Raw genomic sequence first — 72,089 nt, forward strand, 5'->3', positions numbered from 1 at the left:
CAGTAGGTGTCCTGTAGGGCTTGTTCCACATGTAGATGTATTTCTGATGTATTTGTGGGGAGGAAGGTGATCTCCACGTCCTACTCCTCCGCCATCTTGAAGCTCCTCCCTATTTTTAGTTTTTTAAGGAACCTTCATACTGTTCTCCATAGTGGCTGTACCAATTTACATTCCCACCAACAGTGCAAGAGGGTTCTTTTCTCCACACCCTCTCCAGCATTTGTTTGTAGATTTTTTGATGATGGCCATTCTGACCAGTGTGACGTGATACCTCCTGTAGTTTTGATTTGCATTTCTCTAATGATTAGTGATGTTGAGCATTCTTTCATGTGTTTGTTGGCAGTCTGTATATCTTCTTTGGAGAAATGTCTATTTAGGTCTTCTGCCCATTTTTGGATTGGGTTGTTTGTTTTTTTGTTATTGAGCTGCATGAGCTGCTTGTAAATTTTGAAGATTAATCCTTTGTCAGTTGCTTCATTTGCAAATATTTTCTCCCATTCTGAGGGTTGCCTTTTCGCCTTGTTTATGGTTTCCTTTGCTGTGCAAAAGCTTTTAAGTTTCATTAGATCCCATTTGTTTATTTTTGTTTTTATTTCCATTTCTCTAGGAGGTGGGTCAAAAAGGATCTTGCTGTGGTTTATGTCATAGAGTAGAACTTGGATCTTATGCACCCAAATCCTGTGCTTTTCCTAAAGATCACACTGGCTCTTTTGCAAAAAGGCTTTAAATTCAAGTAGACCTGCTGATTTTTTCCAGGACGTTTTGAATTAGGCAATAAAATAATAAAATAATAAATTAGTAAGTGCAGTATGCATATTGCCAAGGAGAGAAAAAAGCTAGTTTGATTGATATTCTGTGAGACTAGCCGTTGTTATTTATAGGGCTTCAAGAAAACATTCAAAGGTTTAACCTTATAGACTGTTTATTAGAAACTTCTGGTTGGCTTCTTTGAATGCAGCTAAATGGGTGGTTGTAGAGCCAATAATCAGGGGCTGCTTTGACCCCTCACGCCATGCTTGTATTTATTGAACACTGACTATGTGCCAGGCCCTGTGCTGGCTGTTGGGAAGAAAGCCGTTGAAGAGAAATGGTCTCTCTGCTTCTGGCTTTTTATCTCCCTTTCCTCAATCTGGTTTATTCTCCACAAGTTCCACAGAGATCCAGAGCCATCTTCTTTTTTTTAAAATTTATTTATTTTATGTATTTATTTTTGACTGTGTTGGGTCTTTGTTGCTGTGTGCAGGCTTTCTCTAGTTGCTGCAAGTGGGGGCTACTCTTTGTTGCGGTGTGCAGGCTTCTCATTGCGGTGGCTTCTCTTGTTGTGGAGTACAGGCTCTAGGCATGTGGGCTTCCGCAGCACGTGGGCTCAATAGTTGTGGCTCATGGGCTCTAGAGCGCAGGCTCAGTAGTTGTGGCGCCCAGGCTTCGTTGCTCTGTGGCATGTGGGATCTTCCCAGACTGGGGCTCAAACCCGTGTCCCCTGCATTGGCAGGCAGATTCTTAACCACTGCACCGCCAGGGAAGTCCCCAGAGTGATCTTAAAATGTAGTCCTGACCGTGTCCTGTTAGTGTCACCAGGCTGTACAGCGACAAGGGGTCACATCTATCTTATGTACCATTATATCCTCATTGTACACGTGGTGGATTAAGTCCAAGGACCTGCACAACTTGGCTCCAGCATCCCTCTTGCAGGCCCATCTCTTTTTCCTCACCTTTTACTCTGCACTCCAGCCACACTGAATTGCTGTAGGTGGACCAAGGAATGTGCCAATGTGTTCTCTCTCTTCTCAGTGATGCAGTGCTACTCCCTTTGCTTTGAGGCCTCGGGCCACAGTCTCTCACCCTGCCCTTTCCCCTTCTTCTCCAGGTAACTTCTATGCATCCTTCTGCCTCAGTTCAAAACTCACCCCCACTAGAAAACTTTTCAGAATTCTCTCCTTTTCGTTCTGCTCTTACGCCAATTCTCTCCTTTTCGTTCTGCTCTTACGCCAACACAGCATGTACCATATGGTACGTGACCTGGTACGTAATCTATAAAATTATATACCAGTTCCTTAAACAAAATTTTTAAAATATAATATAGTTTCTAAAGGAAAGGACACATTCCTCAAAAGGGGAGGATTTCAGCCAATATCCATGTTCTTTGATAAGTTCTAAGATCTTCAGCATATAGGGCACTATATTATTTTCAGAGCGTTAGCTGAGAATAATTCATAAGCATGGTGTTTTGCATCACAATCCTTATTTTTACACTGGTATTTCCGTTATCTACATGCTTCTTTACTTGATCAGAATCCTACCCTACTGATGACTAATGGTACCACAGAGGCAGAAGATGGAGACATTGAAGGAGCATGTATACATTTTATAGCTATAAAATTTTCACTGAAAAGTTGAATGCTTGAAATAGAGCACAAATAGAATTGAAAGCTTAAAACAGAACACAACAAAAATTAGTGCTAGAGTGGGTTTGGTTTCCAAAAAATATAAAAATTCTTTAGTTTAAAATGTTTGGGATAGAAATATTAATTCTAGGTTGCGATTTAAGAATGCATTTAAAAGATGCATACTTAGAGAAAGGACTTGAGGACACGGGGAGGGGGAAGGGTAAGCTGGGACAAAGTGAGAGAGTGGCATGGACATATATACACTACCAACTGTAAAATAGATAGCTAGTGGGAAGCAGCCGCATAGCACAGGGAGATCAGTTTGGTGCTTTGTGACCATCTAGAGGGGTGGGATAGGGAGGGTGGGCGGGAGATGCAAGAGGGAGGAGATATGGGAATATATGTATATGTATAGCTGATTCACTTTGCTATACAGCAGAAACTAACACACCATTGTAAAGCAATTATACTCCAATAAAGATGTTAAAAAAAAAGAATGCATTTAATAAGAATTGAACAGCTAGAAGTATAGTTCAGATAAGGTATAAATGTTCTATATGTGAATCGAAAGCAAGTTGTGTTGATAATGTTTAATATTCATGCTATAATTAAAATTAATCAAGAAATGTATCACATTCTTTTATAAAACACATTAATTAATGGGATTTAAAAATTAAGTTGACGGACTTCCCTGGTAGTCCAGTGGTAGAGAATCTGTCTTCTAATGCAAGGGACACAGGTTCAATCCCTGCTCAGGGAACTAAGATCCCACATGCTGCAAGGCAACTAAGCCCTCACGCCACAACTACTGAGCTCGCATGCCTCAAAGAGAGCATGCGTGCTGCAAACTACAGAGCCCATGTGCCCTGGAGCCCACACGCCACAATTAGAGAAAGAAAAACCCGCATGCCACACTAGAGAGAGGCCCACGTGCCACAGCTAAGACCTGACGCAGACAAAAAAAAATAAATAAAAAAAATTAAGTAGAGTTTAATGGCAAAATGTAATAATAATTGTAATTGTGAGTAGGACTCGGAATATGAAAAGGAATATATTTGCTGGACATAAACCTATATTAATTTTGAGCTGCCTGAACTGTACTAATGTTTTCCCATGTAAACAGCAGCTTGTATTCTAATTTAATAATTTGAAAAAAGAAAATTACTGGTTGGCCTTAAACATGTATGAGGCTTCAAATTTAGCAAATTTGGATCATTAGTTTTAAAAAGTTACTTTATATCTCACGGTCTAGTGAACAAATAATTGTTCTAGATAAATAGATCAGTGGAACAGAGAGCCCAGAAATAGACACATAAATATAGCCAACTGATCTTTGACAAAGTAGAAGAGGCAGTACAATGGAGCAAAGATAGTATTTTCAATAAATGGTACTAGAACATTTGGACATACACACACACACACAAATGAATCTAGACACAGACCTTATACCCTTCACAAAAATTAACTCAAAATGGACCACAGACCTAAATGTAGAATGCAAAACTATAAAACCACCAAAAGATAGCATAGGAGAAAACTTAGATGGCCTTGGTTATGGTGATGACTTTTTTAGATACAACACCAAAGGCATGGTCCATGAAAGAAATAATTGATAAATAAGCTAGACTTCATTAAAATTAAAAACTTCTGCTCTGTGAAAGACAATGTCAAGAGAATGAGAAGACAAGCCACAGCCTGAGAGAAAATATTTGCAAAAGACACATCTGATCAAGGACTGTTATCCAAAATATACAAAGAACTTTTAAAACTCCACAATAAGAAAACTAAAAAAATGGGCCAAAGATCTTAACAGACACCAAAGAAGATTTACAGATGGCAAATGAGCAAATGAAAAGATGCTTAACATTATATGTTATCAGAGTAATGCAAATTAAAACAAGATATCACTACACACCCATTAGAATGGCCAAAATCTGGAACACTGACCAAATGCTGGTGAAAATGTGGAGCAATGGAAACTCATTCATTAATTGTGGGAATGGAAAATGGTGCAGCCTTTTTGGAAGACAGTTGGGTGGTTTCTTACAAAACTAAAAATATTCTTACTGTACGATCCAGCAATTGTGCTCCTTGTTTTTTATTCCAAGGAGTTGAAAATTTATGTCCACACAAAAACCTGCACATGGATGTTTATAGCAACTTTATTCATAATTGCCAAAACTTGGACGCAACAAAGATGGTTTTCATTAGGTGAAATGTATAAACAAACTGGTACATCCAGACAATGGAATATTATTCAGTGCTAAAAAGAAATAAACTATCATGCCATGAAAAGACATGGAGGAATCTTAAATGTATATTGCTAAGTGAAAGAAACCAATCTGAAAAGGCTACATAATGTGCAGTTCCAGCTCTATGATATTCTGGAAAACGCAACACTATGGAGACAATAAAAAGATCAGTGGTTTCCAGGGGCTGGGGGTTGGGGAGGGATGAAAAGGTAGAGCACAGAAGACTTTCAGGGCAGTGAAAATACTCTGTATGATGTTATAATGATGGATTTATGTCATTATATATTTGTCCAAACTCATAGAATGCACAACACCAAGAGTGAACCCTAAGGTAAACTATGGTCTTTGGGAGATCATGGTGTGTCAATGTTGGTTCATCAGTTGTAGCAAATGTACCATTCTGGTGGGGGATATTGACAATGGGGGTGAGCTATGGAAGTGTGGGGCCAGGTGGTATAAGGGAAATCTTTGTACCTTCCTCTTGATTTTGCTGTGAACCTAAAACTGCTCTAAAAAATAATGTCTTAAAAAAATCATAGTGGGGGCATGTGTGTATGTGTGACTGATTCACTTTGTTGTAGGGAAAAAGCTAGTGCACCGTTGTGGAGCGATTATACTCCGGTTAAGATGTAAAAAAAAAAATCATAATCTTTTTTTTTTTTTTGCGGTACGCGGGCCTCTCACTGTTGTGGCCTCTCCCGTTGCGGAGTACAGGCTCCGGACGCGCAGGCTCAGCAGCCATGGCTCACGGGCCCAGCCGCTCCGCGGCATGTGGGATCTTCCCGGACCGGGGCACGAACCCGTGTCTCCTGCATCGGCAGGCGGACTCTCAACCACTGCGCCACCAGGGAAGCCCCATAATCTTATTCCTGTTCTCATCCCCGTGTTCTGGTTTTCTGCTTCCCATTACCCTCAGTTCATATCCTTCCTATGCAATAAAATTATTGCTTTCTCTTAAAGTTAAGAGTAATTTTTTCTATAAGATGCTCTATATTATAGCATAACTGAAAATATGTTCTTCAGTTGTCTTGTGGCTAGTTCATAAGATTTTTTAATATCAAATTTGCAGCATAATAAGGTAAGAATGTCCTGAAATTTTTGTATGTGATTAGTATTTACCCCCGTGGATTTTCCTGAAGTCAGAAGAGTGCGTCACAGTCATCCTCAGATCTGAAGTAGTATCTCACACATATACACTGAGTAATGTGACACACTGAGAAATAGAGGATCTGATCGGTAATGCATCAGATCAGTAATAATAATAGTAATAATAACTGTGTTCCGGCATGTCAAGATACCACTCTAAGTAGCTTACATCTGCTGAGTCATTTAGTCCTCAGAAGAACCTGATGGGGAAGACAGTGTCACAGTTCTCTCCCTGTCTATTTCAAAGGTGAGGAAAGAGGGGCCCAGGGAAGTTAAGTAAATGTCCCAGGGTCACAAAACTACCAAGAGCAGTGCTCAGAATTCTAAACTGGAGGTAGTCTAGAATCCGAGTCTTACAGTTCTCACAGGGTCTTAACCTGCACGGTGACCTGCACCCCAGGACTTAGTCAACAGCAATCACTGGAGGTGGGTGGGCATCTGTATTGATAAGCAGCTCTATAACTGATCATGATGTATTGGTATATTTTTGAGTTGAATAAACTAGGGCTTGAATTCTGACTTCCACATTTACTGGCTATATGAAATTGTGCAAGTTATTTAATCTTTTGGAGTCTCGATTTTCTTATAACTAAAATGGGAGGATATTTACTTTAGTGTTGTGATAAATGAGTTATCATATATGAAGCACTGGTATAGAGTACCTGTTTAATAAAGTTATGGTTATTATTCTAGAGAGTTTCCCAAATCTTTTTATGCTCAAGTAACACTCTTTGAGAAGCATTCTTTGGAGGCTGTGTGTGGGGGGGGGAGAGGTGTCATTATATCTGTAGCTTTTTGTTTGGGGTCTGCTTTGGAATTAGGCTTTTTCATTAATTCAAGAAGAAATACATGTATAGTTTATGTTTTATTATGACCTCCAATAAATGCCTTGACATGATTACAGAAAAACTCTTAGAACAGTACCTCACAGAAATATATTGCTTAATGTAACACATTGTATAATAGAGAAAATGCCAGTGAGTCCTGGCTCTCTCCTGGTCCCCTTCCGAATGGGAAGAAACAGCTTAGCCTGTGAGCAAGTCCTTGAGCAGAAGAGATGAAAATCAGAAGGCTATAACCTCATTCTGGGCCTCCTGCCTATTAGAAAAGACTCCAGAGAGCACTGACTAATGTCAGGAGATAATATATTGGAATATGCCAGTGCACTCATATCCAGTATATATCACCTTTCCCTAGTTCTGCTGAGACACTCATTACTTTGAGAATGGTTGGATTATTATGAAAGAGAAACTGTTTAATTTTTATCTTCCAAATTTGGCTTTTGCAGTCCAATGCAGAGAAACAGTTGTGAAAGGTGAAGCTATTGATGTGTAAGACCCAAGCTCTTTGAAAGGAGAAAAACATTTCAAAAATCCAAAGGGAAATCCCGGAAGGAGCAGTGCCTAAAGTTAATCCGTCCACAGTAGACATGAAGTAGAGGATAGATGACCAGTCACAAGTCCCCACCCTGGGGGATAAAGGGAGCGCAGGGCTGGGGGAAGCCCACAGAGTGAAGAGAGGAGAGAGACTGGGGAGGAGGCCAGTGGACTCCATGTTTGGAGCGTCCTCATGGAGGGGCGGGGTCAACCTGACGAATCGCCCATTCTCTGCCCGAGTGAGACTTTGCACGGCCAGAACCGTGAGGCTGCAGGGCGTGAGTCTCACCAGCAGACTTTCCATCACAGTTTGATGGCTGCTGCTGAGGTGCTGTGTTAGCTCCCTTATTATGTCTATGAGGGCTCCCTACAGAGATGGCCTTCGACCCACTGGCAGGAGTGATGCTGTCTGCCTTGACACTTCACCTGACCCATCTAGAGTAAGCTGTGTGGCCAGTCCTCCACTTTACAGCACAGGACACTCAACAGCAGCCCCTGAACAAAAGAATGGGGTCCTGAACTTACCACTGGGCGTGCTGGCCCCAAGCCCCAACATCTGGAACTAAGAGGTTGAACAGAAAAGGCTTTATTTTTCGCAATGCGAGAAATAGCCAAACATACTGCCAGTTTATTTTATATAGATACAAATTGTAGCCATAACTCTCTGTGAAGAATAAACATAATATACTTTGTAAGAATGATATATGTCCTGTTTTTCACATTAAAGTTGGTCACTTTGTTAGTTTATGAGTAAATAGTAGGAAAACTATTGAACAGCAGAGACTGTGTTTAATAAGAGGCAGCTGAGTCTTCAGTGGGAGGAAAAGCAGAGGTAATAAAAGGTGAGTTGTTTGATTTTCCATTCCAGAAATCATTTTGAGACAAACGCTGCTTGCAAGGAGATCATCCTTCCTATTTAACTTGTAGCCTGTTACTTAGGAAGTTTGCTGGACCTGGCTGTATGGATCGTTCAGCTTCAAAGTACCTTCATAGGTATTGTTCCATTTGCTCCTTTTTACCCTCATGAAGAAGGAAAGCAGATATTAGTAAATCCTATTTTACAAAGAACAAAGTAGGGTTTGTAGGGTAGGGAAATTGAGAAACAAAGGAGCTGAGTGATCTTGGAAAAAGCTATTGCCATGGATCTCTTTTGACACCGACAAGGTGGTGTTGACAATCATTTGGTAAATGCATGTATGAAGAAAATGTATGTTGTTCTGAAATGAATGTTTTCAAATCTTCCGGGAGCGTTGCCGAATCTGAATTTCTCCAGGAAATCGTATATACTGTTCCCATGCAATTTAGGGACTTTGGAAGGAGAACAGCAGCTTTGATTTTATAATAATACTGTTAGTTCCTTATTTTTTTTAAGGGGCTTCAGGTGGAATTTGAAGGGCTCTTCCTGACCAAATCAAAGCTATTTTGGTAAATAATTCTTCCCTAATGCTTCCCAGCAGTAGTCACTACATCAATTCTTTATGTCTTAGAATATTTTATCTTCAACTTCCTTGGCATAGACACGTAGGATTTAATTAACTTTCTATTTGTCTGATTTGCAAATGGGGGATACTTGGAAGGATGCTGGTGCCAAAAGGCAACGAAAGCCAGAATCCCTCTGGAGACCTTTGCATACTCTCTGCCACAAGAGACTGATGAATGAAGAAGGTAGGACACTTGTCAGGACAAACATCTCTGATTTGGGAGTGATAGTTTTCGTTGGTAGATTCATTCCTCCAATATTAACCCTGCTGTTTATCACAGGGTGTAATTACGGTGATGTTGGTAGAGGTCAATGGCAGTGTGAAAACTAGACTGAAAAGGATTTTAATGGCTGATGTGGGGTTTTTGACACATATAAGGCTAAGTTTTTTTTTAAAAAACAGCACCCATTGCACCTCATCAAAATCTATGGAAAAGGTAAGGAAGGTATTATTATCTCTATTTTATGAATGAAGAAACTGGCTCAGGAAGGTAAAATGACTTGCTCAATGCCATATACTCAACCATCCATATGTCCCCCTGTTGCAGAAAATATAACATTGGATTCTGAGAATTCCCGAAGAGATAGTAGAAGGTTTTGGTAATACTTACCTGTAACTCAGTTTCATTGCATGATTATGGGGGAGGCAACACTTGAGGCTTACTTTACTTGCTGAGGCAATGGAGTCTCCAGTGATCTTTTGGATTGTAAGTAGGAAGGAACCTCAAACTCAAGGTTAAAGACCACTGTTGTAATCTAACCTTAACAGTAAATGGCCTGGGAAGGAGAACTCAGCTGGTGCATTTTAACATCAGCACAAACACCTGGAACAGACACACTGAATCAGCTGAGGTCCAAGAGAAATGGGGCTCACTTACCTCAGCAATCTCTGAGATGTGAGAGAAAAATGGACTCAGCAGGATTTCAGGCAGAATTAAGCAAAGGAAGTCCTCAGGTCTTTGGTTCATTTTACGTCCCTCACCTACCTGAGCTGCCAAAGCACTTCTTTTGCAAACTCTACTGAAAAGATTTCTGCCGCATTTGCCATTATAGTGACTCCCCTGGATTTTAGGAGAGACTCTAAACCTGAAGTTGGCAAACACTGGGCCATGGGCCATATCTAGCCCGCTGCCTACCATTGTAAATGCAGTTTTATTGGAACACGATCACCCCCATTTGTTTGCACATTGTCTGTGGTTGCTTCTGTACTACAAATGCAGAGTTGAGTAGCTGCAACAGAGACCATATGGCACACAAAATAAAAAATATTTACTCTCTAGCTCTTTACAGAAAATGTTTTCTGATCTTTGTCCTGGACTATTAATGGCAAAATGCTTTAATCTTGATGCCAGCTCTAATTAGTTAGGAGTTATTGCCTGGACTACTGTGTTGTTGAAAACTCCGAGATTATGTCACTGATCAATGAGAAAGAGTGCTGAGCTCAATTAGCAATGTCTGCTATTGACACAGAAGCCAGGATTGGTGGCACTTGTGCCAAGTATTATTTGTCATTCCCTACTACAAGCTTTCGTTTCCCCACACTGCTGTGATACCACCCCAAGCCAAGAGATTCCCTGATGCCTTGAGGACTGTCCTTAATAGAAGGCAGAGCAGATGACTTTAAATATAAGGCAAACCCAGCACCTTCCTGAATACATTAATTAAAATAACCAGTCATAGATATGACTTGAATGCCATAACTTTGCTCTGTGCTTTACAAATGCTTAGTTGTCCCTACAAATCTGGTGGAAGGTAGATATTTGTCTTTATTTTGTGTCTGAGGAAATTAAGATACAGGGAGATTCAGTAATGTTTAGTGTTGAAGCCAAATATGGTCCAAAATAGTAATTTCATATATCTGTTATGTTGAGTTAAATTTGAAAGAGATCACAATATCACTATCAGCCTTTCCTGCTGCATAAAATTCAACAACTAGAAATTAGAGCTGTATTTCTAAGAGAAATATCCCTAATATCTAAGAGGCTTAAGCTATAGAGCATTTACACTTTAACGTGTAATAGCTCAATAAGACCACATTACCTCTTAAAAAAAACAACTGTAACTTTGAACATTGTATAAAGGTAATAGGAAGTTGTTTATTGGTGTTTTTTGCTTGCTTGTTTGTTTAGCAAAGAAAGTGAAGTAATGCTGGAGCATGAGGGAAGCCAGAATATTCAGAGATCTAATGTTCACAAAGGGCTGTTTGAGTCATAGCTGAAGTCCAGTGGGTAGGTATGAGATAAATTATCTCTGGCTAGTGTTTTAGTCAATGTTTTGATTGCAAGTAGTGGAGACTTTTCAGAACTAATTTATGTGAAGGGGTATTCGTATGTTTTCTCATGGAATTTAAGGGCAGAAAAGTATAGCTGGTCTTCAAAAGGAACTTTATCTACTGGATTCTCTCTCTCTCTCTTTCTCTCTGTCTCTTTCATTCTCCCCTCCCAAATCCCTCCGCACCCTACCCCCCTCCACTGCCTGCTTCATTCTTCATTTTCTCTGTGTTTGTGGTAGAAAAATAACTGTCTCAGATAGGGACAGCATTACCTTTCAGACTTTATCATGGATCCAGTGTGGGGAATTAGATGCTAGGTCAGGACCTTAATTCTCAAAACATGACCAAAGATGAAAGGACCAGCAACTTATTTAGGGCAAAGTTTCAAATAGTCCCGAAGAGGGGACAATTTCCATGGAACCCTGAAGAGAGACTAAAATTATATACATGCATATATATATATATATATATATATACATATATATACACATATATATGTATATATATATACACACACACATATATTTAAAAAAACAACTTTCTGAAGCTCAACATTTTGAAAGTGAGTTCAGTGGTTCAGTGTCTTGGGGTTGGTGAGGAAATGAGGATGAGTGTGGCAAGGTGCAACCTTTTCACAGATCCATCTTATCATATCCTGTTGGCTCTTCTTGATTAGGAGGTAGAAATTTCATGCATTACCAATCCTTGGAGACACTAGGAATGAGGCTTCTCAGGGTTAGTTTCCCTTGCTAGATCAAAGCTTCTTCAAGACTCAAGAATCTACTTCTAATTATTCTCTTTCTGCTTCACACCATTCTGGGATTCAAGGGCAACATCATAATAGCTGTTATATCAGCCATTAAGTCAAGTTCCCCAGGATGAACAATATTAAAGAGAAAAAAAAGAAGGCAGACTCACCCATGATTTGTTCGTTCAAACATTTCTACTTTTTGTTTTAAGCTTCTTTTGCACAGCCTTCTCCTGGCATCCCCTAATTCAACCAGTGATCAACCACACCATTGCCATTGTCTCTCCTTTTCACCCTCATTCTTTCTATCCTCAACATGTACAATGAAATATTGAAATCTGACAAGATAATAACAAATAATATTTATAGATATTCAAGAAAATAAGACCACACATAAATTTAATTGCTTAAGGAAAGAAATTGAAGAAAAACTTCTATACTTAAGGAAAAAATTCTAAAATGTACATGATATACTTCTAAAAAAGTATTTATAGACTGTTTAACTTACGAGTTCTCTCAAATTATGAAGCAACAAATAATTCCCATCATATATAAACTGTTTCATATGTGAAATAGATGGAAAATTTTATTTAATCCATAACAATATTACAAAAACAAAGCAGATTGCAACAAAAATTATAGATTAAAAAAAATTATAGATTAAACTTCTCTGACTGCAGAGACAAAAATTCTTTTTTTTTTATTTTTATTTGAGACAAAAATTCTTAATAAAATACTAGAAGGTTGAATTCAGCAGTGTATTTGAAGTCCATCCATAATTAATAGGATTCATGTGATAATTTCAAGAATGATTTAGTATCAGGCAATCTATTTATATAATAATTTAAATAAATAGGTTCAATTAGAATAAATAAATTTGAGACTATATATATTATAATTTTAATGCAATCCAAAAATGCGTTTGATAACACACAGCATCCATTCTCATAAAACAGTCCCGAAACTAGGAGTATTTATTAATATAATAAAGATATATATGAAACCGATAATCAAAATTTTACTTTATATGAAACACTGAAGACTATACAAGAAACTATATAACATGCTTGGGTTTACAGAGGGGAGCAAAACAGACATCAGCCCTTCTCCATATCACAGTACAGCACTCCAGTAGAGCATATACAAGAAGTAGGGAATTATACAATTTTCATTTTGCATATGTACCATTTTCATTATGAGAAGTACTATAAACAAAATTAGCAGGATGATAGGATAAACTTAATGGGAGGTGTGTAGGATGCTACATAGAGATCTAGTCGGAGATTCTCGCTGAAGAGGTTACATTTACACTAAGATTGGAAGGATGGGAAAGCAGGTCTATTTACTATTTTTTTTTATGATGGCCATTAACCATAGCTCTTGAATTTAAGGGGAGAAATAGATTTAAAAGTTACAACCCTTTAAAGGAAGAGATAAAATTGTTATTACTTGTAGATAATATGGCTATATATGCACAGATATAGGAAGAAAATTACCTAATTATTAGCATCAATAAGTATAATTCAGTGAAGTAATCAGACATAAAATAAGCTTTTTGAAAAAAACTGGCTTTCCTATATACAAAAAGTAAGCAATTAGAAGATTAATGGGAATAAAGTTTCTCATTATCAATAGTGATACAAATCAGAAAATATTTAGTAATTAATTTTAAAAAAAAGTGTATATGAAGAAAACTATAAATCTTTACATGAAGGTATACAGAATACTTGAATTAGTGGGGAGTTATACCTATTTCAGAAGAGAAGACAAAGTATCTTAAGTGTATCATTTCTTCCCTAATTAATTTATAGACTTACAGTCATTCTAATTAAATGTAATTGTTTATAACATGAAAAATAATTCAAAAATCAAGATTAAAAATATGGGTAAAAAGGGAAGAACTTACTCTACCCATTATTAAAGTGTATTATAAAATTATAGAGGTTACAATAGTGTGGGGTTTGTGTGAGAAATACCTGTCTCATCAATAGAGTTAGTCCTGAAAGAAATCTCACTGTAGATAAAAATGTAATATATTTTATGGTAAATATTACAAAACAATGAAGAACAAATTATTCAACAAAAGGTATTGAAAACAGTTTGATTTTAACTTCATACTATATAGATTTAAGTATCTAAAAATAAAACCCAAAACAATTAGATGTTTTTATATATAAGTATTGAGCTGATATTGAGATATAAAACTACATATTATGTACAAAAACAGTAGAAAATATTAACTATATAAAGTTATGTGCTTAAAGTAAACAAATATAAAATACTCTTGGCAAATTGGGAAAAGATTTTTAGGAAATAATACAGATATATTTTTAAAATCCCTACATCTGTGAAGCCCAGAAAAAGAACAGGACGATAGCAAGCAATAGACAAAATGGGCAAGGAAGATGAACACACATTCTAAAAGATACTACATACCCAGAAAAAGCTTATCATTATTAATAATTCAGGAGTACATATTAAAATAATAACATGCCCTTTTCACTTATCAATTAATAAATGCATACTTTTTAAAGGTTTAAACTAAATGCAGTAGCAGATATAATTTAAAAAGTATTCTAATATCCTGTTGTAGAAATGAAAATTAGTATGACCTTTCTGCAACATAATTTGGTCATATGAATTAAGATTTTTTTAAAAGTTCATATCTTTTGGTTTAATAATTACAGTTCTAGAAAACTTAGAATAAGTTAATCAAAGATGGTAACAATGATTTAGGTACATGGATGCTAGTTATAGCATTATTTATAACCAGAAAAGCTTGAAAACAACTAAAATGTGCAACAATAGAGGATTGATTAGATACTATATTTATATGAGAAGTGTTTCTCATAAATTAAATGTATTTTTGAATAATAATTACATGAATAACATTCATGAAATTTTAAGTATGAAGGAAGATAAAGCAGTATACAATATCACCAGATTTTGAAAAAACACAGTGTGTGTGTGTATGGATATAGATATAAGGCGTGCATAAGAAAAATATTAATTAAACAACGATTATTTCCAGATAATAAGATTATGAATATTTTTTCTTTGTTATATTCTTCTGTACTTTCTAATTATTTACGTCTTTATCATGTATTTTTTGATGTTCAGGCAAGTCATCCAGTAACAAATAACATTAAAAAGAAGAATGGATAACAATAAAGATTTTGCAACAGTAGTCATTTTATTTGTAGGCTCAAATGAATATTCCATGTGTACATGATGAAATTTAAGAGGAAATAGAGGAATCAGAAGTTTTTATTGCTAATTTTATTAACCATAACACTTCAGCTAAGCAAGTTTACAACCACAAATGCTAATAAAAACTGAGTAAATATTTACAAACCTTTTTCTAAAGACAATTTCTCAAATTTTTTTGACAGAATGGGGTTATGCCAGATTTTCAAAAAGCATATTATAAATGAATTCATATTTAAAAATACCAACCAGCTTACTATGAATTTCACAATGTTATTACAAGAAATCGATACAATGCCCTTCAGTTTTGATGCTATCAGTACAACAGAAGTTCTTTCAGGATTACCCTCCCTCCTTTTTCTGTGTATGTAAATTATCGAAGTCTTGCTCCTGGGTTAGTGATATTTCCTTCTGAAACACAGACAGAAAAATCCTTAATTCTAGTGAGTAGTCTTCCACTGCAGTCTTTTCTTCTGCTGTTTTAACAAGGAACTGCATTTTCAGGGTTGAGTCTTTTCCATTAGCAGTAAGAATGTATATTTGTAATCTTCTGTAGGAAAAAAAAAGAAGGAAGGGAAGGGAAGGAAAGGGAAGGAAAGGGAGGAAAAGAAGGAGGGGAGGAGGGAGGGAGGGAAGGAGGGAGGGAGGGAAGGAGGAATCCCTAACATATCATGATGCCTAGCATGAAATTCCTTTGAATGCAATTGAAGGCAAAAATCTGAAATTGATTTCTTATGGTATAGCTCTTAGTATTTTTTGTTTGTGTTTTGTTTTTGTTTTTAACCCTAATGTCTTGGTCTGAGCTTTCCCCAAGTTGCTCGAAGATTCAGGGAATGGATCTGAGGCACCTGAAGCTGAGAAATGTGCTCGTATTTGATTTCTGACATGTCTCTAGGAGATGGGAGGATGCATTTACCTTTAAAGTTTAAACTAGCTTCACCACTCATAGGCAGTTCTCTTTACCCTGGAACACTCTTGTCATCATATAGAGAATAAATATTATAGATTCTCTATGTCATTTCTGGAATGAATGGATAATTAGAGATTAATATGAATATTTATCATTCAAATTTAACCTTGTCAAAGAGTAGTTCTCAGTTTTCATTCTGAAATAGTTTAAAAAATGAATATAATTTAAAACAAGACTTAATAATTTACAAATTTCTTCCACATGTCATATCAATTCATTTTCTTACTGAACAATTGACGTAGGTAAAGTTGTATCATGATCATCATTCTCATTTTATGGAAGAGAAAAGAGAGGTTCATTGCGTTGCTCAAAGTCACATAGTTGAAACCTACAAGAAAGTATTCAAATCCAGGCCTTCTGACGCTTTCCACTGTACAACATTGTTTATTTATTGGACACCAAAACATCCAAATGTAATTGCCCAGGTAGAAAATATCCACTGTGGCTCCTTTTGTAACTCACTAATACTTCTTGTAGAAGAAGAAGAAATCCTTGACTGTACAAAATCCCTGGATACCACATCACAAATCAGTAATTTTTAAGAAAAAGCTTAATTTATGCCAAGTATTTATATTGATGCCAATTTGCATTTTTGTGACTCATTTCACAAACCATGTCATCCCTTTGAATCTGGAAAGCCTAAGAAGAATATTTATGAAAGACATTTAGCTGCATGGAATAAAGGGAATGACCCAGTCCCTGGATAACTGCAGGATTCAATTCTACAGAACTGTTACTGGTAGTAGACTCTGACCTTTAATTCACTGTTCCTAAATAGAGTCCCCAAATGGGAATATAAATATAAAAAATAAGTTCCAAGGTACTATAGAAAACTAGATTAATGGGAGAATATAATACAAGAATATGAGAGAAATTTCCACCAAGACAGAGCAGGATTGAGAAACAACCTATTCAGTCTTCACCTTTTGAAAGAGACCCAATCTAAGAAGTTAAGAAGAAACTTTGTACTTCTTCCTTCTGTCTCCTGAACTAGGGAACCAGCAGCTAGGCCAATGAGTCAGAAAACTTACCATTGTCCCTGATTATAGGTGCTTCTCTGTGAGATGGCTAAAATACTATACCTCACTGTTGTATATTTACTTAGGAAAAGTAAAAAGTGAGAGATGTAAGAACTTTAATTGCAGTAGGTGCTTTGAAAGGGATTTTTAAATTCTAAATTTTAAATTCTTTCAGTTCAGAATCAGAAAGAATGAAGCAGTTGGGATAGGATATTTCATATAAGTAGAGAAAAGATGCACCAGAAGATGGAAGAAACCGCTGGAAAATTTGACTTGGAATGCAACCTATGCCACATTGGGCCCTCTAGTTGAGGATAAATCTGGTTAGCAGATTTGTTGTATTTTTGAGAAGCGGGGCTAAAAGCAACCAGTTTATCAAGTCTGGATAGACTTTACCTAGTTGGAAGATAAAGAGACAGAAACAAAACTAAATAAATAGGGGCTGTAGTAAATTAATAGAAAACAAGGGGAAAGAAATTTTATTCTGAGGGGTCAAGGATAAGTTTGTCTGAGGCTATACTTAACTGTAGGATTCAGAAGAATATTTCATAAAACCCATCTTCTTCATTAGAAAGCAAGAGAGCATAGTCCCTAAGAGACAGAGTACTATAAAGAAAGCTGTAAAGAAGCTATGAGTGATAAGGAAATCATAAGGTCAACACAAAAGAAGACAGAACAGGATATAAAGGAATATGGATAATAAGAATTTGGAGGCAACAAAAATTCAATAACAGCACTAAAAATATGCTTCTGGTCCTAGTGGACCAGATTGCTTGGATCAGTCTTCTTGCTGAGAACAACTGGAAAAGCTAGATGAAATATAAACAGTATTTGTTTGAAGGCATTAGAGAGCTACCGAAATAGGTATTTTCAGGAAACAAGATCTGGGCAAGAAGCAAATTGCTTTTCTCATCAAGAAACTTGCTGATTCTGAAAGTGTTAGTCTAGAGGTTGAGAAATTGATCAGAGTTTATGGCAGATTAACAGGGCTGGTGGTATGGAAAATGAAGTTCAGAGTCCACCCAAGCCGGGAGGACCTGGTCCACATACTTGGCTTTCAGGAAGGATCATGAAAGGCTACAATCTAGGAGCAAGAATAAATCAGAGAGAGAAAGAGGGCAGCCTTCTATATTGGGATCAGCGAACATTTTTTTCTCAGGGCCAGATGATAAATATTTTAGACTTTGGGGGCCATACAGTCTCTGCTGTAACTCCTCAACTCTGCTGTTGTAGCATGAAAGCAAACAGAAACAATATGTAAATGAATGGGCATGACTGTGTTCCAATAACATTATATTTACAAAAACAGGCATAGAACTCTGTTCTTCATTAACACCTGGAATCATGGAGTAAATACTGGCCACGATGCCAGGATCAAACAAGCAGCTGGAGTTGGACACCTGCTTCCTGAGTGGGAGGAGAAGACAAGGGAGGATTCAGGTAACCGCTGTAGCAGTGTGGGATTACTCCTTGTGTAGTAGGCAGAATAATGCCCTGACCAAAGAGGTCCTGGATCTAATCCTCAGAACCTATGAATATGCCTTTTTACTGGCAAAGGGGAATTAAGTTTGCAGATGGAACTGAGATTGCTCACCAGCTGACCTGAAGATAAGGAGAGTACCTTGAATCAGTCAGATGGGTCCGGTGTAATCACAAGGGTCTTTCAAAGTAGAAAAGGAAGGCAGAAGAGTCAGTCAAAGTCAGAGAAGGAGATGTGACTATGGAAGCAGAAATTGGGATTGTGCAATGTGAGAAAGACTTGATTGACCGTTCTAGCTTTGAATATGGAAGGGGGCCACAAGGCAAGGAATGCTGGCAGCCTCCAGAAGTTGGAAGACGCAAGAAAATGGATCCTCTCTTAGGTCCTCCCAAAAGGAATGCGGCCTTGATTTTACCCAGTGAGATTTACCCATTTCAGATTTCTGACCTCCAGATTTATGAAAGAACATATGTGTGTTGTTTTAAGCCACTAAGTTTGTGGCAATTTGTTACAGCAACAATAAGAAATGAATACACTTCTCATACCTGGGAGTCGGGCTGACAATGCAAGTTGGGTGCAAGGAGTCCCATGTATCAGGAGAAGGAGGAATGCAGAGATGGAGAAGGAGGCTGAGACCAGCATAGCTCACTTCCTTTGCAACTGAATTATGCAAACTAACAAGGTGTCCGTTCTCCAAGCTCTATATTCTAGGAATTAAGATCAGGAGAATTACTCAGCTATTCATAATCCTTCATAATTTAATGTTTCTTTAAAGTGAGCAAGTCCATAATTAACTCATTTATTTATCTAGCTCCAGTTATTTCCACCCTGCTGTTTGTTTGATTAGAACACAACTGATGAGATTGTGACTTATAAAATTCACAAATCAGTATTGCTTCTATAAAAAAGTCTGTATGTGTGACCTGAAGCTGGATAAGTATTATTACATATAAGTTCATAAAGGGGCAATAGTGGCAGGATTTTACCTTTGTAGGCACCAGATGGTGACTGAAGGACAAGAGGGAGAAACATGAAGGTTACCTTGTAAGACTCCTTCAATTAAGAAAAAAGGATATTAACATGGGATGCATCCTCTCTAGCTTTTGATCAAGGCATAAAGACAGTAGATAGTACGTTCCAAGGTGACTAGTTTTATAGAACTAAACAACTCACACATATTGAGACTATAAGAGGGGAATGTTATTGAAGGCTGCAGAAAATTTTGTTGAAATTTCTTTGTATAGACCTGATACTTAACTCAACCGAAGGGGTGGGGATGCATGGGAGGACTGTATTTCCCTTGCCTCAGGTCTAATGAAGGGGAAGATTCGTTCCTGCATTTTGACACTGTGGACTGACGTCTGATCCATGCGTGAGAATACCAAAGAAAGATGATGTCTGAAGCTACTTTCTTGTAGTGGGAGGCATAATAGAGGCTGCATCTGGAAAGCAATGCATTTCCCTTCAGTAGTAGGCCAAAGGTACCGAGATCCTGAGGAAAAGGAAGGACTCATGTCCATCAAAAGAATGTTGGCCTGGGATCATTTAAAAAGACATTCTGCCCAAAAGCGTGTCTGCCAGAATACAAGATGGATCTCCGCAGATAGAAGTTGAGGCTGAACCACTGGGTACAGAAGTTGAAGGGTATTTGTGATGGCCAGCTGATGGAGAGCCCCTGCCAGGTCAAGAGAATTGTGGTCAGGAAGGTCCAGCAGGAAGTCATCAACAGATCAGAAAAGCACCCCAAGAGCTGGAGTCATTTTTGAACATCTGCCAGCTCCAGTGAAGGCTTTGTGTCCCCCACACATCACCCCCTGACTGCTTCTTTTGCCTCTCACTGCTCTGAACTCAGAGGGCCAGGAAAGGAGTAGTAGCTGCCCCTTCAATCTGGTGAGAGAGTCTTCAGAGGGACGCTCAGAGAGCCCGATATGGCTAGAGGCTATGGTTACTGGCCTGAAGCAGAATAGAGGGAAAGGGAAAGGATAAAAGTCTAGCCCGGAGTTGGAGCTGTACATTTGAAGGTCATGGGACATAGCTGAGTGCATGGGACTGTGCAAGATTCCCCAGGGAACCTTCTCCCTCCCCTCAAAATAGGAATATGGAGAATGAATCTGTGAGAAACACCACCAATTAAATGGTGGGAAGTAGAGGGGATTGTTTTAAATACCAAGAACAGCTCCTCATCAAGCCCTTTTGGTCAAAGGCCCCCATTTATGACACCTCTTCCTGACATCAAGGCTTCTGTCTGTGATATAAGAGGTCGTGGGTAAAAGGTCACCTAGGAATTAAATCTGTAAGCTTGATGTTTGTTCAGTCTGTAGAACTAATCAATGGAGCCATTTAGTCAGAGATGTAAAGGGGAATAGAGCTACTATGAAATGAACTTAGGGTTATTTATTAGACCTTTAATCACACTCATATTTGCTCTTATATATGAATAGTAATACTGCTAGAAGTATCTTCTAGATTGCAAGGAAATGATAATAACTTTTGTAGCAATAACTACGATTTACTGGGCTACGCTTTTCCAGGCCCCAACTAGGCCTTTTTTGCACAATGTTGTTAATCTTCCCTGGAACAAAGAAGGGAAAATGTATTGGCCAAGGACACAAATTAGGTCATGGCAGAGAATTCTTATTTCCCATGCATAGCATCAGTGGATGATTTGTTCCAGCCTGTTAATTATTTAAATAGTTATTATCTGTGTTTGTCCTTCTTTGAAGTGAAAACTGCTGATCTAAGCTTATCCACATAACATCTTGTAGTAATACTGAGAGTGTGTATGGGATCGTTTTTAGCAGAGAAGAAAGAGGAGGGTGAATGTTACTATGGGCTGGGCAGCATGCCAGTCATTTTCACGTACATTATCTCATTTAATTATGACCACAAACTTGTAAAATAGGTATCGTACCTTTTTTTTTTTTTTTTTTTAATAAATGCAAAGACCAATATCCCTAAGTTAATCAGTGGCAGGGCTCAGGATATGAGCCCAGTGTCTGATTCCAGACCTTAGAGTGTAGAATTAGGCCCTGTATTCTTTCCATGATAACATTCTGAAAGTGCTTTATATGTCATATCTCATTTTATTTCTCCACATACCCATGAAGTAGGCAAGAATTAATGATGTGATGCTGATTTTACAGACTGAGCTTTTGTAGAACTAAGCATAAGAGCCAGCATAGGGAATCCAATGAGTCAATGGATCTTATTTTATTAAAATTTTTTTTGATTGAACGATTTATTTTATTGTTAAATAACAAAATGGTGATTATCTAATCTAAATTTCCTTCCACTTTTTAAAAATATCTTTATTGGAGTATAATTGCTTTACAATGTTGTGTTAGTTTCTGCTGTACCACAAAGTGAATCAGCTATAGGTATACATATATCCCCATATCCCCTCCCTCTTGAGCGTCCCTCCCACCCTCCATATTCCACCCCTCTAGGTCATTACAAAGCATCGACCTGATTTCCCTGTGCTATGCAGCAGCTTCCCACTAGCATCCATTTTACATTTGGGAGTGTATATATGTCAGTGCTACTCTCTCACTTCGTCCCAGCTTCCCCTTCCCCCCTTGTGTCCTCAAGTCCGTTCTCTACATCTGCATCTTTATTCCTGTCCTGCCACTGGGTTCATCAGTACCGCTTTTTTAGATTCCATATATGTGTGTTAGCATTTGTTTTTCTCTTTCTGACTTACTTCACTCTGTATGGCAAGACTCTAGATCCATCTGCCTCATTACAAATAACTCAATTTCATTTTATGGCTGAGTAATATTCATTGTATATATGTGCCACATCTTCTTTATCTATTCATCTGTTGATGGACACTTAGGTTGCTTCCATGACCTGGCTATTGTAAATAGTGCTGCAATGAACATTGCGGTGCATGTCTCTTTTTGAATTATGGTTTTCTCAGGGTATGTGCCCAGTAGTGGGATTGCTGGGTCATATGGTAGTTCTATTTTTAGTTATTTAAGGAACCTCCATACTGCTCTCCATAGTGGCTGTATCAATGTACATTCCCACCAACAGTGCAAGAGGGTACCCTTTTCTCCACACCCTCTCCAGCATTTGTTGTTTGTAGATTTTCTGATGATGCCCATTCTGACCAGCGTGAGGTGATACCCCATTGTAGTTTTGATTTGCATCTCTAATAATTAATGATGTTGAGCAGCTTTTCATGTGCTTCTTGGCCATCTGTATGTCTTCTTTGGAGAGATGTCTATTTAGGTCTTCTGCCCATTTTTTGATTGGGTTGTTTGTTTTTTTGATACTGAGCTGCATGAGCTATTTTTATATTTTGGAGATTAATCCTTTGTCCACTGATTCATTTGCAAATATTTTCTCCCATTCTGAGGGTTGTCTTTTTGCCTTGTTTATAGTCTCCTTTGCTGTGCAAAAGCTCTTAAGTTTCATTAGGTCCCATTTGTTTATTTTTGTTTTTATTTCCATTTCTCTAGGAAGTGGGTCAAAAAAGATCTTGCTGTGATTTATGTCAAAGAGTCTTCTGCCCATGTTTTCCTCTAAGAGTTTTATAGTATCTAGTATTACATTTATGTCTTTAATCCAGTTTGAGTTTATTTTTGTGTATGGTGTTAGGGAGTGTTCTAATTTCATGCTTTCACATGTGGCTATCCAGTTTTCCCAGAACCACTTATCGAAGAGACTGTCTTTTCTCCGTTGTATATCCTTGCCTCCTTTGTCATAGATTAGTTGACCATAGGTGTGTGGGTTTATCTCTGGGCTTTCTATCCTTTTCCATTGGTCTGTATTTCTGTTGTTGTGCCAGTACCATATTGTCTTGATTACTGGACCTTGTAGTATAGTCTGAAGTCTGGGAGCCTGATTCCTCCAGCTCCACATTTTTCCCTCAAGATTGCTTTGGCTGTTTGGGGTCTTTTGTGTCTGCATACAAATTTGAAGATTTTTTGTTCTAGTTTTGTAAAAAATGCCACTGATAATTTGATAGGGATTGCATTGAATCTGCAGACTGCTTTGGGTAGTAGAGTCATTTTCACAGTATTGATTCTTCCAGTCCAAGAAGATGGTATATCTATCCATCTGTTTGTGTCATCTTTGATTTCTTTCATCAGTGTCTTATAGTTTTCTGAGTACAGGTCTTTTACCTCCTTAGGTAGGTTTATTCCTAGGTATTTTGTTCTCTTTGTTGCAATGGTGAATGGGATGTTTCCTTAATTTCTCTTTCTGGTGTTTCATTGTTAGTGTATAGGAATGCAAGAGGTTTCTGTGCATTAATTTTGTAACCATAACTGAGGAAGAAAAACAGATAAGTGATGTGGAAGACAGAATGGTGGAATTCTTGCCGCAGAACATAATAAAGAAAAAAGAGTGAAAAGAAATGAAGACAGCCTAAGAGACCTCTGGGACAACATTAAGCACATCAACATTCACATTATAGGGGTCCCAGAAGGAGAAGAGAGAGAGAAAGGAGCCGAGAAAATATTTGAAGAGATCATAGTTGAAAACTTCCCTAACATGGGAAAGGAAATAGCCACCCAGGTCCAGGAATTACTGAGAGTCCCAGGAAGGATAAACCCAAGGAGAAACATGCCGAGACACATAGTAATCAAACTGACAAAAATTAAAGACAAAGAAATTTATTAAATACAACAAGGGAAAAACAACAGTAACATACAAGGGAACTCCCATAAGGTGAACAGTTGATTTCTCAGCAGAAACTCTACAAGCCAGAAGGGAGAGGCACGATATACTTAAAGTGATGAAAGGGAAGAACCTCCAATGAAGATTACTCTACCCAGCAAGGATCTCATTCAGATTCAATGGAGAAATCAAAAGCTTTACAGACAAGCAAAAGCTGAGAGAATTCAGCACGACCAAACCAGCTCTACAACAAATGCTAAAGGAACTTCTCTAAGTGGGAAACACAAGACAAGAAAAGGACCTACAAAAACAAACCCAAAACAATTAAGAAAATGGTAATAGGAACATAAATATTGATAATTACCTTAAATATGAGTGGATTAAATGCTCCAACCAAAAGACACAGGCTCGCTGAATGGAAACAAAAACAAGACCCATATATACGCTGTCTACAAGAGACCCACTTCAGACCTAGAGACACATACAGACTGAAAGTGAGGGGATGGAAAACGATATTCCATGCAAATGGAAATCAAAAGAAACCTGGAGTAGCAATACTCATATCAGATAAAATAGACTTTAAAATAAAGAATGTTATAAGAGACAAGGAAGGACACTACATAATGATCAAGGAATTAATCCAAGAAGAAGATACAACAATTGTAAATATATATGCACACAATATAGGAGTATCTCAATACATAAGGCAAATCCTAAGAGCTATAAAAGAGGAAATTGACAGTAACACAATAATAGTGGGGGACTTTAACACCAATGGACAGATCATTCAGACAGAAGATTAATAAGGAAACACAAGCTTTAAATTACACAATAGACCAGATATATTTAATTGATATTTATAGGATATTCCATATGAAAACAGCAGATTATACTTTCTTCTCAAGTTCACATGGAACATTCTCCAGGATAGATCACATCTTGGGTCACAAATCAAGCCTCGGTAAATTTAAGAAAATTGAAATCGTATCAAGCATCTTTTCTGATCACAACGCTATGAGATTAGAAATCAATTACAGGGAAAAAAAAACATTAAAAAGTCAAACACATGGAAGCTGAACAATATGTTACTAAATAACCAAGACTTCACTGAAGAAATCAAAGAGGAAATCAAAAATATACCTAGAGACAAATGACAATGAAAACATGACAATGGAAAACCTATGGGTTGCAGCAAAAGCAGTTCTAAGAGGCAAGTTTATAGCAATATAGTCCTACCTGAAGAAACAAGAAAAATCTCAAATAAACAACCTAACCCTACACCTAAACGAACTAGAGAAAGAAAAACAAACAAAACCCAAAGTCAGTAGAAGGAAAGAAATCATAAAAATCAGAGTAGAAATAAATGAAATAGAAAAAAAGAAAACAATAGCAAAGATCAGTAAAACTAAAAGCTGATTCTTTGAAATGATAAACAAAATTGATGAAACTTTAGCCAGACTCATCAAGAAAAAGAGGGAGAGGACTCAAATCAATAAAATTAGAAATGAAAAAGGAGAAGTTACAGTGGACACCACAGAAATACAAGGCATCAGAAGAGACTACTACAAGCAACTCTATGCCAATAGAATGGACAGCCTGGAAGAAATGGACAAGTTCTTAGGAAGGTATAACCTTCCAAGACTGAAGCGGGAAGAAACAGAAAATACAAACAGACCAATCACAAGTAATGAAATTGAGACTGTGATTAAAAATCTTCCAACAAACAAAAGCCCAGGACCAGCTGGCTTCACAGGTGAATTCTACTCAACATTTAGAGAAGAGTTAACACCCATCCTTCTCAAACTCTTCCAAAAAATTGCAGAGGAATGAACACTCCCAAACTCATTCTACAAGGCCACCATCACCCTGATACAAAAGCCACACAAAGATACTACAAGAAAAGAAAATTACAGACCACTATCACTGATGAATATAGATGCAAAAATCGTCAACAAAATACTAGCAAACAGAATCCAACAGCACATTAAAGGGATCATACACCATGATCAAGTGAGATTTATCCCAGGGATGCAAGGATTCTTCAATATACACAAATCAATCAATGTGATACACCATATTAACAAATTGAAGGAGAAAATCTATATGATCATCTCAATAGATGCAGAGAAACCTTTTGACAAAATTCAACACCCATTTATGATAAAAACACTGCAGAAGTAGGCATAGAGGGAACTTACCTCAACATAATAAAGGCCATATATGACAAACCCACAGCCAACATCATCCTCAATGGTGAAAAACTGAAAGCATTTCCACTAAGATCAGAAGCAAGACAAGGTTGTCCACTCTCACCACTAGTATTCAATATAGTTTTGGAAGTTTTAGCCACAGCCATCAGAGAAGAAAAAGAAATAAAGGGAATCCAAATCAGAAAAGAAAAAGTAAAGCTGTCACTGTTTGCAGATGACATGACACTATTCATAGAGAATCCTAAAGATGCTACCAGAAAATTACTAGAGCTAATCAATGAATTTGGGAGGTTGATAATATCTACTAAATAGAATTGTTTGCATAATTAAATGAGATAATGCAATAATAATGTAAAGTACTTGGCACAACAGTTGGCACATGCTAAACATTCAGTAAATGCTAATAATAAGAAAAAGATTAAGAGCCTAAGGGATATGCAGAAAAATATAGAAAGTAATAAAGTTACCTTGCTCTGTTATAGGTCTAAGAAAAAAGTTATAGGAAAAGGCATAAAAAGAAAATTAATAAGGAATGACTTTTCTGAATCCCTATTTAGATGATTTTGAGTTTGCTAAATTAACATTTCTCAAGAATATAGATGAAAAAATTGTAAACAAAATAATAGCAAATTCAGTCAAGAAATATTAAAAAAATAATAATACATCATGAGATTGTGGTGCTTCTTCCAGTAATACAGAATTGGTTTTATATTAAAAATTCAACCAATGTAATATACCAAATTAAAAGAAAAAAAGATAAATTTTCTTTCTTTCTTTCTTCCTCCCTTTCTTTCTTTCTTTCTGTCTCTGTCTCTCTCATTCTTTCTTTTTTCATCTTCCTTCCTACCTTCTTCCTCCCTCCCTCCCTCCTTTCTTTCTTTCTTTCTATTGAGGTATAATTGATTTACAATTTGTGTTAGTTTCTGCTCTATAGCAAAGTGATTTGGTTATACATATATACATATTCTTTTTCATATTATTTTCCATTATGGTTTATTATAGGATATTGAATACAGTTTACTGTGCTATGCAGTAGGACCTTGTTGTTTATCTATTTTTTATATACTAGTTTATATCTGCTAGTCTCAAGCTACTAATTTATCCCTCCCCTACCCCCTTTCCCCTGTGGTAACCGTAAGTTTGTTTTCTATGTCTGTGAGTCTGTTTCTATTTCGTGAGAAGGTTAATTTGTGTCATATTTTAGATTCCACATATAAGTGATATCATATAGTATTTGTCTTTCTCTTTCTGACTTACTTCACTTAGCATGATAATCTCTAGGTGCATCCATGTTGAGGCAAATGGCATTATTTCATTTTTTATGGCTAAGTATTATTCCACCATGTATATATACCACATCTTCTTTCATCTGTTGGTGGACATTTAGGTTGCTCCCATGTCTTGGCTATTTTAAATAGTGCTGTTGTGAACATTGGGGTGCATGTATCTTATTTTTTTTAATTTTCATTTTCTTATCATTTATTTTTTACTTCTTTATTGGAGTATAATTGCTTCACAATGGTATGTTAGTTTCTGCTTTATAACAAAGTGAATCAGCTATACATATGCATATATCCCCATATCTCCTCCCTCTTGCATCTGCCTCCCACCCTCCCTATCCCACCCCTCTAGGTGGTCACAAAGCATCAAACTGATCTTTCTGTGCTATGTGGCGGCTTCCCACTAGCTATCTATTTTACATTTGGTAGTATCCATAAGTCCATGCCACTCTCTCACTTCGTCCCAGCTTACCCTTCCCCCTCCCCATGTCCTCAAGTCCATTCTCTACGTCTGCATCTTTATTCCTGTTCTGCCCCTAGTTTCTTCAGAACCCTTTTTCTTTCTTTTTTTTTAGATTCCATATATATGTGTTAGCATAAGGTATTTGTTTTTCTCTTTCTGACTTCACTCTGTATGACAGACTCTAGGTCCATCCACCTTGCTAAAAATAACTCAATTTCTTTTCTTATTATGGCTGAGTAATATTCCATTGTATATATGTGCCACATCTTCTTTATCCATTCATCTGTTGATGGACACGTAGGTTGCTTCCATGTCCTGACTATTGTAAATAGACCTGAAATGAACATTGTGGTACATGACTGTTTTTGAATTATGGTTTTCTCAGGGTATATGCCCAGTAGTGGGATTGATGGGTTGTATGGTAGTTCTATTTTTAGTTTTTAGAAGGAACCTCCAATCTGTTCTCCATAGTGTCTGTATCAATTTACATTCCCACCAACAGTGCAAGAGGGTTCCCCTTTCTCCACACCCTCTCCAACATTTATTGTTTGCAGATTTTTTGGTGATGGCCATTCTGACTGGTGTGAGGTGATACCTCATTGTAGTTTTTTTTTTTTTTTTCTCGGTACGCGGGCCTCTCACTGTTGTGGCCTCTCCCGTTGCGGAGCACAGGCTCCGGACGCGCAGGCTCAGCGGCCATGGTTCACGGGCCCAGCTGCTGCGCGGCATGTGGGATCTTCCCGGACCGGGGCACGAAACCGTGTCCCCTGCATCGGCAGGCGGACTCTCAACCACTGCGCCACCAGGGAAGCCCTCTCATTGTAGTTTTGACTTGCATTTCTCTAATGATTAGTGATGTTGAGCATCCTTTCATGTGTTTGTTGGCAATCTGTATATCTTCTTTGAGGAAATGTCTATTTAGGTCTTCTGCCCATTTTTGGATTGGGTTGTTTGTTTTCTTGATACTGAGCTGCATGAGCTGCTTGTAAATTTTGGAGATTAATCCTTTGCCAGTTGCTTCATTTGTGAATATTTTCTCCATTTCTGAGGGTTGTCTTTTCATCTTGCTTATGGTTTACTTTGTTGTGCAAAAGCTTTTAAGTTTCATTAGGTCCCATTTGTTTATTTTTGTTTTTATTTCCATTTCTCTAGGAGATGGGTCTAAAAGGATCTTACTGTGATTTATGTCAAAGAGTCTTCTGCCTATGTTTTCCTCTAAGAGTTTTATAGTGCATGGCCTTACATTTAGGTCTTTAATCCATTTTATTTTTGTGTATGGTGTTAGGGAATTTCTAATTTCATTCTTTTACATGTAGCGGTCCAGTTTTCCCATCACCACTTATTGAAGAGGCTGTCTTTTCTCCATTGTATGTTCTTGCCTCCTTTATCAAAAATAAGGTGACCATAGGTGCATGGGTTTATCTCTGGGCTTTCTATTCTGTTCCATTGATCTATATTTCTGTTTTTGTGCCAGTACCATAGTGTCTTCATTCCTGTAACTTTGTAGTATAGTCTGATGTCTGGAAGCCTGATTCCTCGAGCTCCGTTTTTCTTTCTCAAGATTGCTTTGGCTATTCAGGGTTTTTTGTATTTCCATACAAATTGTGAAATTTTTTGTTCTAGTTCTGTGAAAAATGCCATTGGTATTTTGATAGGGATTGCATTGAATCTGTAGATTGCTTTGGATAGTATTGTCATTTTCACAGTGTTGATTCTTCCAATCCAAGAACACGGTATAGCTCTCCTACTGTTTGTATCATCTTTAATTTCTTTCATCAGTGTCTTATAGTTTTCCGAGTACAGGTCTTTTGTCTCCTTAGGTAGGCTTCTTCCTAGATATTTTATTCTGCTTGTTGCAATGATAAATGGGAGTGTTTCCTTAATTTTTCTCTCAGATTTTTCGTCATTAGTGTATAAGAATGCAAGAGATTTCTGTGCATTAATTTTGTATCCTGCTACTTTACCAGATTCATTGATTAGCTCTAGTAGTTTTCTGTTAACATCTTTAGGATTCTCTATGTATAGTATCATGTCATCTGCAAGCAGTGACAGCTTTACTTCTTCATTTCTGTTTTGGATTTCTTTTATTTCCTTTTCTTCTCTGATTGCTGTGGCTAAAATTTGCAAAACTATATTGAATACTAGTGGTGAGAGTGGACACCTTGTCTTCTTCCTCATCTTAGATGAAATGGTTTCAGTTGTTCACCATTGAGAACGATGTTGGCTGTGAGTTTGTTATGTATTGCCCTTATTATATTGAGGTAAGTTCCCTCTATGCCTACTTTCTGCAGGGTTTTTATCATAAATGGGAGTTGAATTTTGTTGAAAGCTTTTTCAGCATCTATTGAGATGATCATATGGTTTTTATCCTTCACTTTGTTAGTAGGGTTTATCACATTGATTAGTGTATATTGAAGAATCCTTGCAATCCTGGGATAAACCCCACTTGATCATGGTGAATGATCCTTTTAATGTGCTGTTGGATTCTGTTTTCTAGTATTTTGTTGAGGATATTTGCATCTATGTTCATCAGTGATATTGGCCTATAATTTTCTTTCTTTGTGACACCTTTGTCTGGTTTTGGTATCAGGGTGATGGTGGCCTTGTAGAATGAGTTTGGGAGTGTTCCTCCCTCTGCTGTGTTTTGGAAGAGTTTGATTAGAATAGGTGTTAACTCTTTTCTAAATGTTTGATAGAATTCACCTATGATGGCATCTGGTCCTGGGCTTTTTTTTGTTGGAAGATTTTTAATCACAGTCTCAATTGCAGTGCTTGTGATTGTTCTGTTTATATTTTCTATTTCTTCCTGTTCCATCTCAGAAGGTTGTGCATTTCTAAGAATGTGTCCATTTCTTCCAGGTTGTCCATTTTATTGGCATAGAGTTGCTTGTAGTAATCTCTCATGATCCTTTGTATTTCTGCAATGTCAGTTGTTACTTCTCCTTTTTCATTTCTAATTCTATTGATTTGAGTCTTCTCCCTTTTTTTCTTGATGAGTCTGGCTAATGGTTTATCAATTTTGTTTAACTTCTCAAAGAAGCAGCTTTTAGTTTTATTGATCTTTGCTGTTGTTTCCTTCATTTCTTTTTCATTTATTTCTGATCTGATCTTTATGATTTCTTTCCTTCTGCTAACTTTGGGGCTTTTTTGTTCTTCTTCCTCTAATTGCTTTAAGTGTAAGGTTAGGTTGTTTATTTGAGATGTTTCTTGTTTCTTGAGGAAGGATTGTATTGCGATAAACTTCCCTCTTAGAACTTCTTTTGCTGCATCCCATAGGTTTTGGGTCATCGTGTTTTCAGTGGCATTTATTTCTAGGTATTTTTTGATTTCCTCTTTGATTTCTTCAGTGATCTCTTGGTTATTAAGTAGTGTATTGTTTAACCTCCATGTGTTTGTATTTTTTACAGGTTTTTTCCTGTAATTGATATCTGGTCTCATAGCATTGTGGTCAGAAAAGACACTTGATATGATTTCAGTTTTCTTAAATTTATGAAAGCTTGATTTTTGACCCAAGATATGATCTATCCTGGAGAATGTTCCATGAGAACTTGAGAAGAAAGTGTATTCTGTTGTTTTTGGTTGGAATGTCCTATAAGTATCAATTGAGTCCATGTTATTTAATGTATCATTTAAAGCTTTGTTTCTTTATTTATTTTCATTTTGGATGATCTGTCCATTGGTGAAAGTGGGGTGTTAAAATCCCCTACTATGATTGTGTTACTGTCGATTTCCCCTTTATGGCTGTTAGCATTTGCCTTATTTATTGGGGTGCTCCTATGTTGGGTGCATAAATATTTACAATTGTTATATCTTCTTCTTGGATTGACCCCTTAATCATTATGCAGTGTCTTTCTTTGTCTCTTGTAATAGTCTTTATTTTAAAGTCTATTTTGTCTGATAGGAGAACTGCTACTCCAGCTTTCTTTTGATTTCCATTTGCATGGAATATCTTTTTCCATCCCCTCACTTTCCGTCTGTATGTGTCCATAGGTCTGAAGTCGGTCTCTTGTAGACAGCATATATACAGGTCTTGTTTTTGTATCCATTCAGCCAGTCTATGTCTTTTGTTTGGAGCATTTAATCCATGTACATTTAAGGTAGTTATTGATATGTATGTTCCTATTACCATTTTCTTAATTGTTTTGGGTTTGTTATTGTAGGTCTTTACCCTCCCTTTATTTCCTGCCTAGAGAAGTTCCTTTAGCATTTGTTGTAAAGCTGGTTTGGTGGTGCTGAACTCTCTCAGCTTTTGCTTGTCTGTAAAGGTTTTAATTTCTCTGTCGAATCTGAATGAGATCCTTGCCCAGTAAAGTAAATTGGCTGTAGGTTTTTCCGTTTCATCACTTTAAATATGTACTGCCACTCCCTTCTGGCTTGCAGCATTTCTGCTGAAAGATCAATTGTTCACCTTATGGGGACTCCTTTGTATGTTATTTGTTGTTTTTCCCTTGCTGCTTTTAATATTTTTTCTTTGTTTTTAATTTTTGATAGTTTGATTATTATGTGTGTTGGCGTGTTTCTCCTTGGATTTATCCTGTATGGGACTCTAGCACTTCCTGGAGTTGATTATTTCCTTTCCCATATTAGGGAAGTTTTCAGCTATAATCTCTTCAACTATTTTCTCAGTCCCTTTCTTTTTCTCTTCCTCCTCTGGGACCCCTATAATTCAAATGTTGATGTGTTTAATGTTGTCCAAATGTCTCTAAGACTGTCCTCAATTCTTTTCACTCTTTTTTCTTTATTCTGTTCTGCAGTAGTTATTTCCACTATTTCCACTATTTTATCTTCCAGGTCACTTGCCTCAGTTATTCTGCTATTGATTCCTTCTAGAGAATTTTTAATTTCATTTATTGTGTTATTCATCATTGTTTGTTTTCTCTTTAGTTCTTCTAGGTTCTTGTTAAATGTTTCTTGTATTTTCTCCATTCTATTTCCAAGATTTTGGATCATCTTTACTAACACTACTCTGAATTCTTCTTTAGGTAGACTGACTATTTCCTCTTCATTTGTCTGGTCTGGTTGTTTTTTACCTTGCTCCTTCATGTGCTTTGTGTTTCTCTGTCATCTCATTTTGCTTAACTTACTGTGTTTGGCATCTCCTTTTCGCAGGCTGTACGTTCATAATTCCCATTGTTTTTGGTGTCTGCCCCCAGTGGCTAAGGTTGATTCAGTGGGTCATGTAGGCTTCCTGGTAGAGGGGACTAGTGCCTGTGTCCTGGTGGATGAGCCTGGATCTTGTCTTTCTGGTGGGCAGGACCGTGTCCAGTGGTATATTTTGGGGTGTCTGTGAACTTATTACGATATTAGGCAGCCTCTCTGCTAATTTGTGGTGTTGTGTTTCTGTCTTGCTAGTTGTTTGGCATAGGGTGTCCAGCACTGTAGCTTGCTGGTCCTTGAGTGGAGCTGAGTCTTAGCGTTGAGATGGAGATATCTGGGAGAGTTTTCGCCATTTGATATTATGTGGAGCCGGGAGGTCCCTGGTGGACCAATGTCCTGAGCTCAGCTCTCCCACCTCAGAGGTACAGGCCTGACACCCAGCCGGAGCACCAAGACCCTGTCAGCCAAATGACTTCAGGGTCTTTTTCATTCGCCCTCCTTTCAGCTTCCCTGGGGTGCATGTATCTTTTTGAATTATAAATTTCTCTGGATATATGCCCAGGAATGGAGTTGTTGGATCATATGGTAACTCTGTTTTTAGTTTTTTAAGGAACCTCCATACTGTTCTCCATAGTGGCTGCACCAACTTACATTCCTACCAACAGTGTAGGAGTATTCCATTTTCTCCACACCCTCTCCAGCATATGTTATTTGTAGATAAAAGATAAATTTTTAAAAGATATATAAAAAGGGCAGGGGGAAGGGTAAGCTGGGGTGAAGTGAGAGCGGTGTGGACATATATACACTACCAAATGTGAAATGGATAGCTAGTGGGAAGCAGCCACATAGCACAGGGAGATCAGCTTGGTGCTTTGTGACCACCTAGAGGGGTGGGATAGGGAGGGTGGGAGGGAGATGCAAGAGGGAGGGGATATGGGGATATATGTATACATATAGATGATTCACTTTGTTATAAAGCAGAAACTACACACCATTTAAAGCAATTATACTCCAATAAAGATGTTTAAGAAAAAAGTAGCCTTAAAATTATCTCAGTAGTTACAATAGAAAAACTATTTGACAAAATTTAATACCCTTCATGATAAAATTCTTAGCAAACTAGAAATAGAAGAAATCCTCAAACTGATAAAGAGCTCTTTTGAACATCTACAGATGATATTGTACTTAATTGTGAAACATTAAACCCTTCTTTCCTCTAAAATTTGAAATAAGAAAAGGATGTCTTCTCTAATCGCTTCTATTCAGCATTGTACTAGAGGTCCTATCCAATGCAATAAGGCAATTAAATTAAATGAATGGCATAAATATTAAAAAGAAGAAATTAAAGTGTTGTTTGCAGAAAAACAACTAACTAAAACTAAAAAATTTAACAGGGTTGCAGAATACAATGTCAGTATGAAAAAAGGTGTATTTTTATATAACAGAAGTGAAAAACTGGAGACATACTATTTTACTTTAAGACTTACTATAAAGTGTGAGTAATTAAGACAATGTGATATTAGTGTAAGGAGACTTAGAGTCTAAAAATAAACTTACATATAAATATTTCATTGATTTCTTTTTGACCAAGGTGCCAGGTCAATTCAATGGAGCTAGAAAATTCTTTTAACAAATGTTGCTGGGATACCTGGATATCCATATGAAAGAAAGAGTCTCAGTCCCTCTCACATCATATCAAAAATTAATTTGCAATAATAATAGACCTAAAAATAAAACCCAAACTCTTAAACTTCTGAAAGAAAGCCCAAGAGAGTATCTTTACTCTCAAGGTGGCAAAATTTTTTTTTGGAAAAAACACAGAAGCAATTATATAAAAGAAAAAAATTGATAAATTTGATTTAGCCTAATGAAAAATTTCTGTTCGCCAAAAGATACCATTAAGGACATAAATATACAAACCACTAAGTGGGAAAAAATATAGCATATAAATCTAACGAATGGCTTATAAGCATATGTAAAAAAGCCCTATATATCAACAATAATTAGATGAACAACCCAATCAAAAAAATGGGCAATAGCCTTGATCAGATACTTTACAAAAGAAGATACATGAACGACCAATAATCACATGAAGAAAGGACCTTCATATCATTAGTCACCAGGAAAATGCAAATTAAAACTACAATAAGGTATCATTAGTACCCAGTAGAATGGCTAAAATAAGAAAGCTTGACAACTTTGAATGTTGGTGATAATATGGAGCAACTGGAATATTTACTAGTAAGAGTGTAAACAGATACAACAATTTAGGAGAATTGTTTGCCAATGTCTAATGAAGTTAAACGTCTATATCTATATCTACCTATCCATATATCTATATTTATATCTATCTATCCTAGGATTCAGCGACTTCATTCCTAGTTATTTACTCAAAAGAAATGAAAATATATGTCTACAAAAGACTTGTACCAGATTGTTCACAGCAATTCTTTTTTTCTTAATATCTCCAAACCAGACACAACCCAGTTGTCCATCAATAAGAAAATGGATAAACACAGTACAATATATTCATTCAATTGAATAATATTCAGCAATTAAAAATAAACTACAAGACACACATAATTTAGATAAATATCAAAATCATCATGTTATGCAAAAAGAGTCATAAATAATGATTCCAATGATTTGAGAATGGGTGAAACTAATCTATAAAGGTGGGGTGGGAGCTTGAGGTTGATTGCAAAGGAGCTCAAGTAACTTTCTGAGGATTACGGAAACATATATCTGATTTGGGGTGATGGTTATGTGGGTGTATACAGCTGTCAAAATTCATTGAACTAAACCCTTAATATCGGTGCATTTTAGTTTTAATTATACCTCCTTAAGAATGTAAAAACCAAATATTTACTGGCATGAGTCTTTTAAAAATCTCACAGAAATACAGTGATTCCTACTTTGCTATGCTTCTGCAAAGAAATGTGTGAAATAAGCAACACATATTGAAACACACAAATTCTTTTCCTTTTTATAATAGAAATTAGTCTTTGCATATGTTGCTGTAGTTTGAAGGGACCGTTCAAGAACAATGTATTAAAATTAATGTGAATGCTTTATTTCTCTTAGATGTTGGAACTTTCATTTGCCATTATTCCATTGTCGCTCCACTGTGAGGGTAGAACAGTCAGGATCACTAAAAGATATGGAGCTGGACCATGACACTAGACTAAGCTCAGACATAGGTATGGATTTCCTACCCAAATCCATAGAATAATTGAAATACTATATGAAAACTAATAAATATATAGAATTCTGGCAAACAGGAAAATGTGTCACTAGACTAGAGATAATTAAATAGATAAGAAAATATGGCTCTGAATTGATGGAGAAAACTGCAGCTCAAAACACACAAGAGGAAGAAGACTCGTGTTTCTGGAGGTACTCCAAGATTAGAAAAATGGGCAAAAGAATTGGAGGAGTTCTGGGTGCTTGGGGAAGAGCATTCAGAGCTACCTAACAGGTTGATTCCTGTCCCATCACCAACTTAGGTTGAGTAAGACGTATTTATCCACGGGCTCAAGCAGGAAATGTGGATAGCTGGGCTAGAGAGACATAGCATCACCCCAGTAGCCAGGGAAACACAAAAGGAATGTTATTGACATACTGCATCCTGAAGTATATCCTTCTTCTTTAACATTATCACAAGAAGCAGGCACTATATGCCAAGGGTATCCATAGATGAATGAGTAAAGATGATCAATTATATATGAATGAATAAAGATGATCAATTATATATGAAAATGAATGAATAGATGATCAATTATATATGAAGACAATCAAAAATCATCAATCATTTGAGGAAAAAACATTACCATGAAAGTTAGGCACTAAACTCAACCAAAAGAAGAACTAATACCAAAGAAAAAACAATGGAGAAAATACTTCTACATATGTATAATTAATATTTTTATAGAGCTACAGGCACAAGTAATTATGAAAAGAGTCCAGTGAGAGATCTTAAAAATTAGTGACATATCAAAATTTTAAGTTAAATCAATCAAAAGTGAAATCAATAGACTGACTGGAAGAATGGATTTAGCTAGAGTGAATTATAGAACTGAAAGAGCTGAGAAATTCTAGAATTTATTATCAAAAGACGAAAAATAGCATAAGAAATTTAAGCAAAATGGAATATTATATAGAATTTCTAAAATGTACTTATATGAGATCAGTCAATCAAAGATAAAAGAGCATTTTATATAGCTGAATAAAAACACAGACTTTTAAGTAGAAAGGTCTCCCCAAGAGACAAGTGGTATTAAAAAAAAAAAAAGGAACCATAGCTTGTTTTCTATGTCTGTGAGTTACGGACATAGAAAACAAACTTATGGTTACCAGAGGGGAAGGGTAAATTAGGAGTATGGGATTAACCGATACAAACTACTATACATAAAATAGGTAAGCAACAAGGATTTACTGTATAACACAGGGAACTACGTTCAGTATCTTCCAATAACCTAGAAAGGAAAATAATCTGAAAAAAATACATACATATACACATAACTGAATCACTTTGCTATACACCTGAAACTAACACAATATTGTAAGTCTACTACACTTCAATAATTAAAAAAAATAGACCCATAGCAAGTTCCAGGGCAACAATTTAAAGAAAATAACAATTTCTTTTTTTAAAAAAAAACCTATGAAGTATTATTATTATTTAATTAATTAATTTATTTATTTTTGGCTGTGTTGGGTCTTCATTTCCGTGCAAGGGCCTTCTCTAGTTGCGGCGAGTGGGGGCCACTCTTCATCGTGGTGCGTGGGCCTCTCACTGTCGCGGCCTCTCTTGTTGCGGAGCACAAGCTCCAGATGCGCAGGCTCAGTAGTTGTGGCTCACAGGCCCAGTTGCTCCACAGCATGTGGGATCCTCCCAGACCAGGGCTTGAACCCGTGTCCCCCGCACTGGCAGGCAGACTTTCAACCACTGCGCCACCAGGGAAGCCCACCAATTTCTTTTTAATTGCAGGGAAATATATTTCCTACAAAGGAACAGAAACTGGGTCTATAGCATACTTTTGAGATTCCAGAAGCCAATGGAGTAATGCCTTTAAAATTCTTAGGAAAAATGATTTTGAACCCTTAAATAAGATAGTGTGGACAGTTTTATGTCAATAAATTTGAAATGTCAGTGAATTGAAATTTCACTATAAAAATTCAACTTACTAAAATTGACAAAATAAGAAGTAGAAAGTCTGAACTGTCCTTTTATTGGTTTCTTTAGCAGTAATGTTTGTTTTAGAAATGAATTACATTATCCTGTCTATGCACATAGCAGCTACACAGAGGGGACTATTCCGATGGAACCAAGTATGGTCCTATATGGTGAAAAATTCAAGGTCTTCTCCCTTACATTTCCTTTCAGACTATGTTTAAGAAACTTCCCCATTATGCTATAAAACCTGTGCATAAAGTGGTCATTAACCCCATCCTGCCCCCTCTCCTGCATAAATACATGCTGATTGCAATGTGGGCCCAGGCACAGTTATATAAACCTTGGCGGGAACAAGAGAGAGGAAGCATTCATCCAAATAAATACTCAGATGAGGTCTTATTCTTCCCATTTTCCACAGATTGACACTAAGGCAAAGTGGTGACTTCTAAAACATTATTACATAAAGAGATCATAGTGATATTTTGTTTAAAACGAAGTAATTTATCATGCTCTATACTAACACTGTGTGTAAAATGTATTTTGCCTACATTTTTTAGACATTTGTAAGAATACTCCTTATTAAATTAATCAATATAATATTGTTGAAACTGAACAGGCAACTTACCTACCCAACTTAGCAGGGCATGGGTTATAAAAGTTTACTGAGAAATAGCTAAGTCAGCAGAAGGTCATCCTGGGGTATATGTAATCCACGTTGGATGGCATGAGCCATGCTTCCCACTCTAAGTAGAAACTACTGTTTGGCCCTTTATTTTAGTGCCCATCTAACCACTATAGTCATACAAGTAATAGTAATAAATTACAAAATAATAAAGTATCAGCCAAAGCTTTGTATCTCTGAGAAACTGGTAGGCTTCCTATCTTTTCTATGGTGTGATCTTTCCATGTTTTGTTTTTCACTCAGGCAATCAGGAAACATTCAGAAAAGTCTGAGTCTCAGTTCCAGAAATTTTACTAATCCTTGTATCTAATATACGTCCTTCCTTCTATCTTCTATGATATTGGTGTTCTCTTTTCATTCGCATTTTGTTAACTTTTTTGTCCACAATAACTGTTCTTCGTTGGAAGGTGCCTCAACATGAATGCATAAATGTGTAACAAAATAATACAAATTGTGGCATTATGGGAGAAAATTTACAGTAAGATTCAACTAATTCCTTTTATTTATCCAGATTCTCCATTATATCCCGTTGACCAAAACCCAATTTATTATTTTATAGGACTGCCATAACAAAGTACCGTAAACTGAATGGCTTAGAACAACAGAAATTTATTGTCTCACGGTTCTGAGGCCAGAAGTCTGAAATCGAGGTTTCAGAACAGCCATAATACGTTACCTCTGAAGGCACTAGGGAAGGATCTGTTTCAGGCTTCTCTCCTAACTCTGGTAGTTCCTTGGCTTATGGCAGCACATTTCCTGCCCTAAGAGAACACATGGTGTTCTCTCTGTGTGAGTGTCTCTGTGTCAAAATTTCCCCTTTGTATAAGGACATCAGTCATATTTAATTAGGGGCCCACCCTATTCTAGTATGACCTTATCTTAATTAATTATACCTGAAAGGATGCTATTTCCAAATAAGGTCGCATTCTGAGGTACTGGGGTTTGGGATTTCTACATATGAATTTTGGGCAACACAATTCAACACATAACAATAGGTTTCCACCTATTCTCCAAAAGAAGCATTCCATTAATATGTTAAATTGGAGCTTGTAGCCTCTAGAATGGAAAGCATAAATTTCAATATTTATTAAAACATAGGTAGGAAGAAATCTATTATTTCTCACAAAATAATACCCTGTCTTCTCATTGGCAACTCCTATAGTTCGTAGCGCAATCATTCAGGTGTCTGAAGAGAGGCCATAAGAAGTGGACACCACATCCACTGTTGCCTGTTGGGCTAGTTTGTTCCCCTTGAAGAATACACATGGCTGGTGGCCAGTAAGGAATTGTCTGTTGTTTTAATCTTTTATTTGCAGACATTTATGATAGATCATCCATGAACCAGTCACTCAAGTAGACTGGCCTTGAAGACTGACAGGAAGTACGAGTACACACACATTGAAATTGACAGGCAGACAGGCTGACAAATTCAGAACTGCCCCTATACAGCCTCCATCTATTCCACTGGAGCTGATCAGACTCCAGACTCACATCAGACTCCTTTGCAAAATGTCATTAAGTGTTTCTTCATTTTTATAAAGATCTTGCACAGGCAGTAGGGAAGTGAAATATGTCAGATACCTTAAAAGTGGTGATAGTCTCATTTTTCTGCTGAATTTCCCACTATGGAAAGGACTCAATTTACTGACAAAGAGCACTCTACTGAGGAGGTGCCCTGCTGCCCCTCACCCCCACCCCAATGAAGAATTCTAATGAGAGAAGCTGCAGGAGGCAGCAGTGTAACTGAATTTTCCAAACCAGTCCTCTCAAGCTAATACCAGTGGCCCTTTCTTCATTAGCAATCTGCAAACACATGGGGCCAACCCACCGCAGATGACTTTCGTGAGGATCCAACACTGAGTCTGTTAGATGCTATGAAATGTGTGTGAAAGGGAAAGTCTATGCCTGCATGGGGCTTAACTTCAATAATAGTAATAATAGAATATACTATTTGCTAGACACTATGCTAGGTGCCAAACATAGCTTATTGTATCCTTTCAACAGTCTTACAAAGAAAGCACTGTTTTTATCACCATGTACAGATGAGCAAACCAAGCTAGGTGAATTGCAGTTATTAAGGAGTCTATGTTTTCTAGCACAATGCTCTTTCCATTCATCTACAGTACTTTATTGAGTTGGCTGCATTTGTTTCTACCTATGTAATGCCATCCACACTTAGGCTTGTGTGTGTGTGTATACATGTACAAGTGCTTCTAAGCTCTTTGGTCTGCGTAGGAAAGCCTTCATTCACCCCCTCATTCACCTTACTGCCCCTGCTTCACAAGAGACTGTATCCCAAGGTATTACTGCTCATTTCTTATAGGTCCTAATGCCCCTCATGTTTTCCTGGTGACTATAACATCATCCAGCTATCCACATGCACTAGCATGTGCCTTTGTGTGGTCTATGACCCCACATAAAGTTAGAGATCTCTGAGGAGTGACAGAGAAGCTCCACGTTAGAAGAGGCTGCCTAGAGGTTGAATCCTGCTTGCAGATGTGATTTCTTGGCCAACACAGTGTTTCTTTGTTTGCGTTTTCAAAAAAGTTTTATTCAACTTAAAAAAAATCAGAGATTCCATGCAGAAACCTGATTAGTAGCTTCTCTTGAAAAATAAAGAACCATAATATTTTGCCCCTTTCCTGCATGACAGCCATCAGCTGCCTCCTGTGGAAGGGCACACACTCTCTGGTCTACTCCAGACCCTTTCACTTAAAGGTCTGTATCTGCATCTGTACCCAGAATAGATTCTCAATGATTCTCATCGCCTACCTGACAGATGTTTTGAGTTTGCCCATTCCTGCTTTACTTGAATCATGACTACCATCATCTGGGGTGCTACTAGCAAGGCATCTGTTGAGAACTAAAACAGCCCTTTTCCATTCCTTTTGGGTGGTGAGGCTGCGAGTGACTTTTATTGGTAGCTTGGCAGTAGTGACTGCCCCCATCACTCACAACCAGCAAAACCCTGTGCTGCTAGCAGTCAAGGCAGAATCCAGCTCACCACTCCCTGTGGCTTCTTCACCCCTCAACTTCCTCAGGGTGTATATAACACAGAACTTTATGGGACTGTGGGAATCTGTGGGGACGCCAGGAAATGTGATTGCTGCTTCAGAACCTTGAGGCATCTTTTTCGCTAGAATAAAGACTCAGGTCCTGTATATTTTTTTCCACCCACCTGCAAACCATTTGGTGAATGTCAACCCTTTCCCCCAAACTGAGGAGAGTCATGTGGAGAAAATAAGGGTTTATCCGTTTATCCTGGCAACATTTCAGTTCTGTGTACGAAGGTAGAGATCTTCCTCTTATATTTTGATTCAATAGATATTTATTGAATACCTTCCATGGATAAAGCACCGTGCTGTGCAGAGTAGCTGCTGCTCACGCTGCACGTTTGCAGAGCGCTGCTATGCATGATCTTATCTAATTCATATATTAATCCAATAAGGTGTGTCTTTATTGTGCCTGTTTTACAGACAATGACCCTGAGGCTGAGAAGGAAATTACTCAATATCAGTGAGAAATAAAGAGCACAACCAAAATTTGAACTCAAGGTTTTGGGCTCTATTTCAACACAGTCCCTAGATTTGCTAATGTTATCTTAGGCCATACTAACTTAGAGAAAATGGTCTCACTGAAAAAAACCAACAGTGTTCCTTCGACTTCTTCAGTTTGTAATGGTGCATCAAATGCGGTCACAAGTATAAATGAAAAGACCTTCTTCTCTACCACACAGAGACAACCATTTTCCTATTTAATTCCGGCTGCTGGCCAGGGAAAATCATTAACACTGGAAGAGGGAGACTCGACATCACAACTGCTGCTGCTGACCACCATCATTGGCACAGATGCTGATCTCTGTGACAAAACTGGTACATTGAGCCGACACTGCAGGTGCCACGGAAGTCCACTGCCCTCAATGCTGCTGACACTCATTAATGTAGGCATGAGGTGGCACAGCAGCCACTTGCCATGTGGGGGGAACTGGGACCACGGATGTGCCAAAGCAGGGCTACGTTTCCTGGTGCTCTGTGCACAGCCATGATGTGCTGCTGTCTGGGGAGTGGGCACAGAGCTAAAAGTGATTTAGTTCAGTGAAGGTGGTGACGGGATGCTCCAGAGGCAAGAGTTCTTTTCTATCAGACCTAGTAACAAGCGGAGGAAAACAGTGGCAAGAGTCCTCCTGCTGCTTCTACGTCCAGACCAGCACAATCCACATCTACTCTGACTCAGGCACTCCTATGCATGAGCAGAAGAAGACAGTAACATTTTTCTCCTGAGATGAGATACCCCTTAAGAATCAGGCATTTGCTGTCACATTTGATGACCTAATTCTAATAGGGAAGCACAGGTATTCATATGCCATTTATTCGCCCAACAAACATAAGCTAAGCATCTAATATATACCAGGTAAAAAACGTAACTCCTGTCTTCAGTTTGCTCACAGGTTATAAAGGGAGGCACAAATATGAATGTGTAATTACAATATAGTTTGAGAAGTGCTGGGCTAGAGGTGAAGTCAGGGTGCTCTGAGAACCCACAGGAGGAGGATTACACTTCCTCCCTCCTACCCTGGGGGATTCGGAGGAGTTTTCTGGATGAGACAGTGTCTGAGCTGACACTTGAAGGACAAATTAGAGTTAGGCAGACACAACCATGACGGGGAAAGTCAGAACAGTATGTAAGAGGTACTGGGGGGGAGACACCTGACACACTTGGAAGGGTGGGGTGCTGGGAAGATTTGGGGGTGTTGTGAGTAATAAGATTTGGGGCTGATATGTATGAAGTCTTTGTCAAGATCATGAAGGACCTTGAACATCAGGCCAGGGAAAGCCATTGAGGAGTTAAACCAGTGTGGACATGGTCAGATTGCCTTTTAGATCACTTCTGGATGCAGATTAGAAGGTGAACCTGGGGCAAGGGACAAACAAGAATATTCCTCTTTCTCTGGGAAGTTGATGCTTGTCAACTGAACAACTTTGGGAGCTGTGGGGAAGGAGGGAACTCCCACCAAGCCAGTCAGATCGGCCTGGCAGTCAGAGGGGTGACAGCTGTTCCACCTTCTTTCCCTGACTACCCCTGCAGTGCAGGAGCCTCTGGGATAGCAGGCAGCTTCATCCTGCCTTAGTGCCAAGGGACACCTGTCCAACCACGCAAAGCTGTGATTGACACATGTACCCATCAGACCTGGGAGGAGCGAGGAGTCTCCAACACGACTGTCATCTTCTGGAACCTAGAGAAGCTGACAGTAAGGAGAGCTCAGAGCAGCCTTAGCTAGATATTGACAGCAGCGGTGGTTGTAGAGTAGGGCTGGGCCTGAGGCCAAATGAGTTGGCAGAGTCTGCCTGGCCTCTGCCTTACCCCACTCAGCTCCATCTGTCTAACAGTGGATGTCAGCCTCGAAGAGTGCCAGCCTTGGAATCTGGTGACTCAGAAAAGGGGAAGAGGACACACAAGATATACGTTCATGGGTGGAAGGCTACCTAAAATGTTCAGAGCTAAAAGTCAGTCACAGTGTGGCCAGATATCCTTTAAACACTGTTCCCATCTTTTGCTTGCTTCCCCTCTTGTTTGTCATTATTACTTAAAGAGATGCCATAATTCTTGTATCCATAAAGACATTTTCAGTGGGGCCAGGGAATGAAAATCTAATTTAAAATGCCTTAAACAAAAATGAATTATTGATTAAGTAACTGAAAAGTCCAGTGATACTTTAAGGCATGGCTAGGTTTAAGGATTCAAAAATGTGTAAAGGTCTCTCTCCTGGCATTGCTAGGCTTAAAAGTTTTTAAATGCTTAGAATCCCCAGTAAAAGGAGACATTTTCTTTCTTTCCTTTTTTAAGTTTTATGGAATTTGTTACAATATTGTTTCTATTTTATGCTTTGCTTTTTGGCCGTGAGGCATGTGGGATCTTAGCTCTACAACCAGGGATCGAACCCATACCCCCTGCATTGGAAGACAGAGTCTTAACCACTGGACCACGAGGGAAGTCCCGAGACATTTTCTTTCCTGTCAGCAAAAGTCCTGGATTTTAACCTAATTCTCCTGGTATGGACACCACAAGGCTAGGGCAATGGGAGATTCTGATTTAACTAGGTCGGGATTCTATGCCCATGCTTGGAAGTGGGAGAGGTTTTTCAACCCCAAACTCCACATGGATTAGTAATTGAAGAATGGTGGTTTCTTGGAAGAAATATGGATAGCATTGCTGGTCAAAGGGGGCATACTGCAAGGCAAAATAACAGATAGCCAACCTCATTGAATCTTTGGTTTACCAAGCAATGTAGACTAAAGGTGACTAATTCTGATGACGATTATCTGCAGATGCTATCGATGGTGATGTTAATTACCATTGGCATTTTGTCAAGATATTTGTATAGTGTGGTATATAGTTCAGTAATCTTCCCGAGTTTTCCTAGTCAGAAGAGTGGTTTAGGTACTTTGTTGGGTTAATGTATTGTTTACCAATTATAAGGGCTATAGGATGATCCAAGGACTAGGAGACATATTCTTCAAAAGTTTCATCAAGTGACTTTATGTCATAACTCATGTCTACATCAAAGTTAGATGGTTAAAATAAAATTTTCATGTGATTGTACTGTATTATTCCAGTAACACCTTAAGATTGTTTTGAACTAAGTCCTCAAGGCATTTCCTTTATTCCTTTCATGGAATTGTTATTTAACAAATACATTTGTAATTTAAAAGTAACATAAATACACAGTCAGAATATTAGGTATAATTTCCTCAGAGTACTGTCTGGAATTCTTGACATCAAATTCTCTGATTACACTGGCACCAAATATTTAATTCATATTGGTTAAATAAAAGTAAGAGTGAATAAATGACTCTTACCTGGTATGTTACCCAGGTATACATCCAGGATGACATACCCAGGTATATACCCAAAAATGGAATTGCTGGACCATATGGTAATTGATATTTTTAATTTTATGAGGACTTGTCATACTATTTTCCATAGTGACTGCACCATTTTATATTCCCACCAATAGTGCACAAGAGTTCCAATTTCTCCACATCCTTACCAACAGTTGTTATTTTCTGTTTTTTTTTCTTTTTGATAATAGCCATTTTCGTGGGTGTGATGTGTGATTGTGTTTTGTTTTTTTCTTTTCCATGAAAATCACATTTTATTATCTGTTACTTCTTATTTTTATCATTGTGGTTTTGATTTGCATTGCCCAAATAATTAGTAATGTTGAGCATCTTTTCATGTGCATATTGGCATATGAAATATTGGCACATGGGATGTTATATGTCTTTCTTGGAGAAATGTCTATTCAAGTCCTTTGCCCATTTTTGAATTGGGTTGTTTTGTTGTTGTTGTTGAACTGTAGGAGTTCTTTATATGTCCTGAATATTAACCTCTTATCAGATATATGATTTGTAAATATTTTCTCCCATTTCATGGATTGCCCTTTGATTCTGTTGATAGTGTCCTTTGATGTACAGATTTTGTTTGCTGTAGTGCAGTTTATCTACTTTTTCTTTCGTTGCTTGTGCTTTTGGTGTCATATCCAAGAAATCATTGCTAAATCCAGTGTCTTGAAACTTTTCCTCTTTGCTTTCTGCTAAGAGTTTTATAATTTTAGATCTTATGTTTAAGTCTTTGATTCATTTTGAATTTATTTTATACATGGTATAAGGTAAGGGTCCAACCTTTGCATATGGCTATCCAGCTTTCCCAACACTATTTGTTGAAAAGACTCCCCTTCCCCATTGAGTAAGTAGTCTTGGTATCCTTTTTGAAAATCATTTGACCATACATGTGAGGATTTCTGGGCTCACTATTCTGTTCCATTAGCAATATGTCTGTCTTTATGCCAGTACCACACTGTTTTGATTACTATAGCTTGTAGTAGGTTTTGAAATCAGTAAGTATGGGACCTACAACTTTGTTCTTTTTCAAGGTTATTTTGGCTATTTCATGTCCCTTGAGACTCCATATGAATTTTAGGATGGATTTTTCTATATCTACAAAAAGACCACTGGGATTTTGATAGTGTTATGGCCTATATTGTGTCACCTAAAAATTCACATATTGAAATCCTGACCCCCAGTACCTCAGAATGTGACTGTATTTGGAGACTGGAGCTTAAAGGAGAAATTAAGTTAAAATGAGGTCATTAGGGTGGGCCCTAACCCAATACGACTGTTGTCCTTATAAGAAGAGGAAATTTGGACACAGACATGTACAGAGGGAAGACAATGTGAAGCCAAGGAGAAGATGGCCATCTACAAGCCAAGGATAACGGTATCTGAAGAAATAAACCCTGCCAACACCTTGATTTCCAAAACTGTGAGAAAAGAAATTTCTGTTGTTTTAACCACCCAGTCTGTGGCCCAATCAAACAGATAGGGATTGCACTGAACCTGTACATTGCTTTGGGCGGGGGGGTGAAATTTTTAGATAGGCTGAATTTCATAAGTTTTGGCTGACTGTGTGAAAATGCTCAGCCAGTGGCCAAATTTGTATAAGTTCAACTCGGTAGAGGCATTGCTCCTATACGGGGACCTGCATAAGAAGGTATTCTGTTTTATTGGGGTTGAGTTTATTGATCTTGGAGAGGCAGTTTTCTTAAGGTGCTAGTCATAATTAGAATATATTTACCTGCCCTATTTTCACAGGCAGGAATATTGTGCTCACACTATTATTTTTTTCTCCATTTTTCTTTAAAATATTCCTCTCATTAAGTTTCTAGGGCTGCACGAGTCAGTTTTAGGCTAAAAATAGTAGTTGCTGTTGCTGCCACTGTTCCATGTGGAAAACATAGCCAACTGCTTTACAGAAAAGGAAAAAAATAATTTTCTAGTGTATTCTTAAGATAGCGTAAAAGCCACACTGACAAGGAGCCCCTAAATTGCCAGCAGACTAAGGTTTCCTGCACCAATTTCATGGCTTTTATTATTTTCCTACCGGCAGAACAGAAAGTAGGATTCTTCAGGTTCCTTCTACCCAACACATTGCTTGTGAAGGGCAGAAAATGAAGAATTAGCCTCAAGGTTGGCAAACTATAGATTGTGGGCCAAATCAGCACACCACCTGTTTTGTAGAAAAAAGAAAAAAATTGGAATGCAGCCATTCTCATTCTCAGCACTGTCTATGGCTGCAGAGTTGAGTAGTGGCGACAGAGATGTGGTCTGCAAAGCCTAAAATATATACTATCTGGTTCTTTACAGAATAAGTTTGTTGGCCCCTGAACTAGACTATGAATAAGTGATGACTGAGTAATTTATTCAGACCTGTCATTTTAAAGACGAGAAAAATGAAGACGCTAATATTATTGAAAGCAAAGGATTCCATGTTGGCAGCTTAGGACAGACTGAAGAAGAGAAACTGATGGACTCTGGCAGACTCACCTCTCCTGGATTGGGCCAGGGTCAGCAGACAGGAACTGCCAACAGTGGAATGTCTACAATATGTGAAGTACAAGGGAGGTAGTCATGATTCTAACAACTTCTGATGTGGGGGAGATAACAAGGATAGCACCAGGGGTAGAACCAGAGAGTAGGGGGATCAGTGATAAGTACCTGAGTCCCACCTGTGAGGACATGGAGAACTAGGTAGAATTTCCGGCAACAAAGGTACATAGATCCTGGGGGCTGAGCCATATGAGGTAGTAACTCAGAAGACAAATCATGGTATATAGGGGAATCCAGAAATCAGAGCTGATGAAGTAGTAACAAGCATTAGGTTCAATGTGGGTGAGATGAGTCCATAAATAAGAAAGGAAGTTCTTGAAATCTGTATCAGTCAGGGTCCCAGCGAGAAACATAGGGCACTCTCAAATAAAGATAATCTGAGGAGAGTAGCAGGACTAGTCTGTGTGACGGATAGAATGCGGCAGAAGTGATGGTGTGTTGCTTCTGAGGCAGGGTTGTAAGGGACTGCGGCTTATGTCTTGGGATCTTTCTCTCTCCCTGAGCACATTCTCAAGAAACTCTTACTGGGTTCATGAATACAAGAGAAAGGATCACTCTGATACCAATCACCTGGTGCCCCCATTCTTCTACACCTGGCTCAGGGAGTTGTGAGCAGAGCTGAGACCTTTTCCAATTTAGTCTCCCCCCTCCCCAGCCACTCCCTGTCCCTAGATTCCCATCCGTGAAAACAGAACCAACTTCTTATTGGTTCCGTTCACTCAAGACAATAATGACAGGAGTGCTGAGGGTGAGATCCTGGGGGTGGTCCTTTTCACATTTTGAATGATTTCTTTTGAAGAGAAAGAGTTCTAAGCACTATTGCCTCAACTATTTCATCCTACTTAGGGCGAAAGTTAAATAAATTAGAACATTATTCTGACTGGATTAAGTTGGCCAGAACGAAGCTATCCTTTGAACAATAATGCACTTTGAGCCAAAATGCATTCTCTTTCTGAACCAGAAAAACTAGGATGGGCTTGATGTATATGTTTCCAAGGGGATAAAAACTATCTCCAGAAAGCTGTTTTGCCTTTCTCATCCAACTTCCAGTTTTAGATAATCACATACACAAAACCTTAAAAAACTGTGTCTTTTGACTTCATCATCTATGAAGAGTACCAAGTGTCACAGAACTTGGAAGTCTTTTTGCAAAGTCAACATTTTAGGCACAGAAATTTATTTTGGGCTGTGTATTTATTCATTCACTCCTTAAACATTTACTGAAGGTATACCACTTGCTTCCTTTCTTGAGGCATCAGGGGCATAAAAAAGAGTAAACCCCTGCCCTTGAATGGCTCAAACCAACCTAGGTGGTGGCAAGTCAGACATAAAAAAGGACTTGATGTGTTAAGAATGACAATAAGAGTACTTGGAAAGGGTTATGGGGATAGTTTTATGACAGTTTTTGATATTCCTGGACACATTTTGATTCTTATAATAATCACTAGTTTAGCCCTTACAGTTGTGGCTTAACATTTTTAGTGAACCATATATGGAATTTTTACAAGAAGAAAAATTATAAATCTGTTTGTCTCAGGGTGGTATTTGAAAATGACCAAAATTATAGTTAGAATGCAATTCAAACACTGTGTCTTGTAATTATGAGACAATATTCAGAGCACAACTTATGCACATACTGCATCGCCATAGAGTTATTATATTATTTCAGCAATACCTACCCTAATGGAATTACTTTCATATGATGTTCTAAGAACTGAGATATCACTATAGCATTCAGAGTTTGGGAGAGTTTTAGGTTCAAACATTATATCTATTACTGGGTTTTATTAATTTTGAATTTTTTGTATTGATACTATATTCTGAACAGCTAGTTCTCTTAAAAATTTAATAGCTAGCTCTCTAAAAAATTTCATACATAGCCAGGCCACAATACTAGGTTATTTTGCTGATATAGGAGGTGAGGCCATTAGACGTGTTTGTTTGTTGGTAGAGAGAGGTGCAAAGTTTAGGAATTGTCCACTAGGTAGGGGGATGAATGCTAAGTCTGAAATCTGAACTTAAGGAGCATTGAAAATACCTGCAGCCTTTGATATTCTTACCATTAATTTCTTTCAAAACCATCTGAGCCACAACTACTGAGCCCATGTGCCACAACTATTGAAGCCTGCATGCCTAGAGCCCATGCTCTGCAACAAGAGAAGCCACCACAATGAGAAGCCCGCGCACCGCAACGAAGAGTAGCCCCCACTCACCACAACTAGAGAAAGCCCACACGCATCAACGAAGACCCAATGCAGCCAAAAATAAATAAATAAAATTTAAAAAGAAAACAAAACCATCTGCAGATGTGTGCATATTAACTGGCTCCGGGCATTCTATTACCTAGGAGGAGTAACACATTAGATGGCTAAAATTAGAAGGAAAGCAAAAAAAAAAAAAAAAAAAGTGAAAACACACAGCCTGGTGAGCCAATGTCCCTGGGGCTTTATAGCAAGAGATGCTGAGTGCCAGGCAGGAGGGGTCCTTAATCCCTGTGAGGTGTGAGTGGCAAAAAGTGCTGGGGGGGCGTGTGTTACTGCAAACACTTGCCGTCTCCCACTTGCCTCTGGTCCTGAGTGTGGAGGGTGAAAGTTGGGGTTATTCACCATTCACACTGCCACACAGCTTTATAGCATGCTTTTCATTTCATGGATTTGAATACATCAGTGATCAGGGTGATATGTGAGGGGCCATGGAGGAAGCCACAAGGAAAATTGGAAGGCATCTGGGTTTCATCTGTTTTATTTGTTTAAGCTTAGGAAAAAGGGGAAAAGATCGTAATAATGAAAATGTTAACAACCAAATTAATAAAAGTTACAGAGAGTTGCTATGCAATAGGCACTGTGATAAGTGTTTTATGTACATCATCTTATTTAGTGTCCCCGGTGCTTCCCCCACTCTCCACAAGCAGTAAAAATCGCTTCCTGAAGTGCAGTTCACCCTCTTATAGCGGCACCATAAAGGGATTCCACCTAATTTGCAATTCCAAATTTATAAAGTCTCCTTGACCTTGTTGGTGATGATAGTGTCCCTGGGCATCGAGGGGAGTGGCGTGCCTTTCCTCCTTACCCAAGGCCGGGCTCAGACAGAGGAGAGAGTGCTTCTTGGCCAGGTAGCCCTGGACAGTTACCGTTGTTGGAGGAAGAGCCTCAGTACTGTCTTATTGACAGAGCCACAGAGTTGAGACCTGCACTCACCCCCACCCCACCTCTCTGTTCCAGGTCCACCGCTTCTTGGATTCAGAGCCCTCGCTCATCTCGGGCTTACACAATGCCAGGGCAGGGAGAATGGCTTTCTGCCTCAAGGCCCTGCCTACACCAACACCCTGAAATTCCAGTGAATGCTATTCACTGTTCTGAAGGGAAAGTGGTAACAAGCAGATCTGTCTTGGATGCCTTCCAAGAAGCTTGGTGCCCAAGGGAAGGCCTGAGATAAAAACAGGCATGGAAGTAGGAGCCCCAAGAACTGTGAGGGCTTCACTCTAGGGACTCTGCTGTTTTTCAGAAGAACCTGATCTCCCCTGCCTCGTAGACACTCAGACTCACTGTTCTTCAAGCAAAGAGATGCTGCAATTCTACTCCCTTCAAGGAGCTGTGGAGAGAAGGAACCAACCACTAACACTCAGGGCACTTGCACTTTTTAAACCTTCCCCTTTCTCATCCTTATTTTCCTTCCTTTTTCTATGTCTTTTCTACTAAACTTTGCTTTTGTTGGTGGTATTTAGACACACTGTTTTCTCTCCTCTGGGTGTGCTCTAGGGTTTTATCTAATTGTCCTGCTGTTCTAGTGTCACTTGGCATTATTATTGGGAAGATGAATGGGATAGGAGTCAGAGTTCAGCAGTAAGGCATCTGCTCGTCTGCAGTACATAGTGGAAATGCTCAGAGGTGAACTTTAATGAAAGCTTGGAAAAATTTGCACAGAGTAGGCTGTCTTATATCCCACCAATGCTGGGGTGACCAAAAGGTAGTCCTTTTCTGGAGAGACCAAAACTGAACAAACAGGAGGTAATAATATCTTTACAGGGAGTTCCCTGCTTGGGATGGCTTTTCTTCTGTAGGAGAGAAAATGGGGTGGGGGGGGGATACAGGGTGGTCAAACACGGAGGAGGTTGAAAACGGAAGCTCTTGAATGTGTCCTAACCACTGGCTTGTTTTTTGCTCATAGAACAATCTCACCAAACAGAGTTTCCACTTCACTCGCAAAGCCTCTCACCCAGCAAAGCCTCGCATCTCCCCTGGCCTCAGGTTACTGCGCCATCGCCACAGCGGGCTCAGGTTCTCTTACTGGACTTTCTTCGCGTTGACAGTTCTTCCACTTTACCAAGTAGCCAGAATCCCCACTTGCGAACGATTGCTTTGGCGCTTCGGCATTCGAGGCAAGGGGGACAATGGCTCTATTGTTCTTTTGGCCTTCTTGACTAGAGCAAATGTCTCTTCCATCTAACCCTGTCACCAAAGGAGACTGAGTCTGGAGCCCTCCAAGACTCACCTTCCTTCCACTTCCGCTTTGTTCTTGGAAGAGGGTTTCGTGGGCCCCTCCCCTCGCCCCAGCAAACCTGTTTTGGGACCCGAGGAGACAGTCGCCTCTTTCTGCTCTTCACAGAGTGGAAGTTGGGAGAGGGAAAAAAGAAGCGCGGATCAGGAAACTGGTTTTAGTTCAGATTCGACCTGCTGCCTGTGGTTCCTCCTGGACTACTAGGGACACGCACCTGGGTGCCCCGCAGCGCAGAGGCCACAGAGCGGTCCACGGGAGCCCCGGCCAAGCACTAAAAATTCACGGAGAAGGAGAGCCAGGCGTTGCGAGGGCTCGGAGCTGAAACTGTCTCCAAGGATGGGTCGGGATCCCGCCACCGGCTTCCGGCACCGCGGGCGCCAGGGAGTCCCCACGCAGGGCGCACCTTTGCGGTTGGGTTTCCCAGCTGCCTTCCGGGAACCCCGCCGAGCCCCCTGCGGCTCCGGGGGGCAGAGCCTAGCTCGCCTCCAACCGAAGCTCTCCTCACTCTGCCTGCGCTCGGGAGTGAGCGCTCAGGATCCCCCTCTGAGCATGCGCAGCCCGGCGCCCTCCACCTCCTCTCTCGCGCCCCCCTCCGCTCCCCTCGCCCGCCAGCCTTTTGCTCCTTCCTTTCATTAAACAAACAGGAGATCCTGAAACCTGGACCCTGTGCTAGCTGCAGCTCAAGGAGGAGGCGGAGGAGGAGGCAGAGAGCGGGATGGGCGCTGAGGGGGATCCGTGATCCCGCGCTCCCCGCCCCACGCGCGCGCGCGCACACACACACACTCTCTCTCTCTCTCTCACACACACACACACACACACACACACACTCGCACAAACACACGCGTACACGCCCGCGCCGCGCGCTCGCCGGTTGGATCTCCCACGCAGGCGGAATGCAGCAGAGCCCGGGGAGCGGGTCTCCGACCGCTGCTTGAATGCACCTCGCTGCCGGGAGCCGGACGGCCCAGTAGGGCGCACGGGAGGAGGGTCCGCCGAGAGAGGTGAGTGGGGCGCCCGCAACCGCGGGCAGCTCCGGGACGCCGGGGCGGCCGAGTCAGGTTCCCCGCTGGGAGCTGCGGCGCAGGTGGCTCAAACCCAGCTTGCGGGCATTAAGGTGCAGATGAAGGCGGCGCAGGGGCGGTGCAGGGGAAGAGGGCGATCCCAGTAAGGGTCGTCTCCTGCGAGGTGTCAGGTTGACCCAGCGGAAAGCTACACCCTCCCTGCTCGTAAACTTTCCTCCCCTGTCATTTGGGAAACGTGGAGACAAAGGGGGCGTGGAAGCTCCCTCCGTCCCGTTCCAGTCTCCTGGCTGCGTTACAGGCTGCGCCGGGAGCCGGCGTGCGGGCGGGGGCGCCCTGCAGGTGGCTGGGGCCAAGTCCTCCCTCCCGGGCGGGGGTAGGGATTTCTCAGCCCTGGCTGTAAGCGTGGCCTTTGATTTTCCCTCAGGCGTGGGCACCTGTCATCCTTTCCTCCTCCCCCACCCCGCAGCCTAGGCGCCTCGTAGTTTGGGGGGGGGGGCGGGTGTCGCCTGGAGAATTGGAGGGGCAGCCTCTGGCTTTCTCATTCAGCACCAGTGCCACGGGAGCCGGGGGGAGGCTCGGGCCAGTGCGGGGATGAGTGATGAGTTACTAAAAGGCTTTGCCATAATCACCTTCTGGAAACGCTGGGCGCCGGGTTCTCTCCTCCCTCGGGAAGGTGCTGTCTTCACGCACACCTAGGTGGCAGCCTTGGGAGCTGGGCTGGGCTGCTGTGGCGTGGCTGGGGCTTTATTTTTGCCCCGGGGTTTTATGACACAAACATGTGGAATATGTGGAGGATTCTGGGTTATTTTTCTTTGTGGGGATACCGTATTCCCTTTTAACCTCTTTCGTGGGAGAGATTCTCTGCAGCATGGTATCTAGCTGGTGGACAGGCACCGTTCTGAATCTCTCTTCGGTCCCAGGGAAGAGGTCCCGAGAAAAGGATTCCCTAAAATGCCAGTTGCATTGGGGTGGGGTCTCAGAGTGCGGAGCGCCTGCTGGCACCTGGGAATCGCCTCAAATCTAATGGTCCTTTGAAACAGCAGAGCCTGGTCAGTGTGTGAGGAGTCCAGGACTGGGACAAAGGGGATTGGAAGAGGGCCAGATGATGGCTGTTTAGGAGAGGAGCCACTAGAGGCCAATTGAGGCGAGAAGAGGTCGAGCGGGAAGCAAGGTACCCTTGCAACCTTCACTGAATTCCTCTACCCCTTCTCTTACTTCTCCTGTGTTTGGTGGCTTTTATTCATCGGGTGGGACTCTAATTTGGAGATTTCTGGAACGTCACATCTGGAGAATAGAAGGCTTGACTATTCCTGAGCTAACCTTGAGCAAATTAGTTCTGTAAGTCTAGGAAATACCATGTTCAATTCTGTTTTGGCGTTTTATTCACACCTGGAAGGTGGGGTAGGCAGACAGGTATATTTGGGGGGTGGGTGGGTTCTGTACCTTAGGAGGCTTGAATTTGTAAGAGACGTGTGTGTGGGGAGCCTGGAAGCCAAGTTGATGCTGACAGAAGGAAACACTAGAAGCTCAGATCCAGTACTTGTGACTATGGGTTGCCAGAGAGTATTCTCTTCACTTTAAGATGACTTGCAGAGTCCATCTCACTGCTGCTCTGGGGACCTTTTTTAATTTTAAACATTTTGTAACTTCTTTTAAGTGGGAGAAAGCATGATATACATGAGGTTAATTAAGAAAGTTCACTTATGAGAGAGACCTTGACTTGTAAGTCAACATTGCCAAAGGTGAAGAAGTTATTGAGAAAAGAAAAAAAAAAAGAGCGGAATTGGAAAGGGTTGCATATTATTAAAACAGCTTCACTTTTATAAATTTTAAAAAGCATTCAGTAAGATGGAAATCTGACGTTTTTTTTTCTTTTTTCAAACAACTGGTGAAGTAAAGACCTTTCCAGAAATATTTTCAAGTTGAAATTGGCCTAGTGGGGGTTTAAATATAATTGTCAGCATATGTCCCTTTTTATTGCATGGTGAATATTCCCATCATTTTCAATGCAAATCTTGGCAAGAAAAGATTAAGATTTCTTTTTTTTTTGGTTTTTACTAGAGCTCTATTTTCTTTCTTTATGATGTATTTCCTCTTCCTACATCTGCAAGTTCAATTCATTTTGATTATATTCAGAGTCTATTTTCAAGTTTTTATTGACCACCTATCCCATATTTAGCATTGAAGTTCATCTAATAATGTATAACATCGTTCTGGCCCCTAAAGTGTTTATAATCTAGATGTCAATACAGAATTAACACATATGAAATAACTAGAGAGTAAGATAGGTTTGTACTGTCCTGTGAGCTCTTAACATGCATGGCATATACTCCATTCTCCCTCCTGGCCTTTTCTCAACATTCAGAAAACACACATCAGCACTTACTATGTGCTGGAGTCTGGAGAAAGAAAAACACGGGGAAGTAAAAAATAGTCCAAGCTTTCAAGGATGAGGAAACAGGTATTTAGCTAACTATGATGCAATCTGATTAACTGTTATAGTTGTAGGGTAAATCAAGTGCAAATAGTAGACATGCAAGTGATATTTTTTCTTCCCCTATGGGATTTGACCAGACGGTCTTTGAGATATTTTTGAAAAATGAATAGTTTTTACCAGGTAGGGAAGGATAGAAAGGACATTCTAACAGAGGAAACGTGAGTGTGCCTAATGAGTTAGGGTAACTATGAGCCGTCCCATGTGGCTAGAGCACAGGGTACTAGAGTGTGGATACAGAAATGAACAGCAGCTAGGTGACACTAATTAACAACTAATGCTGTGGAGTGTTTGGATAGGGATATGCCCAAGATGCTATGGAAGCACAAAGGGAGGGCATCCACCTAAAGGAGATTAAGAAGATCAAGAAGGTTTCTTAGGGTGGTTGAGGTGACCTAAGTCTTGAAAGACAAGAAGAGAAGGGCTTTCCAGGCAGAAAAAAAGCTATCTGAGAACTGGAAGTTGTTCTGTGTGGCTGAAGTGAGAGATGTGAGTTCTTAGCTCTGTGGAGTAGCAAACCATCAGGCCAGAGAAATAAGCAGAGATCAACTGTGAATGGAAATATCCCAAGCAAAGGAGCTTCAGTTTTATCTGAAAGGCTGGGAAAGAGTTTGCAGGTTGGGAGAGTTTGAGACATAATCAGATTTGCATCAGAGAAAGATAGCTGTGACCACAGTGTGGAGGATGGATTGGAGGCGGTGAGACTGGAGGCAAGGAGCTTATTGTGGAAATACAGGCGTGAAATGATGAGGATGGTGGCAGTGGGGGTGGAGAGGAGAAGATATGTCCGGGAAACAAGTGAGAAAGTCAACCTTGCTAATCTAAGAGGCCTCCTCTGTGTGTTCCCATACTACCCTCTGCTTTTCTAGAATTCACTTGCGTAGGTCTCTTTCCTGTGTCTGGAAGGAAAGACATTCACAGCTGCATCTCCAGCATTCATTACAGTCTTGGTACAGAATAGGGACTCAATAAATATTTGTGGAATGAATGATTAAATTAATGAACGAGGAAACCCAGTCATGAAGCAATGATTCCTGCATTAGAAGAGTAGACGCTAAATCATGGCTTCCATTTCTCCAAGGTGATCAGCATTTGGGAGATCAGTGACAAAATGACCCAGGAAAACTGCCTTTATGAAAAACTGTCCTGTGAAGTGCCGATAAGAAAGCAACCTTGTGACATCACATTTTTTGTATCTAAACATTATATTATTGGCTCATCTTGGTAGCAACAGCATTTAGCACAGTTCCTGATTCATAGTAAGCTGGAAGTAAATGTGAATTCTCTTTTTCTCCCCCTTTACTTGTCAGAATGTCCTGATTTTATGTGCTTTGCTCAAACTTTTAAGATAATCTGGGACCCGGGAGTTTGGAAGCCACAGTGTCTCATTTAAAGAGCTCGTAGCATCTTGGCATCCTGGGATAAGGGCCAGACCACCCGTGTTCCCATCTTCAAACACACAGCCCTAGGAACTGGGTCCCTTACTGAGCCAAACCTGAGTGTATTGAGTTCCAATCTTTTTTTTTTTTTTTGTCCGTGCAAAAAATAAATTTTTTGTTGTTTCTTAATTTTTTTGGAAGTGGAAAATCTTAAATGTACAGCTTCAGCTTGTTGAGTTGCCATCTTAAAATCCCAATAAGAGATTTCAGAATGGATAAAACATGAGAATTTGTTTCAGGTTGACTCCAGGGGTGAAAGAGGGGTACCAAAGATAGCACTTTGGGTTTGAACTTTGGTAGCTGGATGAAGGGTGGCAGAGGAATGAGGAGAGAGGTTAGCTCAGAAAAGTGAAAGGCTCAATGCTGTTTTGTGGGGAACTGATTTTGGGGTAACACTGGAACATCCTGGAAAGCACATAGTACAGATTCCAGCATGATTTACTGATTTCACAGTAAATACCAACTACTGTCTTGATTAAGGGAGAGGATGGGGAGCAGGGGACCATAGAGCCAAAGACTAAGTCTCAGCATTTAGCAAAATATAGGGGTTAAGGAGAGAAACAGGTACCGTAGGATACTCAGGCAATATGGGAAGGAACTGGAGTGGAAGTAAAGGCCTCAGAGAATCACGAGAAGGAGTGGTCAGACTTCACAGAAGCAATCCTACCTATGTGCCAGGCCTTGTGTGAGTGCCTACATGTGGAATCTCATTTAATCCCCACACCACCTGCAGTTCTCTTCTCCATTTGACAGCCAAGGCAGCCCAGACAGAGAGATTCCAATAGCTTGTCCAAAATTACCAGACCGGGAAGTGGCAGAACCAGGTCACCAAGCCCATTTTAATAATCCTACCAACTCCTTCTCCACATCCAAGGTATAAATTACCAGGATGATTTTAAGCGCAGAGAGGTTGAAAAGATTGAAAGTAGGGAACTGGAAAAAAAAAAAGGCAATGAAATGGAGTTTCCTGGTGACCATCGAGAAAGCAGTTTTAGTACAGCACATGCTGAGAAGCCGTATCTCAGGGAATTCAGTGGGGAACGGGAGGTACGAAGATCCAGGCAAGACGTACCTGTCAGTCATTTATGAAGTCGGGTGGGAGAAGGAGTTAGGATACCATAGGGGGAAGGAACAGCGAGCCTCAAATGCAGTTTTTATCAATGGGGAGCAGATGGGTAGAGCTGGTGTCTGAGGAGAAAACGTGTGGGAAATGAGAGCAGGAGAGAAGAGATGGAGGAGAAAGGATGCCTCTCTCCAAGAGCATGGAAAGATGGATTCATGCTCTTCTCCCCCAGAACTAAATGACGGAGGTGCTTACCAAAGCACAGAGAGTTCAGATCTTTGAGAGTCCTGGAAACATAAGGAGCCTCTGAGTGCCGCGCGCTAAGGTGTCACTGGGACGTGTAGATGATGAACCTTGTTTATGTAGCACAGTGGCCAAGGGTGCAGACTCTGGGGCTAGATAGGTTCTATTTGAATTTTGGCCCTGCTGCTTATCAACTATGCAACTTTGGGCACACAGTTTACTTCTCTGTGCCTCAAATTTCTCTTGCTCTTAAGACGGAGATAACCATCTTAACACATCACATAGAATTGTGGGGATTATATGAGTTAACATTTGTAAATCTTGGCACAGAGTAAGTGCTCAATAAATGGTAGGTATTATGTGTGACAACAGTCAGGTTAAAAATAAAATTTTGACTTTATTTTCAGGACTCTAGAGATTGTGTGCCTCAGTGTTTGTTTAAAAAATTATTTTGGTTGGTTAATAAATAGCTGGCTCTAATCCTGTTTTCCTAAGTGCAGGAATTAAATCAACCGACACAAACATGGCAGGGGCAGACCAACTCCACCGTCATAAGCCTAGGTGTGTCTGCCTATAACATTTGCCTAGTTGCCTCCTCCTTGTGCCTGTCTGGGAAGATGAAAGTTTGCTTGCCTTAGGCTGGTCCTCTCATTCTTCAGCCTCAGTTCATCACACAACAGGTGCTTAGCTGTTTAGCAAGTTGTTTTCAGGGAAGTGACTACATGTATTAATTTCAGCACTGCTTTGGTACTGGGGGATGTAAACTCTAAATATCTCAAATGTGAGGTTTGCATCATTCTTTGGGAGTTAAAAGCCTTTCTCCTTCTTAGAAAAGTTTGTACTGTGTTCTAAAATAGAATCCCCAGTGGATATGGAAGCCCCATCATCTAGCTAGTTGGCAACAGGTCAGTGACGAGAGCTTAGGTTTGAACATAACCCAGTGCTTTTTGCATTACACTCTGCCAAATACTTTTATTATTGCTCTGTAATCAAAGACTGATTTTTGTTTGCTTGTTTCATCCATCCTATTTATGTTTCAGCCAGATTAAATTTATTACATTTCCCCAACTGAGATTTTTCTTTCTCACCTTTTGGTCTTTGGCCATGCTATTCTCTCTTTCTGGAATTTCCTCCTTGCCTTCCCCTGCCTAACTCCTTTGGTCCTTTAGGTCAAAGTCACTTCCTAGGGAACGTAGTCCTGACGTTTGGGCAGTAAGTAGGGTTGGCTTCCCTTTCTATGTATTTCTATTGTCCTCAACTTTGTATTTTCAGCACCTTTCATAGTGCTTGTCACATAGCAATTGATTGGATTGATTGTAATTCATTTTTGGATTGAATGACTGACAGTGAATGAATCTTGTCCTCTCGAGTCATTGCTGATGCCCCAGTCATGCAGCTTCACGTTATAGAAAATCATAGAATTTTCAAGTTCAGAAGTTCACTGGAAATTTTTTAATCAGACTTTTAAGTGAAACAAGATGAGGAGACTGAGAACCAGAGAGGTTCAGTGACTCGCCTGAGCTAAGTAGTGTGAGAACCAAGACCAGAACCCCAGCTCCTGATTTCAGATGCAGCGTCTACCCAGGGCCTAGATCAGGGTGAGCTGAGGGAGGCAGAGTCATGTAATTGCAGGGTTGGTTTCCATCTTTATTTAAAAGTTTGAGGTTTTATTCATCATGGATTTTTTGCATTAATTTAAATTTCTTAAATATTGCATTAAAATATTGTTTATCTTGATGACTGAGTTTTTGGTCACCCCTTTAAATTTTGTGCCCAATGTAAGTACCTTTCTGGCCTCACCTTAGTCCTGGCTCCGTTATTTCCACTTCCTAGCCTTCATCATTGGTGTAAGAATGCAGTTACACTGTGGAAGGCAAGGGCCCTAACTGAAAATATCAAAGGAAACAACATTTAACATGGTGGTATGAGCTGTTAATAAACGTTTCATGACCTGGCTGATCTGCTAATTAGTAAATGTTACATTCACAACATAAAAGCAAGACCAAAAGGAAAAAATAAAAGTTGAAAAAAGCTCTTGAAAGAAGCTCTGTCATCTATCTATCTATCTATCTATCTATCTATCTGTCTACCTCAGGACCAAGGGACAATGTAGAGATTGTCTTCATTTATAAGTTTATGTATGTGGTTGTTTATATATGTCTATATTTTTGATTTTTTTGAAGACACAAAATGGAAAAAGGAGAAAATTATTCTACTCATCAACTTGGTGGGTCTTGGCTTATGGCACTGCTGTCCTATTTTGAAGATTTGAAGTCAGACGGTAAAAAAAATTGGCCATTTCTGCCCCAAAACTAAGAAAGGAAGGAAAAGAAACATTAATGGAAAGGAGAAAAAGAGATAAAGAGAGGACATTTTGAGGGAATATCTACTAAGTACCATCCAAGGCACTGCTCTCAAGTCTAGAATGGGCTTTACATATATTATTTCATTAATTGCTACAGCATGCTAGAATAGGTGTTCATCTTTCCATTTGACAGCTGAGCAAAGCAAGTCTCAGAAAGGTGAGTTAGTTTACCCAAGCTCTCAAAGCTGGAGCTGGATTCAAACCCAGGTCTGAGTTCAAAGACTGTGCTCATCCCACTTCATCCTTCTGCTTCTCCAAGGCTTGGGATGACAGATCACCTTGTCACCTCCTGCCATCACTGAAGCCTTAGGTGCAGGGCTTCAGCGGCTTGTCTGGGTTTGCTGAATGGAAAATCAGCAGTTAGCTCCCATTCCTGCTATTATTTCCTCCTTGTATGGTACATTTATCTTTTCCTATTCATCAATAACAACAGAAAGCAGAGGTGTATACGCATAGGAAATAAATACCCCTCTTTGTGTGAATATCATAAATGTTTACATGACATGAAAGCACGTATTTTATATCACCTTCATTATGTTAGAGAAGGCGTTTTCTTTGGGTATTATGGCATCAGGTGCTCCAGAAATGCTCACAGACACAGACTGATGAAAAGGTGATCATAATTGCTGGAGCAAATCTGTCATGATGAGGGGTAGTGTATTTGCACAGCTGACAGGGTTTCGGGGTTTTTTTTTTTTAAATAAATTTATTTATTTTATTTATTTATTATTTTTGGCTGCATTGGGTCTTCGTTGCTGCGCGTGGGCTTTCTCTAGTTGCAGCGAGTGGGGCTACTCTTTGTTGCGGTGCGTGGGCTTCTCATTGCGGTGCTTCCCTTCAGTAGTTGTGGCTTGCAGGCCCAGTAGTCCTGGCTCGTGGGCTGTAGAGTGCAGGCTCAGTAGTTGTGGCGCAGGGGCATAGTTGCTCCGCCGCGTGTGGGATCTTCCCGGACCCGGGCTCGAACCCATGTTCCCTGTGTTGGCAGGCGGATTCTTAACCACTGCGCCACCAGGGAAGCCCTGGGGTGCTTTTTTTTTTTTTTTTTTTTTTTTTCTTGCGGTATGCAGCCTCTCACTGTTGTGGCCTCTCCCGTTGCGGAGCACAGGCTCCGGACGCGCAGGCTCAGCGGCCATGGCTCACGGGCCCAGCCGCTCCACGGCATATGGGATCCTCCCGGACCGGGGCACGAACCCGCGTCCCCTGCATTGGCAGGCGGACTCTCAACCACTGCGCCACCAGGGAAGCCCTGGGGTGCTTTTTTTATTGACGTTTCTGATGAGTAGCATGGAGCCCTGACCCCCACGCCGAACATGTTAAATTCAATGAAATCAGCAGTCAAGTGGAATCAGATATAATTAACAAGAAATAAAATCTGGTTGAGAGTAATGCTGTTCAGCTCAGAGCTCTACAAGCTGAGCATGCTTTATCATTATTCCCATCTCCCAGTCTTTGCTAGCGGTCGCTTCCAGGCAAACCCACACACTCAAATGCCCTAATAATCAGCCCACAGCCTTCTCTCCTGGGGGTCACAGGAACTGAAAAAAAATGTAAGATCTTTTCATTCACACTTGTATTAACTGGAAAAAAACATTATCTGTCTTTTTTTCCCCTCATTGTAAATGTAAGGCAATATCTCTAGGTTTGAGAAAATCTTTTGGGTTTAGTGTTTTACATGGGCTGACTTGTAACATGTGACACAATTCCTAGCTGGGCTAGTTTGGAGCAATTAGAGTATTTTAGGAATCAAAGAACCAAACCAATTATAATTGTACTGCAGTGTTATACAAAATGCAGATATAATGAAGTGCATGGTGTAGAAAGTAAAAATCAGTCATATTTCTGCCCCAGCCTCTTCCCCAGAAAACCACTGTCAGTTGTTTAATGTATGTTCCTCCATTCTTGGTCCATTAACATTTACATATGCTATTCTTTTTTCTTTAAAGGTGGGGTTATACTTTACATATTATTTTATGATTTACTTTTAGTTACAATTTCAAATGAAAACAATTTCTTTAGATTAATAAGCATTTGGTAAATATTACTGTTGTATGAATAGGATGAATGCTGCTTTCCATCCTAAAATAGAGCTCAGCTGACATATCCTAGGGTCCTTTGGCCATCTGTCCTCATATATATTTTGTAGATACAGTCAATGAGGAATTTTCTGAGCTCTTTCTAGGAGCCACCAACTATACCATGTGCTTTTCTGGAGCTCACTGTCTATCTAGCAAGAGATAAAATAATGAGGGGACTTAATTTGAACTTAATAAACAGCAACAGCTGTAAATTCTCCTTGATTCACGGAATTGCTGGAAGGGCTAGTCTATTTCAATTGTTTTTATTTTTCTAGATGAGAAAATTGAGGTCCATCGAGGTTAAGTGACTTGTCCAAGGTCCCATAGCTGGTGATTGGAGAGGCTGGGAGGACAGGCTGGTTTCCAACCTATTAAGCCAGTGCTGATTCCATTACACCTGACTACAAAACAGCCCTCACATCCAGAAGAGGGAACAAGGGAACTCACTTCACACACACTAGCTTGACCAGTGACTCTCTAGCAAATTGAAACTCATGCTTTATGTAAATATGGTCACCCTCAAGCTGCTGCGGGTACTGCCTCCCCACCCTCATCCTCCCTGCCTGTCTAACCCCTGCCCGAGCTCCATCTTTGCCTCCTGCATGGCCTGATAATCTCCCATTTCAGTAACACTTTGAAGTTAGGCAACAATCTGACCATGTTGAGATGGGATGGTGGCCACATTACCTAAAGAGAGTGTTCTTCTATAGACATATTAGCAGAGATTTAATTTTCAGTTTTGCTTCTTGCCATCTTGAACTTTAAGGAATGAGTTCCAAAACAAGTGCATTTTACCTTCCAAGTTTAATCAAGGCATGAACTCTTCCTTATATTAACTGATGATTTTTCTCCATGATGGGGGCATGAATACTCTAATTATCCTTCACTGCTATGGTGGCAGGGTCACGTGGTGGGTTAACAGCTTGGACTATGGGGTCAGATGGACCTGGGTTCTAATTCCAGCTCTGCCGTTCACTTAAATTGTGATGTCAGGCCAATCCCTTGGTCTCTCTTAAGTCTCAGATCTCTCATCTGTGAAATGGAGATAGTAAAAGTGCTCCGGCCCCAAAAGAGATTTTGTAAGGAATATATGAATTACTTGCTTTAACATCGAGTTTAGGACATAATAAGGACTAAGGAAATTGTAGCTACTATTATTCATTATTTATGATACACAAGATGTATAACAGATATAGCCTTCAGAACCACTTAGATGTCAAGCTTTACTGGGTTGTCACATTTTCTTTCATAACACTCTAACCTTCTTTTTAAACAATAAGACTTAAACCAAACATCTGAAAATATGACTCATTATGCCGGTAACTCCCAAACTTTGTCAAGTCTTTGTCATAATATCACCTTCAGAGGTGAACCATGGAATTCTGGAGAATAGCAAGAGGTGGGAAAATGGAGGGGTTTGGTCAATACATTGAAGCCCTGCTTTAAATAATAAGTGTTAGCCCTCTTTCTTTGCATTATTCTACTTTCATGGAAATGCTTGGGAATTGATGAAAATGTGTGCCTTTTTGAAACATGAAGACAGCATTATTAATCACTCCTAGTTAAATACATGCTTTAAGTCTCACTTTCCTCAGCAGTACTTGTAGATTATCTAGATGTAGACATACATGTATGCTTGCATAGACTCATAGAACCTGAAGTGTGGATGGCAAGAATCCAGTCACTCACTCAGTGCTGGAGTCTTCCCTTTCACACCATATAACAAGAAGCTGTCCAGCCTCTCCTTTTCAGCACCAGGGCCCCATTCCTTCCTCTTGTTGGTGACCATGATAGATGTACCCAAGATAGAAGCTGATTGGATCTGAGCTGTGGTTGGCCAGGATCATGAGAGCTGAGGCAGAGAAGGTAACCTTGGTGCATATCAAGCACTCAGATGTACATTCATCTCAGGACCTTTGCACCAGCTGTTAGCTCAGTCTGGAATGCCTGCTTTGCAAAAATCTACATATCTCTCTTTCTCTCCACTTCATACACCTGCTCACATGTCATCACATAAGCCTTCCCTGGTCGCTTTGTCTAAAATACCCAGCCCATTCATCTTTAACTCTTTATTCTGCTTTAAATTTCTTCATTAGTATTGATTACCACCATGCTGGGTTTTAACCACCTTGCTTTTTAGTATATGTTTACTCGTTTATCTGTTTGTAGTCTGTCTCCTACTAGAATGGAAGCATCACAAGATGAGGGATTCTGCATGTTTTGTCCATTTTTATATCCCCAAGACTTAGAAGAGTGCCTGTCACACTCTATAAAGTTAATTCAAATTTACTGAATAAATGAATTAAAATGTAAAGAATAATTAGCACCTTGAGGGTAGATCTAAGAAACCAGTAGAAATCAAGTCCAAATCAAGTCCAAAAGACAGGAGAGTGAGAAAACATCTAAAAATGTGAGATAGTTCCAGAGACCCAGAGCTGGGCAGATCTGGGAATGTATGCTGGGAAGCGAGGCCCAAGGTAGCGTGTGGTCGAAGAAGATTGCTCTGAACGAGGCAGAGGTGTCTCAGTTGCAACCACTGGCTCTCAGACACAGGGGGCTCTGGTGGGCGGGGCACATGCCATTGAGCTTACTTCTGCAGGAAAGAGATCATTTCATTGCAGACAACTTGAAACATTAAACAGATTGAGTTAAATTCTGCCTCTCTTTAGCTATGTGGGGCCAGTTGGCCAGGCTAAGGGGTACAGCTCATGTGGAAGAAGACGAAATTAAGTGATGCCCAAGAAATCTAGCTTCATTTTATATAGAGACTCATTTGTATAGCGCTACAACAAAATGAGCAAATTGGACGCAGACTGTGTACTTATAAGGAAAATAAGATTGGAAAACTAAAAGTATTTAGCATATGCACCTTCTTACCTCTATATGTGACCCACTATTGAAGCAATGTACATTTGTATAGGAAATCTTGTTATCTTGGGATCTTTAAATGTGAAGTTACTTCTGATGACTAGGTTCGGTTCTGAGTACAATGCTGACAAGTGTTCTGTGTGGTTTGTTGCATTTGTGTGATCTGGGGCACAGCAGCCAGAGGCAGCTCTGTGGAGGACAGGATTGCCCTGAAGTTGTCCCGGAGTTTCTCCTGGAGAAGCTGTAAAAGGTGTGGCGGTATTGCCTGAACACCCAAGGCCAGGTCTTGATCTCTGTGGATTTCCTTGGAGAACAATTATTGGATTTTTTATAGTTCTTTTGCTTTGAGCAGAAGTTTTCACTCAAGTAATTTCACTCAGGTAATTTCACTTACGTAAATATCAACTATGTAGAAGAAACTTCCCAAAACTAATTGAAAGGAAATGTAAAATTCTTGGAAAGTTTAACTAGGTAAAAGAGAGTCTGCCAGTTAAAGGATGTCATTCTGTGAGTCTTCAGGACAAGCCAGCCTTGAGGCAAGTGATAACAACCTAAACTCTATACCTTTATACATGGAGAAAATAGAATTTATAGGAAAAGAACTGAAAGAAGAGAAATCTAAACATTCAGAACTGAGTGAACTGATTGTCTGGTGTTACAAGAAGGGTAAAGTCGCTAGAGAATAAATCGGAATTTATCGTATCACTAGTACCTTTTCTAACAGGGCATCTGGCAGAGAAAATTCCCCGTAGTCTTTCACCAAGAGGGGATCTTTCCCCTCTCTTCCTCTCAGATCTCACTTTTGCTATAAATCTTTGTTCCTCTACCTTTTCCTTGAATTCAAGATTCTCTTTTTTTACTGGATCCAAGGGGAAGATTCATGAGACTAGGGCTTATTTTTCCTCTTGTTCTCGCGGAAAGCATGTAGGGCCACCCCAGGGAAACTTTCTGTCAAGGAATTTTTCTGCACTGTCACATCCTTCAATAGCAAAGAAAATATCTACCCACCAAGTTTTCCTCATTTTTCTCTCCCTGGTGTTAGATCCACTCCACCTCCATCCTAAAAATAATGATGTTACCTTTAAGGTAGATTCAGCTTTCAAGTAAACTTGCTCCTGAACATCCAGAAGGAAGAAATGAGAACTTTTCTTTTTCTTCAAATCGAGAATTATTTCTCAATTTGTGTTTAGGAAATGGCTGTAACTTCAGTGATTATACTTTTGACCAAAAAGAAGTTTTATCAAATTACAGTTCCTTGGGTAATATTTTATAAATCAAGGTGATTTAAATATTGTTAAAACATGGGTTAAAAAGAATAATTGTTCCATTATTATAGGAGATGAAACATAAACTTCCCCTTAACAGTTATTCCATGTGAACTTCAGCTTGGAGTTTCTCCTCTGACAGCTTCCCAGGCTTCAACCCCTTTTCTCCAGACCTACCTTTTCATTGCAGTTGTCTTTGTCTGCCATCTTTCCCATTTTAGACAGTTCTTGCTGTGGTCTTTACTACCCAACTCCACCCCCTCCCCCCAGACAACTTTGCAGCCCATTCCCACTCCCAGCTCCTGAGAGAGAACATAAAGATCATTTGGAAACGGTGGAATGTAGTGGAAAGTATGAGATTTCAATCAAAAGGTCTGAGTTTTAGCCTTGACTACATCACTTACAGTGTGACCTGAGAGTTTTCTTAATCTCTCTAGATTTAATTGTTTGTTTGTAAAATGAAGACAAGGGTAACTCATAAAGAATTGTTCTGAGATAATTTGTGAGAGGGTGAACTCTAAAACTCTGCAAAAGTGTCTTATTAGTATATTATTTCTAATTCAGCGCCATCAGCCATCATTTTATAGAAAATGAAGGGAGATGAAGTAATTCTTCCAGGGATGCAGGGCTCAATTTTTTACTATTCATTTGGCAATTGAAGAACAAAGCATGTAGTATCAATCAGATGGAAATACACGTGCTGGCTGAGGATGTAAATCACCCAATGTGATTCACCCAGATGTGTTTCTCTTTGGGATGACTCTGAAGTGTTCTATTGTAAACAGAGTCCACGTTTGGCATTCATACAGGGAATCACTTTACCTTGTTTGCCCCAAATTGCTTACCTAAAGCTATTAAGCTTTATGCTTTCTGTGTTCCCATTTTAATATGTAGTGTGTCTGAGATTATCCAGAGGAGTTGAGAAGGTTCTCATTCTTGATTTTTAAGAAGTAGGTGGGTAGAGGGAGGGGCTGCTTGCAGAAAAGGAAAATGGAGAGGACAACTGAATAAGGGGTCTGAGCTGATCCAGAAGGAATCGGCTGTTTCTCATGAACCTAAAATAGAAGGAGAAGCTTTGCCAGATAGGGCTGTGTGGTTTGAAATCATCAAATTCAATAACAAAGTAAGGGTGTCATGCCCTTTATACCTCTGTACAGTTAGAGAAACCAAAACCATTTTGATGGAAATCACCAGGAAAATTCAACTGGATGAATAGGCAAGACCTGGACAGGCTGATTGAGGTCTTAATGACTGTTAGGCAACAGCTGAAACTAGACACGTTCCTTTTCTTTAATAATTAGACATGTTTCAGTATACAGGAAATATTTGTTGAAGGGGTGAATAAATGGAAGAGTAAGTGAATGAGTAAGTGAACCAAAAGAGTCATGAGTGAATGGGATTACCCTGAGCTGAGAGCTGGAAGCTGTTGTCTAATGGAGCAACCTAGTTGGACATTGGAAGCAAGAGGATGAGCCAAAAATGTGCTGGGTTAGAGATTCCAAATGATTGCTCTTAAGAAGCATATTTTAGCAAGACAGGGTCAGATAAAAGGCTTGCCCCAAAGGATTATGCCACTTCATGCTTAAAGAATATGATATCCTGGTACTGCCCCAGAGACATAGTCTAGAATAATAAGCTGAGCATGGGCTCTGGGGTCCGGCAGATGATTTTCAGTTCTGCTCTACTAGCTTTGACATGGGCAAAATACTTAATCTCTCTCACCTTCGATTTTCTTCTCTGAAAATGGGCTAATAACACCTCCTTCGTATGATTATTGTAAGAAGTATCTGCGCTGTCTGTAAATCTCCTGGCATATTGTTTATTCTCAGTAAATGTCAGTTGCCTTCTCTTTTCCTTACTCTCGGACAAAGTATCGGCACTGCCCATCAGAGGCAGACATGTTAAAAACGAACAGAGAATCATAGCTCTTCCAACACTGGTTACTTCTACAAAACCCAATGTATACATTCTTAAGCGTGTCTCCAAATACATCTATGCTGGAGTTTGTCTTGAATGTTGTCGTACCTTGGAGCAGCCCTGCCACTTCTTTTTCTTCTCACTGCTTTTGATTACTCTGTGTTTCTTTTTCTGAGACTACTGATTTTGACTAAGATGTTACTGAGATCTTTAGGAACTGAATCTTTATTGTTGAGGGAGGTCCTTTAGCTTAGGGGACTCTTGTGATTCTCCTCAAATTGTACCATCTGGGTAGGTAGGCACCTAGGCTGTTCCATAGAGGAGACTCAGTTAGTATTTGTTGATTAACTGAGTGAACCACCTGCCCCTTCATCTTATTTGCCATGCTCGGGAAGCCGTTTGGCCCAGTTTCACTCATTCTTTTTCTGTTTCTTGAGAACTGTGTCAAGAGAAATGTGCCAGAGAAACAGGTCCATAAATAGATCATTACTCACAGGGAGAAATGCCAGATAACCTTGTTCTGTGTCCAGGAAGACATCAAGGCTCCTGAAAAGCAAACTGAAAAATGACAACTGAGCTTACCATTTCATTGGAAAGACAAAAGATATAGACATGAGATAGCATAGTCCTTGATCTAGTGAGTGTTTGAGGTAAGATACACCTGGCATATCTCGAGCTAATTGAAAACTACAGGGATCCTAGAGCCTTTGAGGTACACACTTCTTACTGAGTCTAATATATTTCTATAAGGTATCAGAGAACACAATGCTTTGGGATACAAGGCTGTCCTGGAGAAATGGGACTCATGATGAGATAGTGAATGAACCAGATATCCCTTTTCAGGAAAAGGTTTATTCTTCTTAAGGTAAAGAATGAAGATTGATGTGGTGCTGTCTCATTTCAGGGAGATTCTTAGAAGCATTGATTTTATAATAGGAAACATGCATATCTCCTAATGCATTGGCACTGAATGCTCATACATCAATAGCCACAAATCCTCAGAGGCCAGGAAAGATTTTGATTCAGAGCCACTGTCTAAAGAGTCACTGTTCATTAGTACATGGATAATAAAGCCTTGAAGGATAGGAAAATACTAGGAGCACAAATGGCATACAGTGGGTTAATAGACATACTATTAAAGAGCACTACAAAATGATAAGAAATAGACAATAGTAAAATGAGCAAAGGGTGAAAGAAGAAACTCATAAAAGGTAAAATGCAAATGGCCAATAACTATATCAAGGGAAGCTCAATTTCATTAGTAGATGGAGAAAAGCAGGTAAAAACCAAGATACCATTTTGAAACCATCAGACTGGTAAAATGTTTAAATATTGTTTTTATTCAGTGGTGGCAAGTGTGTGTGTGTATGTGTGAAAACACTTTGTACACTGCCGATGGTTGTGTGAATGATTACAACAGTTTTAGGACTTAATAGGTAAATATTCTCAAAACTGAAAATGCACACTCCTTGTCACTCAGTAATCTGACTTTGGAGAAGATATCCTAAGGAAATGAGGGCATGCATTTTTAAGGATATATATATCCAAAAATACAGCATTTAGTAGCTAAAACATGGAAACGCATCTGAATACTTATCAATAGGGCATTGAATAAATTATGGAACACTAAATAAATTGGAATATGCCACTTTGCCATTTTGAAAAATACGTGTTTATGTTTATTCACCTGGAGTGATATCCTTTATCCTTTTGCAAGTGGAAAAAGAAAATTAATAATATTAGCTAAAACATATATATTGTTTACCATGTGCCAAGTATTATTCCGAGTTGCATGTGTTATTTCATTCAAATATCACAGTATCAATTCACAGTTGAGAAAATAAAACAGAGAGAGGCTAAGTGACTTCCAAGGCACATAAATACTCAGTGTTAGAACTAAGATTTAAACTTTTGTGAGTTGGCTCCAGAGTTGGCAGTCTTAATGACCATGGGGTAATTTTTCTCAAGTGATGGGTATTATAAAATCCAATCTTTGTATTAAAAAAGAAACAGAAATAACCATATGTATATGTATATATGTACATATCGATGCATATACATTTAAAAGTGATGCTTCTAATAAGAGGCTTAATTATTTTAAGAAACAAGATAGTGAGATCCGTTTGCCTTTGAGTTTATCACACCCAAACAAACAAAATAAAACCTTCCTTAAAGATTCCAGGAAATTCCAGAAGTTCTGTGATTTCCAAATTGATTTGAATCCTTCTCAGTATCTTTTTGGCAAAAGACTTATGTACTGAGAGAATTTATGTCTACTCTGAGAGGTGGAGGAAAGTTACAGATCAAGTTGTATTTTAAACATATAGTCATGAATTTTTAAGACAGAAAAGCAATGAAAACTAAGTGTATTTGAGCTCTCCAAGTAAGGCTTGGGTTTAATTTTTGATATCCTGATATGTATGAGGAAGATATCCTAAATGATTAAGTGCTGTGTTTTCTGGAAAGTCCTGGAAGAAACAAGTGTGGAGGGATAGCGTCAGAGATGGAGGATATTGTAAGAATAC

Source organism: Tursiops truncatus, chromosome 6, assembly GCF_011762595.2.
Source record: "Tursiops truncatus isolate mTurTru1 chromosome 6, mTurTru1.mat.Y, whole genome shotgun sequence".
In the NCBI taxonomy this organism is placed as follows: domain Eukaryota; kingdom Metazoa; phylum Chordata; class Mammalia; order Artiodactyla; family Delphinidae; genus Tursiops; species Tursiops truncatus.